Source organism: Nyctereutes procyonoides, unplaced genomic scaffold, assembly GCF_905146905.1.
Source record: "Nyctereutes procyonoides isolate TBG_1078 unplaced genomic scaffold, NYPRO_anot_genome, whole genome shotgun sequence".
Classification (NCBI taxonomy): domain Eukaryota; kingdom Metazoa; phylum Chordata; class Mammalia; order Carnivora; family Canidae; genus Nyctereutes; species Nyctereutes procyonoides.
The window spans coordinates 17,895,130-17,967,218 of record NW_026575043.1 but is presented as its reverse complement, the minus strand read 5'-3'; the positions used below and the strand labels follow the sequence as shown (position 1 = coordinate 17,967,218).

At 35.5% G+C, this 72,089-nt stretch overlaps 1 long non-coding RNA gene and 1 pseudogene across 2 annotated transcripts; both read right to left on the bottom strand.

Moving 5' to 3' along the window:
- Positions 1-20,183: 20,183 nt before the first annotated feature.
- On the bottom strand, positions 20,184-24,197 carry LOC129508095 (L-lactate dehydrogenase B chain-like; annotated as a pseudogene).
- A 273-nt stretch (positions 24,198-24,470) lies between these two features.
- On the bottom strand, positions 24,471-67,788 carry LOC129508096 (uncharacterized). Of its 2 annotated transcripts, XR_008664131.1 has the most exons (5): positions 67,682-67,788; positions 58,340-58,432; positions 52,442-52,687; positions 35,938-36,020; positions 24,471-25,153 (listed from the first exon to the last, which is right to left on the bottom strand). It is a non-coding gene; the product is annotated as an uncharacterized LOC129508096 (long non-coding RNA). The 2 variants fall into 2 exon arrangements; XR_008664130.1 differs by lacking the exons at positions 24,471-25,153; positions 35,938-36,020; positions 52,442-52,687 and adding an exon at positions 56,791-58,220.
- Positions 67,789-72,089: the final 4,301 nt, after the last annotated feature.

The following is a 72,089-nucleotide window of genomic DNA, read 5'->3' as shown; positions in this document are numbered from 1 at the left end:
AAATTTCTGTTATTGTAGATCTAATAATAACGTGGTTACCAAAGATAATGTCAGCAACTCTATCCACTTATTGAACACTTATTTTGGACCAGATACTGCGCGGATGGCTTTATTTTTTTATTTTTTTTAATAATAAATTTATTTTTTATTGGTGTTCAATTTGCCAACATACAGAATGACACCCAGTGCTCATCCCCTCAAGTGCCCGCCTCATGCACGGATGGCTTTATATACAGAATTGTTGAGTTTGGGATTTGAAGCCCCCATTTCCTGCATTTAAATCTTATTGCTGTGAGCTGTTAGCTATCTCTATTCCTTCTAGCATAAAATTAGGATGATAGTCACACTTACTTCATAGGACAGTTATGGAGATTTTACATGACAAACTTTTACATGACAAACATGTAAAATGCAGACAGCAATATGCGGCATAGCGTATATAATTGAAAAAGCCAGTTCTAAGCTGCAGATGGAGTGCATCATTTAGAACTGTATTTGATGCAAATAATCATGTCTTCTATAGTGGCTTAAATAAATAAGAATTCTGTTTTCCTCATGTAAGAATAACTCTAGAAGTAAGAAGTCTAGAGCTGGAATGGCAGCTCAGTACTACTTATAGCACCAGGACTTTACGGTATATATATTTATGCTACCTACCCTGCCCCACACACTGGAATATTATTTAGCCATAAAAAATAGGTGAATCCTGCCATTTGTGACAACAGGGATGGATCTTGAGGGCATCTTTTGAAGTGCACTAAGTCAGCCAGAGAAAGACAAATATTGCCTGATCTCATAATCTCATACACACACACAAAAGATCATGTTTGTGGTTACTAGAGGAAGGAGGTGGGGGATTGGGGTTATCGGGTGAAGGTGATCAAAAGGTACAAACTTCCAGTTGTAAGATAAATAAGCACTGGGGACGTAATGTACAACATGATGACTATAGTTAACACTGTTGTGTGGCCTATTAAAGGTTACTAAGCAGGGAGATCCTAAAAATTCTCATCTCAAGGAAAAAAATACTTTTTCTCTTTCTTTTTCTCTTTTCTATTTATATGAGATCATGAATGTTAACCACACTTATCGTGATAATTGTTTTGCTGTAAGTAAAGTGATTGTGTTGTATACCTTAAACATGTCCAGTGCTGTATGTCAATTATGTCTTAATAAATCTGAAAGGAAAAAAAAAAAAGCACCGGGACTTCTTATTTTGCTGTTCTTTCTCTGTGGCTATCAGCCTTGTGGTCACAAGATTTGTGGTACACCTCCAGGCATTGCATCTGTAGTCCAGGCAGAAGAAAGTTCAAAGCTTTATCTTTATGGGGTTGTATTTTTGGATTTGAAAAGACAGCACTCCCCATTGACTTTTCACTGACCAGAAATGCATTGCATGGCTAATCCTAATTGCAAAGGAGACAGGGAGATTAAGCATTTTTAGCTGAGTACAATGCTGTGCTTAACAAAATACAGTAAAGGAGAGGAAGGCATGGATCATGGGTAGGTAACTGGCTGTATCGCTCATGGAGAGGTGTAAAAGTTTTAATGTGTACTAGTACAATATTTTTATAAATGAGATGATTATATATATATTTCTTGATTATATATACATATATTTCTTTTTTTAAAGATTTATTTATTTATTTATTCATGATAGAGAGAGAGAGAGAGAGAGAGAGAGAGAGAGAGAGGCAGAGACACAGGCAGAGGGAGAAGCAGGCTCCAGGCAGGGAGCCGGCCGCGGGACTCGATCCCAGGACTTCAGGATAGCGCCCTGGGCCAAAGGCAGGTGCTAAACCGCCGAGCCACCCAGGGATCCCCTATATACATATATTTTTTGATTCAAAAACGAGGAAACTTTTGAATGATTAATAAGATTTTTTAAAAAATTTAAACGATTACATTAAAAAGGACACTAAGCCAGGGTGATTGCACAAGCAATATGTTTTTCACTTCTTTGAGGACCCATTGTATCCATTAGTTTTTAAAATGTTCCAAAAGATACAAAAAAAAAAAAAAGGAAACATCTCTGTTTGTGTTACAACGATGGCAAAATATTTTGTTAACAAAAATGACAAAAATTGCCCCAAGGAAAAAAATATAGGCCAAACTTAGTTGGGCATAGAGATAAAAATGCTAGAAAAAATATCCATAAATACATTTTAGTATGTACAGTTATCAATAACATGTTACCATTAAGGTTTTTTTCCTAGAAATCAAGAGTGGTAAAATATTTGACAATCTGTTTGTATAATTCATCCCATCAACAGGAAAAATGTGAAAAACATTGTTTACAAAACTCCTAATAAATTATTAGGATTCTTCCTTAATATTGTATAAGTATGTCCCAATAGCCACTTTATAGTTAGTGGCATTTCTGTTACAGTCAGGAACAAGAAAATGATGCTAATGTTCACAAAAAATCTTTTATCTTAAAAAGAAATTAATATGATTATCAAAAGGAAGAAAACAAAATTATCATATACCAATGATATGTGTTGCCATCTGAAAATTTCTATAGGCTATTAAACCAATACAGTATATTTGTTATGCAGAAATATACAATCATTAACTAATTAGAAATTATGAGTTTGAAAACATGATAAAAAATCTAAATTCAATGCCAAATATAAACTAGGTGTTAACCTACCAAATTTATGTAGAACCTGTATGGGAAACATTTTAAACTTCAGTAAAGGATTTAAAAGATGTGGGAATAACCCATGCTGCTCATAGGAAAGACCTACCATTGTAAAGATTATACTTTTTTTCCAAATTAGCGTCTAAATAGCCTATATCTTAATGACATTTTAATGAGATTTTTTCAAAACTTGGCAATATTTTTTTTAAAGTCACAGGAAGAACAAACAAACAAGAATATCAAAAGTAATTATGATAAGAATAGTTTCTAAGGCAATCATCGTCTTACTAGAAATTTAACATATTAGGCATTTAATGATTTAAACAACAAGATTGTGCAGGGATAGACAGACACATGAAATAGAAAAGAAATGCGTAGAGAAACCTAAATATGGCAAATGACTTACCTTGTGATAGAAATTGATTTTTGTGGTTACTGAAGAAAATATATTCCTTTAACCCCAGCCTGTCCTCCATGACTCTGCCTCATGGGTGGCTCTCCTCGCTCACAATGGCATGGCTCTTATGGTCTTCTCCAGTCCTCCATGGTTAGACAGCCCCCCAAGTTAGCTCGGTGTCCATTGTGAAATTGTATATTGATTTCTCAATGCAGTTACTCTTTTATCTTCACAACTCAAATATGTGGATCCCATTCTCTGACAATACCCATAGATTTGCTCATCAATAGAGTCCACTGTCTGTGCACCTCCTCTCCCTACTACTCACTTCCCATCTGAACAGTTAATATCTGAAGCATCCTTTTTTTTTTTCTCCAGTTTTCCATTTTGTCACTTTCCTCCTCTGATTCCCAGAAGCCAAGTTTGCCTTTTCCTTCAGTGAGAAAATGGAACACCTCCATTTCTTCAAATCTCTGCCACTGTAACTACAATATTAATTACATCCCCACCTGTTATTTCCAGCTACTCTTTTTCCCAGTGGAAAAGGGGAGCTTTTAATTTTTTTTTGTTTTAAATTTCCCTGCCTAGGCTAATATCACCACCACTACTCTATATAACTTGCTTCACTTTTTTAGTCACTTCCCTAGATTTGTCCCATTTCTTGTTCTTTCTTCACTGGCTCTTTTAGGATATTTTAGTTCTCAGGTCTGCTCCATCTTCAGAGAAAGCCTCCCTCAATCTCATGCCTACTGCTTCCCTCTCTTCCACTCCACAGGTAAACTTCTAGAAAAAGTTATGTACGCTTCCAATTTACTTCAAAACCTACACTAACGCTGATCTCATTTAATCCAGGGAAAACCTACTGTTTGAGTTCTTGCATCCAGTGTTTTAGAACCCATCCTTTATTTCTCAGTTAAGCAAATAACTGCAAATAACAGAATGTTTTAAAAGAGTGAACGTTTATTTATTTATTTTTCCTCACAAAGAAGCCTAGAGAAAAGGAGTTTATGGTTATTAGTGATGTTATTTGTGTCTTGGCTTATTTTTAAAATTAATTTGGTCTATTGTTTTCTTGTTTTCCTTTTTATTGTTTTTAAAGATTTTATTTATTTATTCAGGAGAAACACAGAGAGAGAGGCAGAGATAAAGACAGAGGGAGAAGCAGGCTCCATGCCGGGAGCCCGATTTGGGTCTCAATCCTAGGATTCTGGGATCAGGGCCAGAGCCGAAGGCAGATGCTCAACCACTGAGCCACCCAGGTGGTCTCTTGTTTTCTAATAAGGTTTTGTTCAATGATTTAATCAGTTGTTGCTTTATACATTAAGGCCAGGGTTAAATCTAGATCTTGTGGAGCTTAACAACTATACAAATTGGAGCGCCTGGGTGGCTCAGCCTGTAAAGTGTCTGACCCTTAATTTTGGTTCTGGTTATAATCTCAGGGTTGTGAGATTGAGCCCCAAGTCAGGCTCCATGCTGGGCATAGTGCCTGCTTAAAATCCTCTCTCTTCTTCTACCCCTCCCCACACCTCTCTAAAAAAGTCCCCCAAATATAAAAATCGGAGATACTTCTTGATGAAAAAGAACACAAAATCATGAATATAAAAATTTTAGTCCCTACTGGGGACTTGGAAGGGACCTTTTGAGCAAGGAACTTCAAAATTAAAGCTCTGCTAACATCAAGGTAAGTTTGTCACTGATGGAGGATTTGTTATTTAAAAGAATACATGGTCATGTTTTATTTTCTTGATTTATTATGTTTTAGATCACAGATTGGGGACATAGGAAAGGGAACTGTCATGCACCCAAATTATTTTTTTTAGCATTTATTTAAGCATTAACTTCTTGATCATCAGTCTTTGTCAGGAAGACTGAATATTCATTGATTAGAAGAAGATACAGACTTTGCTTTAATATTGAATATTCATTGAATGTTCATTGGTTAGAAGAAGATATAGACTTTGCTTTAATGCCATTTACGGTGAGTGGGGAGAGAAAGAGACAATGAGAGAGAGAGAGGGAGACTCAAACAAGTAAATAAATATACAGTTCTGAAGTATGATAAAATGCTATGAAAAAAAAACCTTACAAGATATACGATTGGAATTACCAATTTGGACGTGGCCTTTAGGAAGGGTGTATTTAAACTGAGTTTTGAAGAATAAGAAGAAGCCTACAAGATGCAGTGTGGGTAAGAGGAGTGTAGACAGAGGGAAGTATACTCTGAGGTAGGAAGGCCCGTGGTGCACTTGAGAAGGCCTGTGGGAGACCAGCAGTTCTGGAGATAAGTGAGGAGAACAGAAGACCGACAGGTGATAAACACGGAGGGGTGGGCAAAGGCCAGCTAGTGACCGGTTCAGTGACCTGAGGGAGCAAGGTGATGAATGAGGGAGAGTTAAGTGGGGAAAAGGAAAGCTAATAAAAGAGTTTAGTGAGCACATTAAAAATTGCCTGGTAACTAATTACCTCTGAGAAACCCTAGGAATTCTGTGGGACCTTCATATCCAACTTCTCGTGGATCCCTTCCTGATTAGTAAGGCATAGGCAGTATTTATCTGCTTAAGAGGATACATTCAAATACTTTCAGCTTGAAAGAGTTCATAATCAAATTAAAAAATACACGTATGATATATTTATATCCTTATTGATATGACATATTTATACATGCCCTCAGAGGAGTTTATTATTTAAATATCACCTACCAGGGACTCTCCTCCCCAACAGACATCTTTGTGTATTGCAATTATTGCATGTGCAACACTTTCCTTCTATGTGTAAATAGTGGGATATATAATGGAATATATAATCGGATACCTAATGGGCATATGAAATTTACTAATTTGATGTATAGATAAATCAAGATAGGGTTATTTTTGGGGCAAATATCTTGAGAAGCATTGACAATAAATGGTGAGCAACTTCCTGAACATGTGCTGTTTGCCAAGTCTTGAGGAGTAAGATTTATTTATTTCTGGAAGAAATAAGAAAAGAGGAAGAAGGAAGGAAAGAGAATGAAGAGAAGCCAACAAGATGGGAAAAATAGAAGTTGTGAGGTCATTGAAGTTCTAAGGTGGTGGGTAGCCAATAGACATTTGAAAGTTGATGTGAATGGTGGCATTTTTAAACTTCAGTGTGCACATAGATTACTTGGGGGATTTTGTTAAAGTGAAGATTGGGATGTAGTAGGTCTAGACTAGTTTGCATTTCTTTTTTTTTTTTAAGTTTTTATTTAAATTCCAGTTAGGTAGTATACAATATAATATCAGTTTCAGGTGATACACTATAGTGTTTCAACACTTCCATACTGGCTCCAATAACTGGTGCTCATTACAAGCGCACCCTTAATCCCCACCATCTATTTAAGCCACCCACCTCCCCTCTGGTAACCATCAGTTTGTTCTTTATAGTTAAGAGTTTATTTCTTGGTTTACTTTTCTCTTTCTCTCTCTCTCTCTTTTCCTCTATGCTCATTTGTTTTGTTTCTTAAATTCCACAAAAGAGTGAAATCACATGGTATTTGTCATATAGTATTTGGAAATAATATGGTATTTGTAGTAATATTTCATTATTTTTATGGTGGACTAATATTCCATCATATACATATATCACTTTCTCTTTATCTGTTGGGCTGTTTCCATGGTTTGGTGACTGTAGATAATGCTGCTATAAACACTGGGTTGCATGTATACCCATATTAGTATTTTTACATTCTTTGGGTAAATATCTAGTAGTACAATTGCTGGATCATAGGGTCTTCTTTTTGCAACTTTTTGGGGAATCTCCATACTGTTTTCCAGAGTGGCTACACAAATTGCATTCCCACCAGCAATGCAAGAGGGTTCCCCTTTCTCTGCATCCTCGCCAACACCTATTTCTTGTGTTGTTGATTTTATCCATTCTGACAGGTGTGAGGTCATATCTCATTATAGTTTTGATTTGTATTTACCTAATGGTCAGTGATGTTGAGCATCCTCTCATATGTCTGTCTTCTGGTCTCTATATGTTATCTTTGGAAAGAGGTTCATGTCATCTGCCCATTTTTTAATTGGCTTATTCATTTTCTGGATGTTGAGTTTTACATGTTGCTTATATATTTTGGATAATAGTCTTTTACAAGTATGTCACTTGCAAATATCTTCTCCCATTCTGTAGGCTGCCTTTTAGTTGTTGTTTATTTTGATTAAATCCTAATAGTTTATTTTTGCTTTTGTTTCCCTTGCCTCAGGAGACGAATCTATAAAGAAGTTGCTATGGCCAATGTCAGAGGTTACTGCCTGTGTTCTCCTTTAGGATTTTTATGGCTTCCTGTCTTACATTTAGGTCTTTAATCCATTTTGAATTTATTTTTGTGTATGGTATAAGAAAAAAATCCATTTTCTTTTTTTTTGCATGTCGCTGTGCAGTTTTCCCTGCATTTCTAATACATCCCTCGTGTTACTGGTCTATGACCCATATTTTGGGTCTAATAAGGACACTTTAAAGTTGTTTCTTTTTCTGTCCTGCAGCTTTTGAACTTGCAAGCTTCAATCAGTGTTTTAGCCAGTTACTTAAAGTAAATCTTTTTTTGCTGTTTTTGTTAAATCACTGGAGAAAAAGAAATCAAGCTGCGTTCCTTTAATATAACACAATTCTAGATTTTTAAAAAAGTCTTCAATTTTTATTATGTTCAGTGGTGAAATCTGGATGTCCTAGTTTGTTCAAAGTTAAAGCTCTTCCCCTTGTTTCTTTAGTGTCCTTGGGGGTCTGAAATATAAGCTGACTGCCTCTTTCTTATGGACCTTTTCTTTTTTGTGAGACACCCTCCTTCATCCCCTGCATCACTAGAAAGTTCTTATTGGCAATTTCTTTGAACACCAATTTTTTCCCCCAGAAAGTCCCATTTCTGCACAAAGTCACCTCCTAATCTAGTGACCACTAAGTTTGGCCACCTTTTTTATGGGTATTTTGGGGGGACCTGCTAAGTCTTCATTTTACTAGGAGTCTCAGCCTCCAGGTCCTTGTCACTATGGCCTCTACCCTCCAGGAAGATTTACTTAGGGAAATATTAGACATGCCTATCCTGTTTCTTGAGGGGACTTCATGCATTCTTTGTCCAGATGCATTCTGGGAGGCCAGGCCATCCCCAGTGGAACAATAGTTCCTTTGTTCACCATCTAGGTAGATAACCAGTCATTGGGTCTTACTCTTTAGCTATCTTGAGTTTAAAACGGACACCAGCCCACTATGCCCCCTAATCCTCAGATGGTTCCATTCATGGATGGGCCTCTTTTCTGGCTGAGGATGAGGCATACCGCACTTAATCTCTCCCCTTTGGGCAAAGACACAGCACAGTTTTCTCTAGAACCATTATCTCAGTTGAAATTTAACCCAGCTTCTTGAAGTGAATGTTTTAGACTTTTACGTCTAGCTTTCTCGCTTCCACTTGGCAAGTTCTGCAGAGAGGACCTACTCGTGCATCTTGGAATGTGGAAATGGTTGGCACAGGGCTTCTGCATATAGTCAGGCAGGGTAGGCTGTGCCTTGCAAAGCTCCAGGAGCACCATTCACCTCCTAGTCACTATGGATTAACACAGTGATGATGATTTTGTCATGATGACTTCTTTTAATTGTACACTGTACAGTTAAGGAAAAGAAAATTCTTTTATTTTTTAGTCACATAAAATCCTCTTTTGATCCAGTTGGTAATTTATTTTGTCTTAGGTCTTCAGAGAAACTGAGAAATACCTTGTTTTAAAACTTCAGTGTTTAAATTTACAAAATGTAATGAAGGTAACTTGGATAGATTTAATTCTTTATTATTATCCCTTTGAATATCAATGCAAGTTCATCTTTGTTGGTTTTTAATAATTCATTTGCTCATTCTGGGAATTTTTAAATTTAATTTTTATTTTTATTTTTTTTATTTTTTTTTTAAAGATTTTATTTATTTATTCATGAGAATACACAGAGAGGAGAGAGAGAGGCAGAGACACAGGCAGAGGGAGAAGCAGGCTCCATGCACCGGGAGCCCGACGTGGGATTCGATCCCGGGTCTCCAGGATCGTGCCCTGGGCCAAAGGCAGGCGCCAAACCGCTGCGCCACCCAGGGATCCCCTAAATTTAATTTTTAGAAAGTAAATTTGAGACAGAAGGATTTGAATTTCAGTTATTGTCTGCATTCATATATTTTTGAATTGGTAAGTTCAGTTTCTTGCTTTATATTTCTCATCAATATTTCAAAACATGTATGTTCACAAATCTTCATTTTAATATAATTTATTATTCTAGGCTTTATTCCTTTGAATGAAATATGGAGTGATACTTTTCTATAAATTTGGCTATTATGCACACAGATTTATAATTATTTAAATTAGTCAAAGCCCTATTGTGACTGTTTATTTTCTCTTAAAATTTTCAGTAATACAATTTTTTTGGTTCAAAATCCAAGGACCTACAGGGAAATTCAAATTATTTAAATTATCCCAATTAAGGGAAATATTTTTGAATTCATAAATCTGACAATTTAATCTTGGAGTTGCCCTTCATAACGCTTGCAAGGCTTAGCAAGATCATGAAGAGAAATTGCATTTCATTCTAGAAACTGTGGTAGAAATCTCTGGAGTTTATCTTTATAATTTCTCATTCTTCCCTGTAACCACCAACGCTCATTCCACTATCTATGAATAATTTTAGTTGACAATCAAAATATATTAACCCCAAGTGACCTCAAAGCACCGAAACCCATCGTTTCTTATTCTAAAGGCTGTTTGGCAAACACACTTAAATCACTTATCTGCCACAAGAATTCTTACAAATGAAAAGCTCGATGGACTCTTCTATAAAATAATTCCTAGATATTTTAACCTATGATTTCTGAATTAAACGCATTTTATCTTGCTAATAGACAGGATAGTAAATTTTCCTTGTGTGAGACCTAATTTTAGAGCTGATTATAAAGACAATCCTACTTAGTTTCAACAGTAAAAATTAAACCTTCCTCCACCTTTGGCCAGAAGAGGGAAGTAGCTGACTGCATCTGAAACATGCATGCAATGATTTTGACCAACTTTTTAACTTCCAATTAATTACCATTCAACAATATTATTGTTAAAATAATGTATACTCTTCAACAGTGTAATAGTTAAAATAATGTATACCTTTTAAATGCCACCTTGTAAAAGTATAGGTGTATCAGTAATGTATTTTCTCTTTTCATTAACTTACTCCTTGAGGTAATTGGTTTGTCTTAGACTCTGTGTTTGTGAAAATTAATATGTTTGCCAGCTCTGGTCAAGCTCTGCTGTAGGTCAAAATGTTACCAATGGATTTGAAAATGAGTGATAACACAACAAGAACACTCTTCTTATTCTTTAGGGTGTAAACTTCACCCTGTGATATAAGATTGTTATTTTAGTTGCTCTACACAGTTAAATGCAAACCCATGGCAACACAGGATATTTTGTTACCTCAAATATTGTCTATATTAATATGTTTTTATGTCTTCTGATTTTTACCTCAAATATTGCTTATATTAATATAAACTTTTACCTCTTCTCAGTGATTAAACTTAATCACTCCTTTAAATTGTCATTTTTACTGTCCTGTTCTTGCTTTGTATCTGGTAATGTATTTGATATATTTGATAATGGTTAAAATTAATCTAAAATGTTTTCCTGACTTAGTACTCTAAAGGTTAGTTGGGAAAATTTTATGAATAATTGAATAAGAGAAACAAAAACAAATTAAGCACCTATTATTGAGTAAACATAGACATTTAAGTATTTCTGTGTTAATTGTACCCATTTCCTTTTTTAAGTTTACACCAGCTGTATTTATACATTGACATGCTTCCACCATGACAACAGAATGCTAAGAATTTGGTCGTCTTGCCTCATGATTTATTGTATTTATTTAGGCCTTATAGGAACAGGCTTGCCAGATGACCATTGAAAATTTGTTGCTGTTTGCTCACTTACAGACCTAGTTTTAGTAGGATGATGTTGGCATTCAATTTCCTCACTGTATTTTTTAAAAATTTTTTTTATCCTTAAGTATATTTAGTTTTTCTTTTTTTTTCCTGAGTTAATTTCCAAATTAGAAACACTTTCATAAAGAGCCCAAAAGAAAAATATATACCCAAAGATGGCTTAAAATATCAGCTCAAAAATCTATACTTCGTGTAAGTGCATAGACCATTGGTGACACATTCAAGATGGTCACAAATTCTTTGAGATTCCTCTTATCAAGAAGTGAGGTTCTTATGTTCCTTCCACTTGAATCTAGGTAAACTCTGTATACTACTTTGACCAGTTGTATATAGTGGAAGTGAAGTGGTATTGGTTTTCTGATCAAGATTTTAGGATACTGGTAATTTTTGCTTGCCCTTGAACTCCAGCTGCCATGCTGTGTGGAAGCATAAGTAGCCCTGTGGAGGGTCCTATGTGAAAAGGATTTGAGGCCCCTGGCTGAACAGATTGACAGCCAACACCAGCATGCCAACCATGTGAGTGAGCCACCTTGGAAATATACTCTTCAGCTCTGTCCAGCCATCACAGCTGTCACTACGTGAGACATGGATAAGTCATCCTTCCTGAATACTGCTCACATTGCTCATTTGTGAGCAAAATAAATGCTTGTTTTTGTTTTAACCCAAAAAGTTTTGGGCAGTGTGTTTTATAGCAATTCATAATTCTTCATATGTAATTTTCCTTCAAAGAAATGTATTCATCATAAACGATAGAAACACTCAAAAGATGTTTTTATTATATAAGGATGTTCCAATTTCTTTTTCCTAAAAACTTGGACTAGTGTACTTCAACTAAAGCAAAGAGCAGTAAAAGTTAAATAATACCCATTTTTTCTTTTCTGCTTGAAAAAAAGCAGACAAAATGAGGGCACTCATAATTCTTTTAGAACACAGATTCTCATTTTCACACTGACTTATTTTTATAAAACAATTCTTTTTTGGGGACCAAAATACACATTTCTACTTAAAGCAATATTCCTAAAACTTTAACAGCCATCAGAATAATCTGGAAGGCTTGTAAAACATAGATTTGGAAGGACCTAACCCCAGAGTTTCTGATCCTTAGGTGGGAGGTAGGTCCTGAAAAGTTACATTTCTAAGTTGGTGGTGTCAACTATAGTCACCATGTAATGCATTGAGTCCTCAGACCTTTTTCATCTTATAACGGAACATTTGTACCCTTAACCAACTTCTCCCTATTTCTCCCACCCCCCCCCCCAGCTCCTGGTGACCACTTTTCTACTCTCTGTTTATATTTTCAGGATCTTTTTTACCTCGATCAATTTTAAATTGAATATGTAACCTAAAATGGAAATGGCACTTTAAAATAAAATTTCAATATCAAGAAATGTTAAATCATATCAACCGACTTGAGTATATGAAATATCAATTAGTTTTGGTCTCATCCAGAATTACTTGGTAGACAATCAAGGACAACATATCACAGGATTACCACTCTCCCCAAAATATAATGCTTTCTTAGGAAAAACCACCTGTTAGTCCTCCTGTGATGGAGAAGATGGTGGATAAGTTAACAGGAACTCAAAATAGAGGCATGGCTGCTATATGAACAAATAATACAAAAATGCATGAAACCAAAAAATGAGTGTCTAGAATAAACATTAATCTCTTTATTATGTATCAAATTGACATATTGGAAAATCCAAAAACTATCCATACACAAATATATGTAATTTATAAATATATATAAATCAGGTATCTTGAATGATTTGAGCATCTCGATTTTGAAGTACTTTTTAAGATGAATTCAGGAAGTCAGAAAATGGTTGAGAAGTGATAAAATAGATTCAGATTTCAAACAATGTAAAAATCTCATACTGACCAAGAAGCAAATTGAACAACAAAAAAGAAATCAGTGTGATGAAAGACAGCCTACTGCTTCCACAAAGCCAGAACCATGAAGCATACACACAACCTTCGATAGGTTTCTATGACTTCGGTTGGAGCTACTCAAACCTTTTACCAAAAATAGCTATGCATGGGCACAATAGCCACATATTCATAATCTTTTTTGGCTCAAGCACTATTCACATGTCCTTTATTACCTTTAGGTGGGTGGAATATGCTTATTAACCCTTCAAAAAATGGTAACACTGTTTACCAGCACAAGCAGGCCAAGCAGTATTACTTCGAAATCATGGCAACTCATTCTTAAACGGAATTAATTTAATGAGGGTGCCTAAAGAAAAAAATCCAGAAAAGGAGAGCAGGAACATTTCACTGTAACGTTTTTCACAAATTTAGACTCTAATCCAGTGCTTAAATAATGCTTGTGTCAAAATAGTGAACTGACTTTCTGTGAAGGGCGTCTTTGAACTGGTTTTTACTTGTGGAGCTGTTTTGTGTACTAAAGATTATCCACTTGTCAAGATGCCATCCCGAAGCCCAGATGAGTAGCTAAAGCTCATTCTACTTGCCCTCAGGACAGCTAAGCTTTGCATTTTTGATGACAATGGAATGCAGTAGTTTATGTCAGGTGTGTGAGTGTGTGTGTGTGTATGTGTGTGTGCGTGTTGTTCTAAAGCTTCTGTTTGAGGTTCACGTTACTTAATTATAAAGTAAGCATGAAGTAGGGGAACACCCTTTACAACTACCCTGCACTTTTCATTTTAAGGTGAGGCATCTTGCAGAAATCTGATTTTTTTCTTCATTTTAGTTCTAGGAATAGTTTTTATAGTTTTTATAAAAACTACTTCTAAAAAGCATAAAATAAATGTTTAAAAGGTTACACTAAGTTATTTTGCTTGCCTTCAATAGAGAAATTATGTGTTTCTTATTTTTGATTGCATTTTGGAATTCAGGACAATGAAGGGAATCCTGAAGGTCACCACAGTTATCTTTCTAAATAATAAACTGTTTCTTGAGAAACTGACTTTCTGTGTCTGTAAGCTCACTCAGAATTCTGGGGACAAATGCTGTGCTTCCACAGAAAAGATACTCTTGCTGATTGAGCTTAAAGGTCTTATTTATTTTTTTGGGGGGGGATTATTATCATCAGAAGTTCAGCTGTTATCACTGAATAAAACAATAAAAAAAGTTTCTTTCTTTTAAAGCTGGGTGTGGAGTCCAATGTGGGGCTTTAACTCACGACCCTGTGATCAAGACTTGAGCTGAGATGAAGAGTCCCACACAACCTACTGAGACACTCAGGTGCCCCAAAACAATAATGTTTTTTTTTTATGTAACCTTATTAAGTAAAGTATTTTATAATACTTAAATAGTGAAGCAAAACATTTGTATCACAAATCTTGGATATAGATAATCCAGGTGATCTTTTTCTGAGACTATAGCCCAAGTAGGGAGAAGACGCTGTGGTATAATAATAAAGAGTGGTCTTAAATCTGCCATTAATCCAAAGCCTTAAATGACCTTGTTGAAGTTTCTACATATGCAGTAGAGAATTGGACTAGATCTTTGAAATTTACAATCTAAAAGTTCTATGATCAAAAAGTGATCAGATCCATAATAGAGAAAGCAATCTAATACAACTCAACCCCTCTACTCCCTCCACCCCCATTCTCCCTAATTTATTTTGTGCTGTTCTCCTTTCTCCCTCCTCCTCTCTCCTTCCCTATATCTTTCTTTTCTTTCTAACTTCTTTTCTTCCTTCTTTTCTCTTTTCTTTCTCCTTTCCTCCCTCCCTTTCTTTCTTGTCTTCATTGTTTAGCTTATGAATCCTGCTTTTAACAAAAAGTGAATAAATTATATTGCCATAGAGCATGAGGAAGTTATACCAGCAGCTTAAAAGAGGAGATTGGAAATAGGAAAGACGCAATTCAAATAAGTGATAAATACCTTGGATTAAAAAATAGTGTTCTTGGTAGAGTCACTGCAGTACCGACAAGAATAAGACCAGGAGCTCTGAGCAGCAGGTTGTGGATGTAGAGTGTCAGAGACGCCTTGGTGAGCCTTGAGGATTGAAAATCATGTTTAGGAGGACGCCTGGGTGGCTCAGCGGTTGAGCATCTGCCTTCGGCCCAGGGCATGATCCTGGAGACCCGGGATCGAGTCCCACTTCGGGCTCCCTGCATGGAGCCTGCTTCTCCCTCTGTTTGTGTCTCTGCCTCTCTCTCTCTCTCTCTCTCTCTCTCTCTCTCTTTCTGTGTCTCTCATGAATAAATAAGAAAAAACTTAAAAAAAAATCATGTTTAGCTATTTAGAACCACCCAGACCACAGCCACTCCAATGGGTACTGCGCTTCAGAAACTCCTTTGCCGACAACTAAGATTCTCTAGAACGCTCATCTTGCCAGGTAGAACTCCTGAAGGATAATTAGTGTTCTACTCAAAGCAGTAAAATTAGTGGAGGCAAAAAGCAAACAAATCCTTGTCATATAAGCAAAACCTGTCAGTACAACAAGTAGGGCTGGTGGGAGGCAGGACAGTATGGTAAAAAATGTGCGGCACTGATATTGACTATTATGAGCCTTTTGACACATGACACATTTTTTTTTCTCTCTCTGACTCTCAATTTCCTCATGTATAACGTGGAGATCACACTAATTGCCATGCTGGGATGATTGTGAGGAATAAATAAAGCAACACTGAGAAGCACTTCACAGGGTGCCTGAAAATAATGAGTGCTCTCCCTTTGGGTTTTCCTTTTCTCCTCTTTTACCTATTCCCCTTTTCCTTGCTCCTGCTTCTTTTCCTCCCTCTCTCACCATGGAAGAAACAGAAGCTCTTAAAATCCAAATGTGCTGCTGAGTTGCTCTTCTATGTCTTCTGGTCTTAATGGTGTGCGGTTCTTCCTAAGGACTCCCTCCTGACCTCAGTTTCAAATATCCTGGACCCATGAGTTGATCCCCAGGGTGTGTGGGGCATTTTTAAGATTCTCTCCTTAACCAGTTGATTTTTCCCTCTTGGGGACTCTAATGTAGTTCCTGGAATTAGAGCTTCCCTAGAGCTATTTATTGGCAATGAGAAACTTTTCATCCTTTTTAAAGAGTAGCTCTACTAAGAAGGAACGATGAGGCCTCTTCTGGGCATATAGGTGCAAACCAAGGCATGATTTTTTTGCTGCTTTATGTTGCAGAACTACTGGGTTGAAATTATTTTTTTCTGAGCATGTTGTAGGATTTCATTCTATATAAAATTTACTATGAAATCTTTCAATGGCACCTCTTGGATTAATCCAGATTGACATTTTTAACAAACTCAGTAGAGATTCTCTTTGGGGCATGGCATTCACAGGGTGTCTCAGAAATACCTGAGAAGAGAGGCTCCCTTGGATCCTGCCATTGAGCCCAGTCAAGAGTTCTATACCATTTGACAATCAGTTTAGTTTATGAGCAGTGATACCCGTCGCTGGTTTTTAGTTTAAAGAATGCAAAATAGAGATCCTGCCAAAGAAAAGTGCTGCCTGAGATAAGGTGGTATTCCAAATCCATCAGCATGAAAATCAGGGACGAGACCCAGATGACTTTTATTGTTGACAAGAGGGTAATTTTGATGCTTGGCCTTGGGAAAATGTAGTAGTAGTTCATGCTGGAAAAAAAAATAGCTTAAAAGTAGAAGTTGTTTCTGGATAAATACGATAAATGCAATAAATGCATCTGCCATGACATATCCTTACAACTTTATTGAAACAGTTGCTGGGACTCTGAACAGTTTTCAAGGTCCCTATGACTAGTACACTACCTGTCGCTGGTAGACATGAGAGGACTGTGCTCTTGCTGTGGAACATTGAGAAGTCAGCACAATGGGCCACTATCCAGACTCCATGGCCTGGCTCTCCACACAATCAGGGTGGCCTGCAGGCTTCTGAAGGAGGAGGCAGCTCATGGTGTCTGCTACAGCCACTGTGCCAGTTCCTTTGAAAGCTTGAAACATTCCTTTTGTTCTAGAAGATACATGAAGAAAGGAGGATGGACCCTTCATGAAACATGGTGCCATGGACATGTATCTGGTAGGCTGTTTGCACATGGAAGATGTCATGTCCAGGATGGAGCAGGACACGTGTTGCCAAGAGATACTAGATGTCGTTGCCACAGCCAGTATTTCAGAAATTCTGGTGATCTAACATTTCTGAATGTAATTATCACTGAAGATCTGAAATTGATTTATCATTTTAAACTTGTCAAACACTGCATAACGAGTGGTTGAAAGTGTGGCTCATGTTTCTAAGTTTACCTCAAATCTGTCAGTAAAAAAAAAAAAATCTCAGTTTTGTTCTAATTATCTCTAATTAGAATCATTTCTACCCAGGTAACCCAGTACTCTGTGTAGTTGAGAAGCAGCGGTTCTCAGATTTTTGAGGTACCTCATTAAGGTAATATCCATAAGCCAGCCTTTAGTCCCATGAAATCTATCACCAAGCAGGTGGTCAGAGCAAAGAGACACCTTGAGATGACCTGTTGGATAAGATTCACCAAAAGGATGCTTACAGTTCTTGCCATTCCAAATGACAGGGTTAAAATGTCTACTTATTAGTATGGCTCTATGTCAAGACTCTGGTTTTCTTTTTTTTTTGTTTGTTTAATTTTTTATTTATTTATGATAGTCACACGAGAGAGAGAGAGAGAGAGAGAGAGAGAGAGAGAGAGAGGCAGAGACACAGGCAGAGGGAGAAGCAGGCTCCATGCACCGGGAGCCCGATGTGGGATTCGATCCCGGGTCTCCAGGATCACGCCCTGGGCCAAAGGCAGGCGCCAAACCACTGCGCCACCCAGGGATCCCAAGACTTTGGTTTTCATCTAGTTAACTTTAGCTGAAGTCTTTCGTCAGACTATCAAGGATAATTCTGAATATTTTTCTGTGAGTATTCCCAATACTTTAACACAAGATTGAGTTATGACCTAAAACAAGATTTTTTTTTTTGTTATTCTGACGGCAATCTATGTTTATTATAGAAAACTGAAAAAGTAGAAAAACAAGCAAAAATGACTTGTAGTCTTCCTGGTGAGACATGTCCACAAACTTTTAGTGTATTTTCTTATGTGTGCCTCTGTGTGTGTGCGTGTGTGTGTGTGTGTGTGTGTGTACACAATGTACACTCTTAGGACCAGACTGTATGGAGCGGCTTATCTTCTGACTTTTTTAAAAAACAAAACAAAACAACATTATCATTATGTGTGAAGCATTTCCCCAATCTCAAATATTCTTTAGGACATTATTTTTAATGTCTGTGTTATTTTTTAATGCTGTCATCATGTGGATAAACCATATTTTATTTATTTTTAGATGGCCTACACTGTCTCCAACCTTATAAATAATGTTGCCATGAATGTTTGGTTAGGAATTTTTTCGAGGCAATGTCACCAGCATGTTCAGGAAGTTTTCATCTGTGTGCACTTTTGCAAGCTTTAGACAGAGTCGGTCTTGCTACCCCTGTGATGGTTACGAGGGATTACTTTAAGGAGGCGATTAGGATATTGGTTAAGAGCATAGAGCTCGGTTCTGCCTCTCAGTAACACAATGTTTAGCAAGCTATTAACCTTTTTGTGCATCATTTTCCTCATCTGTAAAATTGGGATTAAAATAATAACAAATTCCAGAGTGTTGTAAGAATTAAAAGAGAAAACAGATTTAAAGCTCTTAATATAGCCCTGGCACAGAATAAGCACAGAGTGCTCACTATTATTAATATTGCAAATGATTATTTCCTAGGCAAAGTATATATCACCATGATTTTGATTGGCATTGATTTATCGTTAGTGAATTTGAACATTGTTTCCCATATTTCTTATTCTTTGTTTTTTTTGTATGATTAACTGTCTGGTCACATCATTTACTCACCATGGTAGCCATGGAGATGAGCTTCCCAAGGAGCCATGTCAAACAAAAATGTGTTGCTCTGGGAGCTGAGAGTCCTGTCAGTGCGCCCCCTCAGCAGTCAGCCTCTTCAGAGATTACTTTAGCTGCAGAGGCTGCTGACCCAGAGGTCATGCCCCTTCCTAGGGTGGCCCACATTCAGTGAACGATGGATGTGGAGTTATAAAGGAATGGACATTTTGGCCCCACTTGGAATAATTCTGAATGACCATTCTAGCTGTAGAGTCCAATCTTTTCCTCTCCACCCACCACTACCCCAATATGAAGTTAGCTATCAAGCTTCTATCAAAGCTCCATTTCTCTTCCTGCCTCATCCTGCTCCACAACCCTCATGGATATTAATTCCAAGGACACTTCCAGTGAAGCAACTTAAACACCATGTTTTGTCTTCTTGTCTCCATGTTGCTTTCTGGAGAATCCAGCCACTGACACCCATTTTTCTCTTGGGATTTGTATTTTTTCTGTTGATGTGTTATAGTTTTCTCCATATAAATATATGTCCCATTTACAAAGACTTTTCCTGCTACCTTTTGTTATTTGGTTTTGTTTCAATGAGCTTTTTTGACATGTAGAAATTTTTAAAGCTCAAATTATCAAGTCTATCACTTTTATTGCTTTCAGGCTTTAAAAACTCCGTATGTGATTTCATTTTTAACTCTTTAAATCATTGGGAATACATGTGGGCCAAAGGTGTAAGTTGAGAATGGAAAAAAATTGTGCCCCAATTAATCAAATATAGAAGCACTATTTTATTAAATACAATTTCCTTTACTTGTACAATTTTGAGTTACATTTTTAAAGTTACATTTATTACTTAAAAATTATTATATATCTTGTGATTACTTTTTAAAGATTTTACTTATTTATTTGAGAGAGAAAGAGAGAAGCAGGCACCCCACTGAACAGGGAGCCCAATTCTGGGCTTGATCCCAGGACCCTGGGATCCTGACCTGAGCTAAAGACAAACACTTAACCAACTGAGCCACCCAGGTGCCTCTCTTATGATTAATTTCATGGCTATATTGATCAACCTTAGGCCCGTACTAAATTACCTTGATTACCACACCTGTATAGTGTACTTATTAATTTTTTATGATACTCTTCTTAGGATATTCTTTTTAAGGTACACTTCTTTTTCAAAACATTTTTTTGTCCACTTTTATGCATCAATCTCTCAAATAAGACTTAGAATCATTTTGTCAAGCTTCTATCCTATTTCTCTACCCCCATCAAAATTCCTGTTGGAAGTTGGAATACATTTAATTGTATTAAGCCTAAGAATGAACCTGGTTTGTGGTGAAGAAGCTCTGTAAATTCACTAAAAATTATTGAATTGTACACTTAAAATGGGTGAATATTTTGCTTTTATTTATTTTTATTTTTTTAAAAAAGATTTTATTTATTTATCCATGAGAGACATACAGAGAGGCAGAGACACAGGCAGAGGGAGAAGCAGGCTCCACGCAGGGAGCTGGATGTGGGACTGGATCCCAGGACCCCAGGATCACACCCTGGGCCAAAGGCAGGCACTAAACTGCTGAGCCACCCACGGATCCCTTTTGCTTTTAAAATTACACTTCAGTAGAGCCATTTGGAGAAACGAGTTTTCTATGCAGAAACATGTTATATCTTTAAGCCTTCTTTATATGTATTTTTTAAAGATTTATTATTTACCTGACAGAGAGAGAAAGAAAGAGAGAGAGAGTAGGGGAGGGGCAAAGAGAAGGGAGAAGGAGAATCTCAAATAGACTTCCCACTGAGTGCTGAGCACAATAGAGGGCTTTATCCCAGGACCCAAAGATCATGCATGACATAAGCCAAAATCAAGAGTTGGACATTCAACACACTGAGACACCAACTTTCTTCATATTTTTTTTCACACTACAATAGTTAATTTTATTTGTTCAAGGCTCATATTGCAAGCATTAAACCAAGCATGGGTCTTGATTCTGTGAGCCCAGATTCACATATTTAGGAAGATAAGAGCAAACTGAAATCCATGTATATGGATGAAAAACTAAAGGCTCACAGTTAATCACATCATGGTTTTAGATTTCTCCAGCCTAGAAGCCAAAGGTCACAGATCTTTTAGGTCTTTCAGTTTCCACAGGGTATCTGCACTTTTCTTGAGCTGGGCAACCTCATCATCCTTCAGCTTCTGGTTGATCACACTGGTTAAGCCCTGAGTGTTCAGGATACATGGAAGACTCAGGAAGACTTCGTTCTCAATACCATACATGCCCTTCACCATTGTTGACACTGGATGAATCCTGGAGAGATTTTTCAACATGGATTCAATGAGATCAGTCACACTTAATCCACTACCCATTTGGTATATCCTTTTAGCTTGATGACTTCATAGGCACTTTCAACCACCATCTTATGCACTTCCTTCCAATTTTCACTGTTCTCTGTTCCCATTTCTGGATTCAGTTCCTGAAGAGAAACACCTGCCACATTCACTCCACCCACACAGCCATACTTGAGTCGCCATGTTCTCCCAAAATCCATCCATGACAGCTGCTGGGATGAATGCCAAGTTTTTCAGCCATAAGACAGCGAAATCTAGCAAAATCCAGATTACACCCACTTCCAAGCACACGGTGCTTGGATAGTCCACTTAGTTTCCAGATAGCATATGTAAGAAAATCCACTGGGTTGGAAACCACAATTAGGATACAACCAGGACTGCACTTGACTATCTGAGGAATAAAGAATTTGAAGATATTAACATTCCTTTGCACCAGATTGAGGCAGCTCTCTCCCTCCTGCTGGTGGACTCCTGCAGTCACCACCACAATCTTAGAATTGGCAGTCACAGAGTAATCATTATCTGCCACAATTTTAGGTGTCTGAAGAAATAAGCTCCCATGCTGTAAATCCATCATTTCTCCTTGAGTTTATCTTCTAAAACATCCACAAGGGCAAGTTCATCAGCCAGAGACTTTCCCAGAGTGCTGATGGCATATGCCATACCAACTTGTCCAACACCCACTACAGTGATCTTATTGTTTGGGATTGCTGCCTCTTCTTCTGCAACTGGTGCAATCAGTTTTTCCTTAAGAGTTGGCATTGTGCCCTGAGACAACCGGCTGTAAGAGTCGCACGAAGAAGACAATGTACACGTATTGTAGTGGCGTGTGTCTCCTCCTGCCCAGGATTTGCCCTTTTTTCATATTTTTAAAGATGTTAGTTGTCTTCACTTCCAGCAGGTTCTACCTGTTAACTTTATGTATGTATGTATGTATGTATGTATGTATGTATGTATTTATTTATTTATTTATTTATTTATTTGAGGTAGTCTCAAGTAAGATACTGTGATTGAATCTAAGGACTGTGAAATCTGAAGAGTAGGATGAACAATGTGGCATTCATAGGATAGCCTGCTAAAGGGATAAAATGGCAGTAGTATCACTAAAACAGTGTTTTTTCTTCACGGATCCCAAGCACCAATGTCTTTGGGGCTGAACAGCTCATGTGGATATGTTTAATATCTTGGGGAGAAGAGAGGAGAGCAAGGGAAACATATGGACACTCAAAACTGGGTCCCTCCCATAGAGGCATGCCAGTTTATATTTTTTGAAGAACATAGTGCTAGCCAATCAAACAGCCTCTGTCATCTAAATGCAGCCCATTGGCCTCCAATTTATAGTCTTGGTTTATAGTCACCTGAAATTCATATTGAGTTGCCTGCCTTGAGAATTCATCAGCAACATGACCATAAAAGGAACAAAAAATTATCAAAACACATGATACCTGCTGAATTAGAGGGAACTGGCTTTTCTCCATAGCCTCCTCTACCCCAGAGGTGACTTTTTAAGGGAAAAAACACAAGTGGGCATCTGGGAGATCTACTGTGTATGAGAGAACTCATGCGGATTCTGTGCTAGCCCATTGAGGTCTTTTCTGTGCCTGACACAAGTTCCAGGCACATATAATTCTTGTATTGCTGCCTGTTCATCACCAATTTTCCTACAATATCCACTAAGGACCTACTTCTATCTATATTGAAGTTAGAAAATGATCAAGATGTTTTTAAAATTTATTTTTAATTGAAATATTAAAATTGACACATAATGTCACAATCTCAGGCATACAACATAGTGATTGGACAAATCTATACATTATTCTATGCTCACCACAAGTTACCTACCATCTGTTACCATACAAAATTATTATAATACCACTGACTTTGTTCTCTATGCTGTCCCTTTTATCTCTGTGATTTATTCATTCCATTAGTGAAAGCCTGTATCTCCCACTCTCATTCACCATTTTGCCTGTCCCCCTACTCTAGCAACCATCAGTTTGTTCTCTGTATTTATGGGTCTACTTCTGGTTTTTTGTTTTTGTTTGTTTTGCTTTTTGGATTTCACATATAAATGATATCATATGGTATTTGTCTTTCTCTGTCTGACTTATTTCACTTGAAATAATACCCTCTAGGTCCATTCACGTTGGAAATGTCAAGATCTCATCCTTCTTTATAGCTGAATAATATTCCATTACATATATACATATAAAATATAGCATATATTATAGGATTTATAATAAATAAATATACATACCACAGAAGGTGATTAAGATTTAAAATGCATTACTTAACTGCATATAATTATCAAAATATATTTCTTCCTGCTAGTATGTAGGTAGCAAGACTTGTGCAATCCTTAATAATGGAATCTTAGTATCATAGGTTTTTTGGTTAAAAATTATAAATAAAAAAATTATAAATATAGGGACACCTAGGTGGCTCAGTGGTTGAGTGTCTGCCTTTGGCTCAGGACATGATCCCAGGGTCCTGGGACCAAGTCCTGCAATAGGTTCCCTGATAGGGAGCCTGCTTTTCCCTCTGCTTATGTCTCTGTCTCTCTCCGTGTCTCTCATGAATAGATAAATAAAATCCTTAAAAAATTATAAATATGATTTTATAATTTATTAACATATGCCTATTTTAGTACATTATAAAAGTCCAATTGTATTTTTACAACACACTTTCTGGATTTTTATATTTTAATTGACAGGTATGTCTTTTTCTTGCCCAAAGACTCTTGCCCAAAGGCTCAGTGAAGGAATGAATATGAATTCATTCATATGGATTTGTGTTAGGTTGGTTCTGATTAGAAGGGGCTTGTATCTTAAAATGATACATAACTTCACCAAATGAAAACACTACTGTTTAGTATATTAATTTAATTAATTTCAGCCTTGTCTTATTATTTAAGAGAAGACATTTTGTTTGCTTAATCTTTAAGATTGCCCAGTAAATTATATTCTCTTAATCTAATATGATCTTTAGTATTTTTCCAATTGTGAATATCTTTATTTTTAAGTTTTATTTGAAGATATTGTATCTGATACACAAATGGAAAAATAGTGACCAGTATCACTAAGATTTATAGGTAATACTTATCTTCTTATGCAAAATTTTATAAGCTTAATATTTATTGTTATCTTTATAATTAATCCAGTTGATCTAATTATTTGAATTTTATGTGTCTTAGAATAATATAGAAAAAGAAAATATTTGATTAAGTTTCTTTCAGGGTCATAGTAATCTTAGGCTTCTTTTTTATTTTATTATATAAGATATTTCATGAAATTGGTTTTAATTAATAACCAAAATGTTCTCTGAATTATTTAAATCTTTAAATTACTTAAATTATAGTAAAATTAAATTTAAGGCTTTAAACTTTATTTTGGAATTCATCTTCTGCCAAAAAGTTTCCTTCACTGATGCTATTATAATTATACCTCATTCTCTATTTTATCATAATTTTTCAGATGAATAATTGTCAGCTAATGATCTCCTGAGTTAAATTTCATAACCATGACAAGCTTCCAGAAGGTGAATTGTCAAGAAATTTGAGGTTTGACCAAAGTTACAGACACATTGCTTACAAAAGGATACATTGACAAAAAGACCTTGTGCTGTTGCATTTAACAGGAAGAGTACAAACCATTGTTCTAATAACACACAATGTTTCAACAGAGAAAAAGAAGGCATCATCATCATCATCATCATCAACCACTATCACCCCACATCTCTACGTAGACAACCATTTAAAGAACTCAAAACATGAGCTTTACAGTTGAATGACATCCTGAAAAGGTTTCCCCATCAAAGTCCTTTATTATTTACTAAGACACAAAGGTATTCCAGCCCCATTAGTTAGTAGTCTCTGCTGTCACTTCTTGATGTCATTTTTTTTTAAATAGGGAGATTTTCTTCCAATGTACTTTCAGTCTCTAACTTATCTGTTAGCTGTCAGTAGCACAGTTATTTCTTCCTCTTCCTCGATGTTAAGATTTACTCCCTAAATTAAAAATAAAGAATTCTTAGTCACAAAGGACTCGGCATATTTTAGAATGTAAGGAGACAGACTGCCCCATAATTAATTTTTAAAAGATATAACAAATATTCTGACAGGTTAGTTTGAATAAATGAAAGCTTATAAGACAGAAAAACTTATTGTGTTTGAAACTACTAAGTATGAATTCTGAATATTTTCCATTTGCTGTAACTATTTGTTAAATTTTGATAAAGTGAACTTTGCCCTCAAGTAGTTGGTAACTAGAGCATAAGCAAGAAGTCTGCTGTCATAGTTGATGGGAATTTTAATTAGGATGGAGAATAGATGTCTAAGGTTGGGGATAAACTTTCCCTACAGTAGCAGTCTAAAGAAACAATATTGGATTTCTAAGATTTCACTGTCATTACCATTTTCCAGGGGAAAAGAGTGAAAAACTCAGGGAAGCAAGCATTAAAACATCTGTCCTTCCTATAGCTGATGAAATTCAAAAAGTTCTGGACCAAGAACAATGCAAAATAGATGGTCATTTTTTTCTGAATTACAAGATTATAGGTCACAATAATCAATAACAGATTAATTTGTTAAATAAAAAATTGAGTGCTTTCATAAGCATCCTCAATAATTTTCATGAATTGACCGATAGTGAACTTAGTTTCTAATGCCTTGAAAGAGTCTTCTGGTTTTAGAAATAATAAGTTCTAGCATTTGTTCTAGGGCACCATGAAAAGTACTTTATATATATTATCTAATTTAACTCTTATATACTCTCTTTTGGAGATGGGGAAATTTAAATCTTATGTACTCATTTTGGAGAAGCTTAGATTAAATAACAGCTGTTAGTGGTAGAAGTTGGATTCAAATTTAACTCTATTTACTATTTATATCAGAGGGATATTAAAATCAGATACTTACTTCTGATAAATTTAGAGTAACAAGGACCTCTCACCTGAAAAATTTTGCTAACCCACCAAAAGAAAAAAAAAAACAGATAACATATGTGGAATCTCACATTAGACATAAGGCAGAGCAGGACAGTGATTCCTGAGAAGAAAGGAGGAAAAATGAAGGTAAGTCCTATAATTGCACTGATGTACTACTTGGGGAGAGTCTTCAGGCCACAACATAGGAAGGGAGCAGAGCCAGTTGTCAGACTTGGCACTGTCTCAGTTGAAAGAATCACTTGAAAAGATTAGTAACAGCAACCTACAGCATTTACACAGGGTGAGTAACAGTACCTGTTCCCACCCAGCCAGAGGGATAAAAACAAAAACAAAAACAAAACTGTAGTTGATAGGACATCTTCAAAATTAGTCCTAGATTAAATGCTGCCTGCATCTCATCTTACAAAGAACAAGGTATGCCTTGAGAGATCAAACTGGTTACAAGTAAAATAATTGCATTCCAAATGAAGTACAAGGTTATTTACAGGAATATAAAATATCCAATACCCAACAAAGTAAAATTTATAATATACAGTTTTCAATAAAAAATTATCAGGCAAGTCAAAAGGCAGTAAAATGTGACTCATAACGAGAAAAATCAATCAGAAACAAACAAAGGAATTATATAGATGATAGAATTAGCAGAGATGGACATTCAAAGTTATAATATACTCATATATTCAAGAAGTTAGAGAAAAGATGTATCATGTTAAGTAGAGCCATAATTATATGAAAAAAATAACTAAAATAAAACTTCTAGAGATGAGAACTACATTGTCTGACATTAAAAATACACTTAATGGGATGAACAGTAGAGTACTTACTGCAGATGAAATGATTACTGAATTTCCCCATTTCTGTTGAGCAGCTGTATTGCATTCAGTTTGAATGTCAACTGAGCATAGAGTTCTGTTGCTATAAATTAAACACTGGAAAATATTTTTTTTAAAAAAGAAAAAAATTTAAAAGGAAGCAGAGAAAAAAACCCACACATGTGCAGATGGTAAGAGATGAGGATAGTGTATTTCTTATAAGGAACAACGCAAGCCAGAAGACAGTATAGTAATACACTGAAACTCCTGAAAGAAGTAAATGATTATTTCAGAGTCCACTGTCCAATGAAATATTATTTCAAAAAAGAAGATGAAATATTTTCTTTTTCAGGTATGATAAAGCTAAAAGAATTCGTCAGTAAACCCAGACTCTAAGAAATGTTAGTCTTTCGGAGAAGGATTATAATACTAGATGAAAATACAGAGATACATACAAAATACTTGCTCTTATTTTATTTTAAAGATATTTGATTGTTTAAAGCCAAAGTGATAATGTATTAGAGAGTTTACAGCATGTAGAAATAAAATTTCGATAAATATAGCACAAGGGCTGGGAGGGTGTCAAAACAAACTACTGTAAGATTCTTACATTGTACTGAGGATTATAATATTACTTGAATGTAGACTAATAAGTTGAAGATGTGTACTATAGACCTGAATCAACCATTAAAAAAAATCAAAACTAAGGTTTATAGTTAGTAAACTAACAAAAAGGATAAAATAGAAACCATTAAGAAGCCAATTAATCCAAAAAAAAGGTAGAAAAAAGAGAACAAAGGACAGATGAATCAAATAAAAAACAACCATCAAGATGATTGATTTAAACTCCAGACTATAAATGATCACAGTAAACATAAGTGGTCTAAACACCATATTAAAAGATGAGAGTGACAATTTGGATTGAAACAAAAAGGCAAGACCCAACCATATATGGTCTACAAGAAACAAAAGGAAAAGGATGGAAAAGATATATCATGGTAGGACTAATCAGAAGACTGAGGTAGCTATATTAATCTCATACAAAGTAGATTTCTTTTTTTTTTTTTAGATTCGTTTATTTATTTTAGAGGGAGAGAAACAGTACATGACCTGGGGGAGGGGCAGAGGGACAGGCAGAGATAATCTCAAGCCAACTCTCCACTGAGCATGGACCCCAACAAGGGTTCAATCTCACTACCCTGAGATCATACCCTCAGCCAAAACCAAGAGTCAGATGCTCAACTGTGCCACCCAGGGACCCCTCATACAAAGTAGATTTCTGAATACATAATCCAAAACGTTTATGCCCTGAATAACAGAGTAAATCAAGTAAGTGAAGAAAAAACCTATAGAGCAACAAGAAGAAATAGAAAAATCCATGATTAGATTAAGAGATTTTAACATCCCTTCTCAATAATTATAGGGATGGACCAACAATTAAATGGAAAATTCATGGGGCATAGACTATTTGAACAATACTATCAACCAATTTGATAGTGTAAGCACTTATGTACCACCACACCCAACAAGAGCAGAATATCCAATACACTTAGTACATTGGTCAAAACAGACCATGTTTTAGAATGTAAAACAAGTTTCATTAAATTTAAAAAAATTCAACTCTTATAAAGTATGTTTTATGAAAATAGAATTAAATTGGCAATCAATAACCAAAAGGATTCTAGAAAGTTCCTGAAATTTGGAAACTAAATAATATAATTCTACATATTCCATGGGTCAAAGAAAAAATCAAAAGTAAAATTAGGATAAAAATAGAAATGCAACATATCAAATTTTGTGGGATAAGCCTAAAGAAGTACTTAGAGAAAAATTTATAGCCATAAATGCCCATTAGAAAATAAGAAAAGTGAAAATCATTGACCTCTATTTCTGTCTTCAGAGACTAGAAGTACAAACTAAAACCAATATATGCAGATGTAAGGAAATAAAAAACATGTGGGCAGAAATCAATAAAATAAAAAACTAAAAGAGCAAATTAATGAGACCAAAAGCTTCCTTTCTGAGTAGGTAAAAAACAAAAACAAAAACAAGAAAACAACCCAGACTGATTAGAAAAGAGAGAACACAAATTATCAATATTAGGAGTTATATAGCTGACAGACATAGATGCTACCTATGTTTTAAAAAATGAAAGAATATTACGAAAAATTTTATGCCAAAAATTTGATAATTTAGAGTCAATTGACAAATTTCTTGGAAAAAAGAACCCATCAAAATTAACTCTAGAATAGAGAAGGCTACAAGAATAGCCTTATGTCTATAAAGGAAATTGAATTTATAGTTTGAAATCTTTCCACAAAGAGAGCTTCAGGCTGAGTTAATTTCACTAAGGAATTTTATAAATTTTTAAAGAGAAATAATAGCACTCTATACAAACACTTCTGGAAAATTGAACAGGGTAGAACACTCAACAATTCATTCTATGAAAGGAGCATTAATCAGATACCAAAACCAGAAAAAGATATTAGAAGAAAAAAATATAGACCAATAACCTTCATAAACATAGATGCAAAATTAACAAAAATTTTCTCATAGAATCTATTAGTATTTTTTAAAAAGTGATACTACAACATGACCAAGTAGAGTTGATCCTGGGAATTCAAGGTTGGTTTAATAATTGAAAATTAATCAATGTAATTCATCATAGTCATATACCAAATCAAAACAAAACAGCGGATCATTTCGATAGATACTGGAAAAGCCGTTGCCAAAATTAAATATTTATTCCTGAGAAGAAGTCCCAGCAACTATAAATAAAAGGGAAATTCCTCAATCTGATAAAGGAATCTAATAAAAATCTATAGCTAACACAGAGATCAATTAAATAGAATAGAAAAACCAGAAATAAACCCACAATTATATGGTCAATTAATCTTCAATGAGTATATCCAAGATTATCCAATGGGAAAAAGATAGTCTCTTTGACAAATGGTGCTGGGAAAACAGTAACATGCAGAAGAGTGAGACTGGATCATTTCTTACACCATAACAAGAATAAATTCAAAAGGATTAAAGACTTAAATGTAGGACCTGAAACCATTAAAATCCTAGAAGAGAACATGGGTGGTAACTTCTTTGACATCAGTCATAGAAACTTCTTTCTAGATATATCTTCTGAGGCAAGGGAAACAAGAGCCAAAATATACTATTGGGACTACATCAAAATGAAAAGCTTCTGCACAGTGAAGGAAACAAACAACACAACTAAAAGGTAACCTATGGAATGGGAGAAGATATTTGCAAATGACATATCTGAAAGGGGTTAGTATCCAAAATATATAAAGAATTGATAGAACTCAACGCCTCCCCTGAAATAATTGAATTAAAAAATCAGCAGAAGATAGAAGCAGACATTTCTCCAAAGAAGACATACAGATGGTCAACAGACATATGAAAAGATGCTCATTATCATATTATTAGGGAATTGCAAATCAAAACTACAATGAGATATCACCTCATACTTGTCAGAATGGATAAAAGCAACAACATAATAAACAACAGGTGTTGGAGAGGATGTGGAGAAAGAGGAACCCTCTTGCACTATTATTGGGAATGCAAACTGGTGCAGCCACTCTGGAAAACATTATGAAGGTTCCTCAAAAAGTTAAAAATAGAACTACCTTATGACCCAGCAATTTCACTACTTGGTATTCCCCTAAAGAATATAAGAACATTAATTCAAAGGGATATATACATCCTTACGTTTATTAGCAGCATTATTTACAATAGGCAAGGTATAAAAGCAACTTGTGTCCATTGATTTTGGTGAATGGATAAAGAAGTGGCATATATATACAATGGATATTATTCAGCTTCAACAACGAATGAAATCTTGCCATTTGCAATGACATGGTTGGGGCTAGAGACTATAATGCTAAGCAAAATAAGTCAGTCAGAGAAGGAAAATTATCATATGATTTCACTCATATGTGGAATTTAAGAAACAAAACAAATGAACAAAGGGGGGAAAAGGGAGAGAGGCAAACCAAGAAATAGACCCTTAACCATAGGGCACAGATCGATGGTTAGCAGAAGGGAGTTGGGTGGGGGGGGATGGGTGAAACAGGTGATGGGAATTAAGAAGTGCACATGTTGTGATGAGCACAGGATGGTGTATAGAAGTATTTATGCCTATATTGTACATATGAAACTAATATACCACTGTAAAGTAACTGGAAATAAAATAAAAGGAAAATAAATAAATAAATAAATAAAGAAAGAAAGAAAGAAAGAAAGAAAGAAAGAAAGAAAAGAAAATTAACCCTAGAGCTAACATCATCCTTAATAATTAATGTCTGACAAACTTTCCCCCTAAGATCAAGATAAAAATACCTTTTTACTACTTCCATTCATCATGACAGTGGAGATTCCAGCATTGCTATAAGGCAAGGCAACATAGAAGACATGAAAATTGGAATGGAAGGAGTAAACGCTATTAGTATTAACAGATAACAGAACTGTCTATGTGGAAAATCCTTCAAAATCTACAGAAAATTTTCTAGAAACAAAAAGTGAGGTTAGCAGTTGTGGAAGATATAGGCCAATAATAAGAATTTAGTTTCTTTTTTTATACACTAGTAGTAAGCAATTGGAAGTTGAAATGAAAATAATACCATTTAGGGGCACTTGGGTGGCTCAGTTGGTTAAGCATTTGCCTTCAGCTCATGTCATGATCCCGGGATTCTAGGATCAAGCCCCATGTTTTCCTCTCCCTCTGCTGGCTGCTTGCCCTGCTAGTGCTCTTACTCTGTCAAATAAATAAATAAAATCTTTAAAAAAAATTTAAAAAGCATCAAAATGAAACATTTAGGATAAAATTTCACAACAAATATGTAAGACATACACAAAAACCTATCAAACATGTTGATACAAATTTAAAAAACTTAAAAGACATGGGAAAATTAAGAATAATTTCCTTGGTTGGGAAACAATATTCTTAAGATGAAACACTTTGTTTAAATTGATCTATAGATTCAATTAAATATCAATTAAAATCCCATCAGGTATTTTGATAGAATTAAACTGATTTTTAAATTCATATAGAAACAAAAATGACCTAAGATAGCTACATATAACTACAAAAAGATAGAACAAAGTTGGAGGACTTACAGTATCTGCTTTTAGATACTGTATTACTTTATTACATTAATCAAACAATGTGGCATTGGCACAAAGATAGAGAAATAAATCAATGGATTAGAATAAAGAAGCTAGAAAGAAGCTCAAACATACATGACCAAATGATTTTCAACAAGGACAGTTGAATGGAGAGATTATAGTAGTTCCAAAGAATGATACTTGAACAATTAGCTATATGCAAAAAATTGAAACTTGACTCATACATTGCAACATATAAAAATTAACTCAAAATGGGCCATAGACCCAAATATAAAACCTATAAAATGGCTAGAAGTAAATATAAAATCTTTGTGATCCTGGGTTAAGCAAAGATTTCTTAAGCACATCGCTAGTACAATCCTCCAACCCACCAAAAAAAAAAAAAAAAAAAAAAAAAAGAAAGAAAAAAAAAAGAAAAGAAAAGAAAAATAATGGTCCTTATTGAAATTTAGAAATTCTTTTATTTAAAAAATGGTGTGAAAAGAATGCAAAACAAGCCAAGAATTGAGAAAATATAGTTGCAAATCACATATTTCATAACGAATTTATATCCAGAATATGGAAATAACTGTCCATAATTTGGCTATTGTTGATAATCCTGATATAAACATCAAGGTGCATGTATCCCTTCAAATCTGTATTTTGGTATCCTTTGGGTTAATACCCAGTAGTATTGGTACTACTGGGTCATAGTATTGCTGGATCATAGAGTAGTTCTAGTTTTAACTTTTTGAGGAACCTCTGTACTATTTTCCACAGTGGCTGCACCCATTTGCATTCCCACCAACCGTGCGAGAGGGTTCCACTTTCTTTGCATCCTTGCCAATACCCTATGTTGTTGTTTCCTATGTTGTTCATTTTAGCACTAAATTCTATGCCGGAAACTGAAGTTACACTGTATGTTAACTACCTGGAGTTTAAATAAAAACAACAACAGAACAAGAAAATAAGAGAGAGAACTCTCAAAATAAATAATAATGAAACAAATAACTCAATTAAAAATGGACAAAAGATTTGAACAGTTCACCAGAAAAATATATAGATGGCAAATAAACATTTGAAAAAGATTTTTGATGATTTTAATCATTAGGAAAATGTGAAATGAAACCACAATGAGAAACCTCTACTCTTTTACTGGAAAGAATCTAATCAAAATGACTGACAGTAGGGTTGGTGAGGATGTGGAGAAACTCAACTGTGGTATACTGTGTGTGGGATTGAAATTGGGAAGGCACACCCGGGGGGTGGTTAAGCGGTGAAGTGGCTGCCTTCAGCTCAGGTCATGATTCTAGGGCCCTGGGATCAAGCCCTATGTCGGGCTCCCTGAGCCTGTTTCTCCCTCTCCCTCTGCCTGTCATTCCCCCTGCTTGTGGGCTCACTCACTCTCTCTCTCTCTCTGCCAAATAAATAAAATCTTTTTTTAAAAAGTGGGAAAACAAGTGACTGGATGGCTCAGCTGGTTAAGTGTCCAACTCCTGTTGGTCATGATCTTGGGGTGGTGGGATCAAGCCCCGTGTTGGGCTCCACTTAGCACAGAGTCTGCTTGAGATTCTCTCTATTGCTTTCCTTTTTCCCTTCCCCCCACTCACTCTCTTTCTCTCTCAAATAAAGAAAATCTTTTAACAAAAGAAAGAAAGTGGGAAAACAGTTTGGCTGTTTCTTAAAGGTTTAAACATTCATTTACCAGAAGTTCCAGATATTCCACCAAGAGAAAGAAAAGTGGAGAAATAAAGATCTGCACACAAAGACTTTATTTATTTATTTATTTATTTATTTATTTATTTATTTATTTATTTATTTACAAAGACTTTTACACGTGTAACTGTACCAACTTGATTTGGAATAGTTAAAAGCTGGACACGACACACATATCCATCATCAGGTAAATGGATAAACAATTTTGGGTGTATTTTTTGGGGGGGCGTGTATTCTTATAATGAAATGCTGCTCAGTTATAAAAATGGAACAGTTATGGATTTATGGAACAGCACGGTAAATATTAGAACCATGATGTTAAGTGGAAGGTGATAGGCCAATAAAAGTACACACTTTATGACTGTAGTTACATAATGTTGTAGAAAATCCAAAATAGTCTAGTGACAGAAAGTAGCCCAGGGCTTGCCTCTATACAGGCATTAGGGAGTAGGGACGGGCAGGCAGAGGGGAATAGCGTGGGCTACCAGGAAACTTTGGGGTAATGGCCTTGATATGGTATATGTACAAGTGTTCAGTTTATCAATTATACTCTTCAAATATGTGAAGCTTATTGTATGTTAATTATATCAAATAAATCTATAAATAAGCACATAAGAAACAATATATATCACTCATGCATTTGAAAATCTCGGATTAAACCTTGATCTGTCTTACTTGACTTCTCCTGTGTCATTAATCACAAATGTTTGAAAGACTGTTAAAAAACACTAGGGCTGAACAGTCAGCTAGCGAAATCTCCTACAATTACCTGTACACGGATAAGGATATATAAGAACATATTCAGTCGTCTGGGTAGCTGTTCTTTTTAGTTTGTTAAAGTTATTAGTGCCTAGCCTTAAGCCAAATTGTGTTTTGGATCATAAGTATTATTTATTAATAATTATAGAAGCAAAGATATCCATTAAATAACACTTCAAGAAGTATCCTGTTTTACAATTATGCTCGCTCAATGTGGACATGATACAACTTTGAGCTTTCATTCCATAAAAAATACTTTAAAGAATCTTTGCAGGGTAAGAATTGTATAATGATTTTTTTTTTCCTGTCAGAGAGAAGGAATCTTGCTTCTGGGACTCATGGTAGTTCAGTTTCTCCCCCTGACTTGCTGTATGACCATGGGCAAGTTTGTTTGATCTCTGTAAGACACACTGAGCTCTTGTATTGCCTCCATCCTGAACAAATTAGCCACAGAGGATGGAAAAACTGTACACTGGAATTAAGAAATGTGCCTCTGGTTCGACTATACTATCCATTACTCAAAGGACTATTACATAATGACACAGACACACACACACACACACACACACACACACACACACACACAAAAGAGACAAACATTTTTTTTACATATTTAAAAATAAGCATCGGGCTATTTTGTTCCTGGGATTTCCTGAGATAGGGAAAAATCATGTTCATAATTGCTTTTTGATGATTCTTAAATTTAAAATATAGACCCTCACCTGATAGCTGTCTCAACTATAATGCCTGAATTTGAGCACCTTTCCAGAAATCACACTCTTTGTTGGTCTTAGCAGAAAGATCCAGCAGTATAATTGTCTACACCCGCAAGGCTCAGTCTCAACTGCCATAAATAGATATGACAGGAGAACTGCTATCTTAGACCAGCGCTTCTCAAACTTAAATGTGCACATATAAGGAATCAAGATTCATAAATCCTGTTCACATTCAGACCCAGGTTTGAGATTTGGGGCTTTGGTTGGACTTCTGGTTGATGCCATTGCTACTGGTCCATGCATCACACTTTGAGTAACAAGGTCTTAAACCTTTGTTGGGTCTATTGCTGGGATGTGAAAATTTGCTATCCTCTCTCAGAATAGCTGTTAGAAAAAAGTCATGGATCTGAAATTATCTTAGCCAGTTGGGATTAGGATTGGCTACATGTGCTTATTAGTAGGTTAAACAAGATAATTTCTTTTTCATGTAGAAGTCCTGAGGTAAACCATCCAAGGCTTGTATTGTGGCTCTACTGGGTCCAAGACCCATGTTCCCTCTATCTTGTTGCTCAGCCATATTTAGTATATCACTCCAGTCGCCAGGATGGCTATGAGTGGCAGCTGTTGTGTTTTGCGTTGGCAAGAAATAGCAAGAGACTAGAAAAAGCTGTGCCTTATACCTCTACTAATATTTCTTGAAAGTCAGATAAAAATTTTCTACTTACAGAGAAGAAACTTCATTTACGTAGGACAAATCATCTCATGGCTACATCCAGGTGCAAGGGAGTCTGGGCAGAAATGTGTCCATCTAAAAAATGAGATTCAGCATTAAGACAGATACCTCTGGGGGCACCCGGGTGGCTCAGTGGTTGAGGGTCTGATCTGGGGGTCCTGGGATTGAGTCCTGCATTGGACTCCCCACAGGGAGCCTGCCTCTCCCTTTGCCTATGTCTCTGTCTCTCTCTCTCTGTGTCTCTCATGATTAAATAAATAAAATCTTAAAAAAAAAAGACGGGGAGACTGAGTTTTGGGAGACAACTGGCATTTCTGATACAGTAGTACTGTAGTGATTTTGATTAAAGGAGCTGCATTTCTTATTGCTCAGCCCACCAATTAGCCATGTAACCTGGACTTATACAGAGCTTAGGTGTTTTGCCTGTAAAATGAGAGGTGTGGACCAGGTGACTGAAACAGCAAGAGGGTCCTAGAGGGAAAGATTAAGTGGAATTGCCACCTCCTGGTTAAGGCATACTGAATGAACTCACTGGCCTGTTTGCCAGGTAGAAGTAATATCTACTTCTACCTACACTCAGGTAGAGCTTGCTCTTCTGTAATACATCCCTCTGGTACTCTTCCATCCAGCCTGCCCTCAATGTGCAACATGGTTTTCTGAGGGTATTATGTCTTATTATTGTCCTATTTCCCTTCTTTCACAGGGATAGCACTTTCAAAATACTTACTAAGCAGTAGTAAGACAGTAACAGCTCCTACAATTTGAAAAATGGTATTTATTTAGAAGTTACTGCTGATGTTTAAAGGAGGGCCCCTGTTTCCAATTCTGCCTTGGAGAAAGAAGGTCATATTTGTACAGCTTCGAGAAATATAATACAAGTGTACATATTTTTTTTTTTTTTGTAAAATGACACTATCTCTTCTGGCTAAGTGAAAGAACAATGTTGACAAGTATTGAAGATCACATTTAACTTTTGAAACTCAGAAGAGGGGTGTCATAAGAATATATGTGTTGTACAATTTAAAGAGTTCTTTTAAGAGTAGAAAAAAATCACAGCCATATGAAGATTTATTGTATGTTTTGCATTAAATCATATAATATTCCATAAGATTCATGTGGTTTATGAAAGCACCCATGCCTAATCCTGCTTAAGCTACTATCACTGAGTGTATATGTCTCTGATGGTTTATACATATGTGCAACTCTGCTTAGGAAGTATGTAATAATCTACATGAAAGCATTTTATGAATGAATTTTTATACACTGTTATAAAGAAAATTAGACTCTAGGGACTTGTGTATTTATTAAATTCAGTTTCCCTCACTTGATCATAAAATGTAAATCTATCCTTCTTATTAAAACAATCCCCATGTATAAAACTAGAAACTGACAAATCATATTTTTTAGACTTCAGACCTTCTTCTGTTTTCTTTTTTTGCATTTTTGAAAGAAAACAGTCTTAAAATTACAAGAACTCCCAAACCTTTACAAAATTGAGATATTGATATTACTATAACTTGAGATAATAGCATATATGCTTTTGTTTTTTTATGAAATAAGTCCTTTTTTTTTGAAATAAGTCCTTTTTAAAAAAAAATTCTACATCATTCAGGAGCACCTAGGTGGCTCAGTAGGTTGAGCATCTGATTCTTGGTTTCTGCTCAAGTCATGATCTCAGGGTCATGGGGTTGAGCCCTGTGCCAGGCTCCAAGCTCAGTGGGGAGTCCTCTTGACTTTCCCTCTCCACCCCCCTCTCCATACCCCGGCTCTCTCTCAAATAAGTAAATAAATCTTCAGAAAAACAAAAAACAAACAAATGTCTCTATAGCATTGAGAATTCAGCCAGGAGACAAACAACAACAACAACAAGCAACAAAAACAAAAAAACAAAAACAAAAACAACACAGTAATTCAAGCAAGTGAAGTTTATTATAAAAAAATGTTAATTGGTAACTAGAGATAAACTACTAAGAGGTAAAGAGAACTTGAAGGAATACAGGAAGAGTAGATAGAGTAGCTGCTGACTCAGTGACGAAGGCAGAGTACCCAAGGAAGGAACATATTTGGAGACGGTGTGCCACAACCCACTGGACAGTGGAGAAGTTTGCTGAGGTACTTCAGGCTGGGAAGTGGGAAATCTCGGCTGGGATTTGGGAACCCACTAGAGCACAAGGGGAAATCCTTAGGAAAGCTGTCTACTAGGGCTTTCCCAGACTCTCTGGGATACTGACTGGGGGACCAGTCAAAGTTGCTAGGAGGCTGCTGTAGGTGTGTTGCTGAAACTTGCCAGGTAACTGAGCACCAGTGGGTGTGCATGTGCTAGCCAACATGGAAGGGAGGAGAGCATACTGAATAGAGAAAGGGACTCTTTGGTCCCCTTTCTATCACCCTCTATTGACAAAAGTTAGCATGATGCCAGTAGACAAAGAAATGTTTGGAGGTCCCAGTTTTAGTATCACAAGGCAGAGCCATGAAGGGTGAATTTGGACCTGGAAAGTAATAAATTGATGACTGGAACAATTACTGTGGTTTTAAAAATTTTTTAGTAACTGAACACAAATATGAATTATTAAAAATGGAAAAAATATGTATTTTTTGCCACTACAATTCAAAGAGTAACCACAGGCAGTAATGTAGGCAAATTAATATGTGTCTAAATAAATTCATGGAAACATGCCATAATTCAGAAAGGATGGTCTGGAGGCTCAAATTAAGGCATTTTAATCAAACTGAGATCTTTTAATCTGAAAGATCTGAGAGCTCGATTACTCAGTCTAATTCCCTCTTTCATAAAATTAGGGGGAGCCTGAAACCCAGAAGATTTCAATGATCTGTCCAGGGCTAAAAAGTTAGTGAAAGTGACCATTCATTTGTTCAATGTATATTTATTTAGAAAATGCTTCCAGGTGCCAGATGTGGTTCTAGTTGCAGGTGAACAAAATATAGCCTGAGCTCACAGAGCTTATGCTAAAGTTGAGAGAGTCTCACAACAAACTGATAAACAAATGAATAATTGAGGCATTAGACAAGTGTGAGGACAAAACAGCCGGGTGGGAAGACAGAGTAGTGTCAGTGGGAAGGGAGTGGCTGGACTCTTGACATTGGTGCCATTTGAACAGGCATCTGAAAGGAGTTGTTTCACCTCCCAAACCTGAATACTCGAATAAACAAGGGTTTTTAGAAAATTAAATATATTTTCTAATTACATCATACCTTTTGTATTTAAATTCATGTTTTTATGGTTACAATACATTTGAATCCACGTAACTATGAAGAGTGAATAGTGCCATGGTCCCCTTTCTTCTGTTTTCTCTTTACGAAGGGACCTATGGTTATGTGTTGGCACAATGTTTGAGTTAATAACACTGTAGGAAAGTTTAGGCAGGTATAGCTTACAGGAAACCTGGCAACAAGGCAACAATGGACATAAGCTATATCTCCCAAACTCAGACTGACTGCATATTTTGACAAGTTTCAACTAGTTTAGTAGACTTCTGGCTGTTTAGATATTATACATGTCCTAAGGGCAATGTTGAAGATGTAGAAAATCATTCAACAGTGTCCTACATAAGATGATATTTCAGCACTGAGGTATTTCTCTATTATATGTGTTTCCACTGTCTGTGTGTAAGCAGGGAATAAACGTGAAATATAGCTAACAATGTTGCAATTTTGAGCTTTAGAAACTACGTGCACAGAACGTTGAACGTTTGGTGGCTAATGTGGAATCAGGCTATTTCCTGACAAATAGAGCTGGCTTTAAAATCAGCATAAGATATCACTGTCAGAGTATAAAAACTTTGTCTTAAGTGGGCAGTGTAGCCACAGATATGCAGCTGAGTTGGGGAAAGTAAAAGAAAAATTGATTCATGATTATTCTGAAAATGTCATCAAATTTTAATTTGATTGCAACTGGACGTTTTGCAGTACAACCCGATGAGAGTCTTTATTTCTCTATAATTGACCGTTCATCCTGTTCTAGCTCTTTTGGTTGGTGACCCTGTTAGTCAGTGTAAACTGAATCGTATTCATGTTCTGATTTGTCGAAAATTTTATCATTTCAAAGGAGATTTAATTTTCTGTAGTTGAAAGAAAATTCTTTTCTTTTCAAATAATTCATTGGTTAATTTTTTGATTATTGGTTATTAAAATCAATTTATTGAATTGGTATTTAATAGCTTATGAATGAAAGAATTTGTGGAGTTTAATTGAAATTGCAACACAAATGGAGATCTTTGAAATGTGTTCATTACCTTGTTCAGACCTCTATTTTAGAGATTTTATCATTAATTCAGCTCACTATGTGTAAGGTGGTTAAACCTTGAGATCAAATCATTACAAAATTCAAAGCTCTGTACAAAAAGCATTATATGATGGAAACGACTTAAAAATTCTAAAATTCTTGTATGTCTTTTAACTCATGTGAACATGAAGGTTGAGTTAATGCATCTCAGGGCTTACCTTACAATGATCAAAAAAACAAAAACTCAGACAAAAACGAAGTATTTCCTTTCCTGATAAAAACAAAAAAAAAAAAAAAAGAAAAAAAGAAAAAAACACTTACAGTATAATAAAAGAGTGGACAGTCTACCAGAAAACTGCCAATTATAATCTTCTTTTAGATCTCATCCTAATAAGTTTTTAGTTAGTTTTCTAAGCAAATGGGGTGATAATTAAATGTGCCTGGAGGCCTCCTAGAAACATCCAATTACTCCCCTTGTGGAAATCTTCCCTTCGGTTATATGATGACAGACAACCACTGGGGCTTGGAGTTATGTTGGCCACATTAAGGAAAAAAAAATATTTTGTACAGAGCAATGAATGAAAAGGACAAAAGTTTTAAGCAACTTCCTCATCTCTTTTTACTTCTCAGATACATACCTTATGTTGAATAGCCAGATCATTTTATTATTGCAAATGCCATGGTTGTAATCTTTTATTGCTTGCAGTAGAGGCCTACAGCATTAAGTTAGTATAAAATTACATATAGTTTAATATATCTGTACAACACCTTTAAACAAGCTTCTCTAGGCAAGAAGGTTATCCGTCTTATAAATCTATTATTCCATTGTACATCTTGATAGCCTAGCATTGCTCCTAGCCATGTTTAAGCATTAAATAGTGCATTATTATTTCACATAAATCAACCAGAGATGTGTGAATTCATAAATTTTGCATTTGCACAGACAGTATTTTAAACGTTTTACTGCTTCGTGGGAACTCGGAGCACAAGCCTGTACACAAATCAGGACCTGAGAAATTTCAATAAAATTTAATATCACAATTACATCCTCTCAAAGTCAATGCATGCATATTTCAGGAGTATTTTAACTGGGTCCAAAAATAAAAGTAAAATCTGAAAGGTGGCTTTTTGGCTGCAGTTTTGTCAGCTATCGTTATAATAAGCTAATGAGCATTTTGGCTTTTATTCTTTAGAGCAAAATGGTATAAAGAAGGCAAAGCCTTATAAAACTTTGAAATGAAAGAAGAAGTATATTAAAACCAGAAATCTTGGTAATTGTCCGTAATTTATAAAAATAATGCAGATAGAAGATAGTGCAGAATTGATAAGCTTGTATTATAATTAATATACAGCTTTATAGTTCGAGCCTGAAATAAATTTTAACAAGTCATAGCTTAGGCTATAAGTTACAGAAGGGTAAGAATGGGGACTTCTCCAGGTGTTTTTAGGTGATTCTGATGTGGAAGAGAGCTACATTCTTTTTCTTCTTTCTAGGCATATTTTGAGTGTGATGATAGTTACTGTTTCTTCAAAGTTTTCATTGTTTTTCCCAGAAAATATTCTTTTTAAGGTTTTATTTAGTGCCTATAAAATTTAATGCACAGGAGTTTTGGGTTCCAGAAAGATTTCTGCGCTAGCATGTGGGTGGTGAAAATGGCATTCCTACTGCAAGAAGTCCTAATGCGTATAATTAACTGAACAAATGCCACACTAATTTGAAAATGACATATTTATCATCTAGAAACAGGTAATGTAGAAAGATAAATTGCTGTCAACATAGAACTTGCTTCCAATCATCATCAGAATCTGGGTAGAAGCTGATAAGAAAAGAAAAAGAAAAGAAGAAAAAGAAAAGAAAAGAAGAGAAGAGAAAAGAAAAGAACAGAAAAGAGAGAAAAGGAAAAGAGAGAAAAGGAAAAGAAAAGAAAGGAAAAGAAAAGAAACGAAACATCCTCATGAATTTTTTGGACTTCTCTTACCTGAGACACTTTTCAGAGTTACCAGTAGGTGATCCCTGGGGGAATAAGTGACAAAGAATGGGTAAAAATAACATCCTACCGTGGACCTTTGCTTTTGTAGTGAGTGATTGTTTATGATGAGGATTTATTACATCAGGAAACCAGTTTCTGTTTTCCTTTATAAACTTTAGATATTGTCTTTGCCATTCTGAATCTGCCCTTTCTTTCTTGATGGACTGAAAGTTCAAACCCAAGGTTAACAGTACCAGAAGATCATTGTTTAGAGATTAATCTCTTTAGGGTGATAAGCAAAAGACAGACACAGTGAGTCTTTAGAACCCTACAGCTACTCAGAGTAATGACAAGCATTACCATACCCAGGCTGGCTTTGGAATGTTAAAGAAAGCAGATCTAGTTACCATCCATAAAGAACTAATGGAAACTTCTCTCTTACTCTGATGAATGTTGAAAATGGAGTGGCTTAAGTAAAAAATCGCTTCCCTTATTATGATGTTTGACTATTTAGCATTCATTGGTTTGGGGTCCATTTAGTTTTTGATGGTATTGCTCCTCCCAGCTCTCTTTTTCTGTGTGAAAGTTTCATCTTATTGTCTGGGTCTAGACTATCAAGGATATAAGGAAAAAAATGATTCATTATAGAAATTACATTTTCTGAGCTAAGCCAGAAGGCACTGTCTTTACTTTCGCTCTTGTATAAGCAAGACTTAGTGTTATGTATATATTTTATGTGTATATAATGTTGACTTAGCAATATATATATTTATACCACACAAGTGGCCCATGCTACCATTACGCAAATCCCCCTATTTTTCAAAGGCTATATGGAAACAATTGATGGCCGAGGAAGGAGCATGTATAAACAAACATGTTTAAAAATTCTCAGTGTGTGTCAGCACCATTTAAATAAATATGTGCTTTTTTTTTTCATAACACTAACATTACTGGTTAGACGGGAGATTAGAAGGAAGGGATGGACAATGAATATGTTGAATTAGGAAAACAGAATAAATTTGCTTCGTCTCCCTCTCTCTCTCTTTTCAAACTTTGGTTGCAAACACGGATGTTTCTATTTGAAATAAAAATGTATTCTTTGGTTTGCCAAACCCATGGATTCATTTTCTCCTGGAGACAACACAATTAAAATTTTAAAAATAAACTTTAGCACATCGTCGAAAGCACTGTTGTTGTGTTTTATTGTTCTCTCTTCTGTTTGTATGTTTATTAATTGACCTCAAATAAAATGTTCAGTTTTAAGGAGAAATGAGGAAAGTGTGCCAAAAGCAAATCAAGAATTGATTGGACTTAATTTTCATAAGTTTTGCCTCTCCCTATCTATTTTGTTAGGCATGTTCATTAAAGATGTATTATAAGCTGTTATAATGAAAAGTGCCATGTCTTTTACACTATTCATCTCCTCAAATGAGCTATATATTAATAATACTTAGATTTTTATTATAATTGGTGCAGCCAGGTAATAGGAATATGATATTGCCTTTTATTAAGAATGAAGTACCATATTTTCTAAATAAAACTGATCAGGGGCACCTGGGTGGCTCAGTGGTTGAGCATCTGTCTTTAGCTCAGGTGGTGATCCTGGGGTCCTGGGATCAAGTCCCAAATGGGGTTCCCCACAGGGAGCCTGCTTCTCCCTCTACCTATGTCTCTGCCTCTTTCTCTGTGCCTGTCATGAATAAATACATAAAACATTAAAAAAAATCACCAAATGAAGGTAGGCAACATGATTTTTTGTTGTTTTTTCTTGAGTTATTACTGGGCTATATATATCTGCTGAAAGGCAATAGGGCTTAGTGGGGAGAGCACAAGCTTTCCTATCACAGTACCTTGGTCAGAGGACTGATTCTATTGTTTAACATTTTCTGGTAGACATGAATAATTGTCCACCAAACTTTCATGCAATAGACTGATGACTGGCAAGGATGTACCCTGCCAGAGTGCATGTCACAGTGTCGCCCCCACCCCTTGCATAGAACTGTAAATGTACTATTGGGATTCAAACCTGGTTTCCTTTGACTCCAATGACAAGGATCATACCACTGTATCCTCACCTACAAAGTGATTAATGGAGTTTGCCCCTTGAATACAAAGGCCTGGAAACATCCAGGCTCTGTCTTAGCACTGGTTCTTCAGAAAACGGAGCTTGAGGCAAGGATTAGGATTAGAGTGCTGGTGCATGATTGGAAAGATTCAAACTTAGGGCAAAAAGAAAAAAAAGAAAGAAAGAAAAAATGTAAGTGGGAGTAAGGTAGGGGGAGAAACAAAGCAAAGTGATGTGGTGTGTCATTCATGCTCTCTCTTCCTCCAGAGCAAGCCACAGAGAGATGCTGTAGGTGCCTTGGCATGTGTGTCTGCCTAGCACAAAGGATTTCTCCAGACAGACTGCAAAGAACCCATATAGCTGAGTAGTGGGGGGGAGTAATGAAGAGCTAGAGTGTAGCTGCTGGTGCACCTCGTCCTGCTTTCATTCCCTATTTTTCCAGGTTCTTCATTAGAGAGGAATTAACTTCTCTGACCTTGTGGGTTGCATCCCTTGCCCATTGGATGGACACTCAGGATGCCAGATGACACAGCATATGTGATGTGGTGTTTTATCTGCATCTGGAAATGACTTATAGGCATGACTATACAACAAAAGCTAAAGTATAGGGCCCAACTTCCCCAGAGCCGATAGCTAGAAGTTCAAGGCATTGGAATTCCAAGGCTCACTTCCAAGAAGATGATGAGGGTGTAGAAGGCCGACAGCTTGGAGGGAATAAGAGAAAACACAGGAGATACATATGTGAAACAGAGCCTTCAAATGATTCAGCAACTGTTTATTAAATGCCAACTGTGAGGGGCACCTGGCTGGCTCAGTCAGTAGAGCATATGACTCCTAATCTCAGTGTCATGAGTTCAAGCCCTACATTGAGTGTAGAGATTAATTTAAAAAAAATATCAGCAATTTACCAGGAACTGATAATGAAAGCAATAGAAGAAAAACAAAGCTAAAAATTCTCTGCCTTCATGAAAAATATACTCTAGGAAAGGACAAAGAGAAAAGTGAGTTAAATAAATATAATATATATAGCATCTTGGAAGAAGACCAAGATGGAAATGTGGATATCAAATGCCAAGCAAGAATGGTCAAGAGAGTTCTTACTGAGATGATGACTTTTGAGCAAAGACCCAAAAGAAGTGTGGGGCAACCAGACAGTATCTGAGCATGAGCAAATGCAAAGATTCTGTTTTGGAAACATGTTGGTACATTCATGCAAGAGCAAGGCAGTGAATGGGGCTGGAGAGGAGTGATAATGAGACTAAGATAAGATAAAGTCTAGATCTTCTTAAGCCATGTAGGTCATTGCAAGGAATTCATCCTACTGATCAAAGATTTTAGTTTGGTTGACTCATTTGTCCACCACAATAGCACTAACAGATAGGTAGTCTTATCCCCATTAAATGGATGAGGAAACTGAGCCTCACAATGGTCAGATGAATTGTCTGAGGTCATAGCTAGTAAAAGCTCACATGAGGATTGCTGGGATCTTCATTATTAGGAGAAATAAACACTCCTGAGCAAAGAAAATCCACTTCGGTTCCACTTAGCTTTCAGAATCAAAACACCCAAGTATTTTCAAGCACTGAGAATAATGACAGGTCATAGTTTTTGTGAGAAGCTGTTCTCACTAATTTCTTAAATAACCCTCTGAGGTAGGTACTATTATGTTTTTCATTTTGCAAATGAGGAAACTGAAATATCTGCGTTACTTACCCAAAGTGATACAATTGGAAAGTGATAAATCAAGAATGAATACATGCATGTTTCAAAACCTGTATTGTTAGGAGGACACATCCTCTCTACAAATACTTTACTTATTATTATTATATGTCATATTTTATTTCTCAGTGTCCTTATTTTTCTTCCTCTTCAATTTTGAAATTGAACCATACTATTTTTTGTCCCTTTTGGATAATTCATGTATGGTATATGATGCTATTTTCTATATTTTCAAGAAAATGAGATAATAAATAAATAACAACTTCTTATACATCCCTGACCATTTTTTTATTGTATCTGTAAGGTTGTGCTAAAATATTTTCATCCCAGTGGTTTCGTTTAACAATTTTTACCAACATTGTTACTTTTACTCCTTGCTTACTGAATTACATCTTTTGTAAATTTTTCAGTGTGTCAGTGAATAGGAAATAATCCTAGTTTGTCCTCATGTGAATTCATGTTTATTTTGCCTTTGTTCTCAAGTGATAATTTAGGCAGGGATAAAATTTTATGTTGACAGCTCTTCCTCCCTTGTTTTCGGTCACTTATTTTTACTGACGAGAATATTGCTCATCATTCAATTTTTCTTTTTTGTTCTTATGTCCTCTCTTTGAATTTTCTTTTTTTTTAATTCTACAGTTTCATTACAATGTTTTGATGCAGATTAAAAAAATGCTCAGATTCCTGTTTCCTTCTTCAATAGAAAGGTTTAATACTTGCTTTGTTTCTGAAAAAATTCACATTCATTTCTTCTTTGGATATATCCTTTCCTCTGTTCTCTCTGTTCCTTCTTGATCTATGGAACTCTTACTAGATATATATTATTGGATATCTCTTTACTATCTTCTAAATCTCATCTTTCTTTTTATATTGTCCATATTTTATCTTTCTGCTCTTTCGTCAATTCTCTCATCATTTGTACTTAATCTGCTATTTAACCCATATTACTGAATTTTAAAAAAATCAATTTTATTGGGGTAAAATTTACATATCACAAAACGCATACATTTTAAGTATCAATCTTGATGAGTTTTGAGAAATGTATACACCTGTCTAGCCATCTCCCCAACTAGTTAAGATATAGAATACTTTTATCATTCCAATTACATTCCTTTGTAGTGAATTCCCATTATGACCCACCCAGGCAACAACTTATTTATATCACAAAATTAACTTTGCCTGTTGCAGAACTTCATAAAAAATAATCACATATAGTATATATACTTTTGTATCTAGCTATTTTCAACTCAAAATAATGGTTTTGAGCCACATTTGGCTGGCTCACTTAGAAGAGCTTGTGACTCTTGACCTCAGGGTCATGAGTTTGAACTACACTAGATGTAGAGATTACTTAAAAATTAAAAAAAAGTCCTAAAAAATTGAAATATACTGCTTTTGAGTTTCATCTATATTTATCAAAAAATTCTATTTTTGTGCTTTATGATATTATATTTTATAAATATACTACGATTTGAATGGTGGATGCCTGATTTTATTTCTCTTCATACGTTCATTACCTCTTACCCTGCAAAAACAAAACAAAAACAAAACACAAACACACACAAAAAAACAAAACCCCAAACCCAAACCCAAAAACAAACCAGATTTGCAGATTCAACTATACATAACTCACACTTTCAGCATTATGGAGCAGAAAAACAACACACTTTCAAATTTTTTCTAAGTAGAATAATAAGCCAAATTCTAGAATGTTCTTGCTATATGACACTGAGCATATAGACAGAGAGGGTTGGAAGGTTTAAAAGACTCCATAAAGAAGGATAGATGGGTGGAGACATTTAGATCAAACACATAAATCACTCTCAGAAGAAAAAAGTCACAGAAGAAGAGACAACATGCTGAACACAGAGCTGAAATTTGGTAGTTTACTCCACTGTCCACAGGGAAGAGCTTTCAAAGTGAGTGGAACCAAAACTAGTATCCTTGATAAATCATTGTTCTTGGGATAAATCAAATATATAGAGAAGGAATGATATCCTTTAGAGATGTGACAATGAGGCAAAGAAGGAAATAAGAGGAAAGAAATTAAGAATTTTGAAAAGAATTGTGAAAAATTGGTAATAGTCCACTTATTATCCATCAAAGTAACTTTCTTTTATTAAAATAACAGAAGAGGGCACTCTTAAACTAGCAACCATATACATGAATTGAATAGAAATAGAAAAAAAGCAGATTAGAATTACACAAAAGTACTGTAAAATGATAACAGAAAATCTAAGTCAAATAATTTCAGCTGTTGAATATTCTCCCCAACCAAAAACCATAAAGCAGAAAAGTGTAACATGACTCCTCAAACTGAAATAATATTCTCTAAGCATTTGGAGATATGAAAAAGAAAGCCTTGAATCAGAAGTTCAGAATCCAATAACATAAATGTATAAAAAATCAGGATAAAATTAAATAATTGATTGAATTCAGGAATTAAATAGAAAAGAAGAAAATCATATCTTAAATGAAGACTACATTACAAGATATTCAAGGGAGGATAAATTCAAATACATATTTAAAATTAAAAGTATTGCTTTCATTCTAACAATGACAGAAAACCAGAAAACCAAATCTATAAAACTTCTCAGGTTCATCCTGTGAAGGCAGCTAAGACTAGAAATGGTGACAGGAAGACACCAATAGCTGAACTTGCTGAAAGACAGGAGTAAAATACTTATTCATGAATGAAGTGAGTGGATGATAGGAAAATTCTTTGCCCAGGATTTTATACTATATTTATCCCTATACCAATACCATTAGAAGCCTGCTAATCCTAAGGGAGGGGAAATTCCTGCCTAAGACACAAGTCAGAGTTTTGCTATGTCAGAGAGTGAATGGAAACCCCACCTCGGAGACCCTGGCATTGGAGAACCTTTCCATTTCCCAGGAAGAGCATGGGGAACAAATAATATACCATTAAAATAAGGTAAAATAAGGGCAAGAGGGTGAAGAGTGGCCACACAGCAGAGGGCATGGAGGGATTGATGCAAGCTAGATGGAACAGAAATACAGAACCTCTGGCAACCCAAGCTCTAAGGACAAGACAATGTAACCCACCACTAGAAGAATTGAAGCATGTTATACAAGAAAGGCAACCAGAGTAACATCAAAACTCAAATCCTACTCACCCCATGGCTAGTTTTTCTCAAATCCTGACCCTAATGACCTAACAATCATTAATAACTAAAGCCTAATGACAAAAGAATAAATATCATAAGTGATACTTCATCATGTACTGCTCTACACATAACATTCTACATACTGTGTCTCTGGTTCTACACATACTGTTCAATAAAAAGGCACATAGTACACAGAAAGCAGAGAAAAATAATCATTTGTCAACAGACAGTAATCAACAGAACCAGATTCAGAGATGATCAAGATGGCAGCACTATCTGAGATTTAAAAATAATTATGATTCACATGTTAAAGGATTTAGTGGGAAAAGTGGACCACCTGTATGAACAGATGAAAAATTTTACTCAAGAGTCAGACACTACAATAAAAATGTAACAAAAAAGAAATGCTAGAATTGCATCCACATACACATGGGACACACACACCATCACAGATAAATAATGCCCTTGAACAGTTCAGAAAATAACCTGACAGCTGAGGAATATATCATTGAGAAAAATATCAGCAATGTATTTTTCCTTAAAATCATCTAAACTGACACATAAGAAAGAAAAGTGAGAAAAAAAGGAACAGAGCACCCAGGAGCTATGCAACAATATCAAATGGCCTAACATATCTTTAATTGGATCCTAGAAAGAAAAGAGTGAAAGATAGAAAATGGTAGAGGAACTACTTGAAAATATAATGGATAAGAATGTTCCAAAAAGAATGAAAGATATCAAACCACAGATTCAAGAAACTTTAAGAAGCCTAAACAGGGTACATGCACATGCATGCTAGTCAAATCATCCTAACCTGCTTTTAGCCAAAATGAAATTATTGCATGAAGCCAGAGGAAGAAGAGATCAATTACATAAAAGATACACACTGTTTTACAGACTATTTGTCAGAAACTATATGCAATAACATAGAAACTGACAAATCAACCCTAAAATATTTATAAAAATGCAAAGGATACGGAATGCTCAAAACATTTTTTTTAATGTTTTGCATAAGTAGCAGCATCGCTGTACTCTTATGACCTGATTTCAAGACAACTATAAAGTTACAATAATCAAAATAGCATGAAAATGGATAGAGACATAGATTAATAGAATGAATAGGAAGAAATAAACTCATATATATGATCAGTTGATTTTTTGTTAGATAATTTAGTGGTAAAAGAATATTATATTTAAAATATGGTACTGGAGGGATGCCTGGGTGGTATAGTCAGTTAAGTGACTCTTGGCTTTGGCTCAGGTCATGATCTCAGGGTCATGGAATCAAACTCCATATTGGCCTCTGAGCTCAGTGGGGAGTCTGCTTGAGATTCTCTTTTCCTCTCCTTCTGCCCCTTGTCCCACTCACTCTCTCTCTCTAAAATAAATAAGTCTTTAAAATAATATATGGTATTGGAACAATTTGACAGCTATAAAAAAAGAAATAAGTCAATAAAACAAAACAGAAACCCTCAACCTATTAATACTAAATACAGAAATAACTTGAAATGGAAAACAAGCCTAATGTAAAATTTGGAGCTGCAAAACCCCGCAAGACACTAGGCTAGAAGGCATAGGATAGATTTTTGTGACCTTGAGTTAAGTTTTCTTAGATAGAATATAGAAATCCCACATCATAAAAGGAAAACAATACAAAATACATAATTGAGAAAACAGCCTTCTCCAGAATATATGAAGAATTTTTACAACCCAGTAATTAGAAAATAAGTAATCTAATTTTAAAAGGTTGGCATAAGATTTAAGCAGATGGCTTACTACCATGGAGATATGAGTTGCAAGTAACTACATGAAAAGATTCCAAATAACATACTTCATTAGAGTGATGCCAATTACAGCTACAATAATACATTATAACACACCTATTAGAACCGCTAAAATCTAAACAAAACAAACTAGCTGACTATCACAGGTGCTGCAATGAATAGAGACCAACTATAACTCTCACACATTGCTGGTGTTGATGAAAATGGTATAGGCACTTTGAAAAACCACTTAGTAGTTTCACATAAACTTAAGATACACTTACCAACAACCCAACAGTCCTAGACCTAGATACATACAAAAGAGAGAAAAACACACACACACACATACACACATGCCTATATCTGAATGCTTATAGTAGCCTATTCACAATTGCCTCAAATTGAAACAAAACAAATGTCATTAGCTGGGTGTAAATAGAGTCTTCTGTTTTCATCTTACTTCTTTTCATCAAGGCAGCAACTAAATAGCAAAAGCAATAGCATGAACTGTTTTATGACATATTTTTTCCTTCTCAATTTTAACAATATAATAGCACAAAAAAAGGAAAGAAAGAAAGAAATTTTGCAACCAGGTATGATCTTTAATTTTCCGTTTCTTGTTTGTATGGATATAATTATGTATGTATACACATAGTTGACCCTTAAACACACAGTTTTATGGTTTTGAACTGCATGAGTCTGCTGATATGTAGATCTTTTCAATAAATACAGTACTATAAATATATTTTTCTCTTTTTCATCATTTTCTTAATAACATTTTCTTTTTTCCAGCTTACATGTTGTAAGAATACATATAAGATATATGTTAGATAAGATTGCTCATGTAATTGGCAAGGGTACTGATCAACAGTAACTATTAATAAATAGTAAAGTTTTTGAGGAGTCAAAATTATGTGTGGATTTTCAATTGTGTGGGAGTCAGTGACCCAACCCTTGTACTGTTCAAGGGTCCACTGTATTTGTAGAATTTGTTAGGAACCTGAAACTTTTTAATAATAAAACATAAGAAGCTGAACTGTATCAATTGCTACATAACAACTGAAATTTTGTTATTCATTGAAAAATTGTTCACAGAAAGTTAAGCTTTTAATACCATTTCTGAGTATCGCATTTCTGTGTATTTTTTAAATCATTAAAAACATTTTATAAATCTTGTCAAAAAATACTAATACTGCAGCCCTATGGGATGACAAATGACATACAGAGGAGACTTATTCCTATTACAGTTCCTTTCAACTACTCCTAGGAAGCACATACTGGCTCATGAATGGTCATGGACAAGGGCAGAGGTATAGATGTGGAGGCAGCGGAGGGCTGTCAGGATCTTCCTAGCTAAGGGAAATTGACCTTTTGGCTAGACTTCTTGGCAGGACCTTTGTGAGATTTTTTTTTTTATGTCAAATATCATTCCCCTATTCCCACTATTTTCTAACATTTTCTTTAAAATTTCACAAATTAGACATTACAACAAATCAGAAAAACAATTATGCTTTCAAGTAATTCCTACTTTTAAATTAGAATATATTTTACTATTTTAAGCTTTTTAAAGATTACGTCCATATGTTAGTATGACTTCATTTCAAATACCTCGCTGGGATCAGTGGTGCCAGGTTGGGTGCTCGAGGGCAGGGGTTGGTAAATTGGAGATCAGGGCAGGCCTGGATAGGTTGTTATGTTGAGGAGATCTGACCAGCAGGGAGAAGAATACTGTATGTCTGTTCTACAGATTGAGCTTTGGGATCTTGAGAAAGTCAGCTGATCTTCCTGTCCTTCTTCCTTTACTAATATTTCCACTTCCCACAAATGCTCCCAGAACTTTGAATTCAAACCAGCCTATTAAATAACAAGGGATAGAAAAGTAAAACAAACATCAGTTGAACTCCTAGATTCCATAAAAAGGAATGACAATTAGACCATATACTCAAAATCTTACTATGTTTTTTATTATCTTACATAATTTTTTCATGAACTCATGACCCCAAGATCAAAACCTGATCTAAAATCAAGAGTCAGACACTTAACTGGCTGAGCCACGCAAATTATCTTACATAATCTTCACCAAAACTCCAACACTCGGAGAAGTATGAAGTCTGCTTATATCATGAGCTAAATTGACTTGGCGTGATAACCTAACCACAGCAAATACTGTACTATTTCTTTTCTGGAAATATGCATTTTGGATTCTAAATAACAAACAAACCTTGGGGGAAAGAACAATTTGAGACTACCTGTGGGTGCATTTTGTCAGTTATATACAAAATTTAAACAGTACCTTGTGCAATCATCTTAGAAGAATAACCATGTTCCAGAGAGCAATAGTAAATACTACCTTTGGAACCATACACCCAACACTTGCTTTTCCATAGTCTCTCTACTCTTTAAAAATCCTCAAGTTAAAACAAGCAAATAATCAAAAAAATCCCTTCTTATTTATAATCTCCAAATACCACCCATAGATAGTGTACAATTTTTTTGAAATGCTAATCAGCAACTATACCTATGGATAATATCTGTCGGGGTTCATATCTATTAAATTTACCAACCAGTTATTAGTAAGACATCTTTGCTGTACCGTCATTTAGAACTGTGATACATGGAATCATATGGAGGCTGACTTATAAAAAAAAGCATATTACTTCTTTTCTTGACAGACTGTTCAAAGAACCTCAAAGAACTGAAAGCTTCTATAAAGAATAACCCTTGCTTCAAGATAAAAGTCTTTTACTGGGATGCATTAATTATGAGACTCATATAATTGTAAAAATGCATATCCTTGTTTGTGAATAAGAGGTGAATAGATAGCTAATTTTATTTTTTAAAAACATTTTATTTATTTATTTAGAGGTAGAGAGAGAGAGTGAGAGTGCACACATGAGCAGGGGGAGGAAGAAGCAGACACCCTGCTGAGCAGAGAGCCTGATATGGGGGCTCAATCCCATGACCTGGAGATCATGACTTGAGCTGAAGGCAGATGCTTAATGGACTAAGCCACCCAGGTGTCCCAGTAACTAATTTTCTAATATTTTTTCATAGAAAAAAATTAGATTAGAAACTGGGATATAATTTCCCATTAGAAACTGGCATATAATTTCCCATACTTTCATATTGAAAATAATAGAAATTGCCTACATTTTGCAAACATAAGTGGTTTGGGAGTCACATTTCTACCCATATATGATAGGAGAAGGGAACAAAAGGTATTTAGTACTTTAACAGATCTTGAAAATCTCCCAAGCCTCCATTTCCTGGTGTATAAAATATGACATAATTTAGTGTTTCCTAAAGCTCATTGTTTTGGATACCAGTTCTGCAAGATGTCAGTCAGTATTCCATGATAAAAATGTGGTAAAATAAAATGGGAAAAATTGAGATAAATGAAGTTAGTAGGATTTTTTTCCTCTGAGATTTCTTAAGACTTCTTATATATTTTCTGCAGAATAAGGTAGTTTATGTATTATCTCCAAAGTGATTTGGCCATGGAATTCTTTAAAGAATTATTTATTGACATAGTTATGGCTAGTCAATAAACTATCTAAAATACTTAAAATACTAGTAGAAGTTTAATTTATGGCTATAAAAGCCTTTTTTCCCCCAATGAAAACAACAAAAAAAAAAAGAAAGATGAATAATGGTGAGGAGAAGCTATTAAGGGAAATTTTGTTAAGTACTCTTCTTCCTGTTTTTAATTTTTAGGTAATGAGAGGGGTCTATATGTCTTACAGATTGAATCTACCAAATACCCTATTTTAAGCTATTTTTCCATTTATAAACTTTAAAAGCACAGAAGATGATAAATAAAATGTGAGAACAGACAATTATAAGGAATAAGAATCCACAATGGTAAGCAAGTTCTTGAGAATGGGAACGTATTGTCCCTCTTGTCCCTCCTTGACAACGTAAGGTAGAGTTGTGCTGGCAAACACTGGCATAGGCATCTCCCTTGGATGCATAGGAATGTCTCTATTGTCTGCCCAAATCCCCTTAATCTCGATCCAACCTCTTTCATCCTAAGACTCCCAACACTTAGTGTGAACTGATGATAGATCTTCAGCCCAACATCAAGCAGGCAGCAATAACAACCACAAATCCCACATGTCAAGTGCATGCTACCAAAGGAATTTAATTACAGAAGAAAAACTCATCAATTGTCAATGCAAAATAATGCTATAGAAATGGAATTTAGAGGTTATTAAAAGAGATACAACCTTGTGCTTTATGATAGATTTGAGGGCAAAGAATACGGTTGCATTTAGTGGAGGCATATTTCATGCCTGCTCACCTGCTGCTTGATCTACTGGCATCAGCTTTGTCAGCACAAGGATCCTGCCATGAACTTGAATATCCTCACTTATGGCCACCATCTTTCAGTGGTGATGCATATAAGGGCTAAAGAACGTGCTTAGGGAAGAGACAGACCTGACGAGGATGCTAGGCACCTCTACTGGAGAAAGAGAAAGGCGAGAATAAAATAACTCTCTAAAATAAACACACACGCTACAACTGTAGTGTAGTGTTTGAAACTTTTATTTAGACTCTTCTTTCATTTCCCTCCGGGTATAGCTTGGCTTACCCTTGCACTCCTAAATTAGGTAATTAATCCACATGAATTACCATCAAAATGAAGCATTCTGGATAATATCCAACTTGGCTCTTAGGTTTTATCACCTATGACTGACTAAAATTGACACTTACATTCTATGAAAATATTGCAATGCTTTTTTGAAAATTATATATTTCTTTTTTTTTGGATATAGAAAGTACAAAGGAAGTGCAGGAGGTGTACACAGCTATCCTTAAATTTAGCAATATTTTTTTTCATGCAATGGGTGAATGATTTTGGTTTATCCCAGCATGCAGCATTAAATTTCTAGGTGATTCCAATGCAATGAAGGATCTCGTTCTGGGCAATTGTTTAATTCCTTTTGATAAAAAGTATTAATTCACTTGCCTATACTAAAGGAAACAATTTGATCCAGGGTTGTTTATTAAAGTATGGTGGTTATATCAGGAAAATGAAAGTAATCTATATCTATTTCTTTTTTTTCTTTCTTTCCTTCTTTCCTTCCCTTTTTTCTCCTTCCTTCCTTCCTTCCTTCCTTCCTTCCTTCCTTCCTTCCTTCCTTCCTTCCTTCCTTCCTCTCTAGAGAGCATGAGCAGGGGAAAGGGCAGAGGGAGAGAAGGAGACTCCATCCTAAAAGCAGAGCCCAACACAGGGCTCAATCTCATGACTCTGAGATCATGACCTGAGCCAAAATCAAGAGTCAGTTGCTTAACCCACTGAGCCACCTAGGCGCCTCCAAAACTATTTCTTAAGAGAAAGAGAAAGGAGAAATAGAAGTAAAAAACATGAGAGGCCAAGTTCCAAAAATTTCTTTTACCTGAAATATTTTAGTAACAATAATGTATTTTGAGTATTTCCATTTAGTAGCAACACTACTTGAAATCTGACTAAAAGTCATGGAAGTCATCTCATGGATCTCCTGTTAAAATCATAGTACTCCTTGTGGACAACGGCAGACAACGAATGCCATGTTTCTTTGACTCTTTTCATCTTATTTTTCGAAGGTAACTCACAGGACAAATTAATGGCATTGCCTTTGTGAAAGCACTATTGGATGAGTACATTGTGCCCTAAATATGTCTACTCTCATTTTTCTTCGATAACGGCAACATTTCTTATTCAGTACATGTGATCTATAGTTCACATCTGTAATCTGAAATCAAATTTCAATAATTTTAAACAAAAAAATTTTACAGGGAAACTTTTGAAAACAGCTTGGCACACCAGCTTAAGTTGCTTTTGTTAGCACCAGAGTAGGTGGTTATTAAACTTTCATTCTGCTATTTATTACTACTTTATAAAGTCACTAACCAGATTATCCTTTTTTAAAAGATTTTATTTATTTGAGAGAGAGACAGAGAGAGAGAGAGAGAGAGAGAGAGCCAGAGAGGGAGAACACAAGCAGGGAGGGACAGAGGGAGAGGGGGAAGTAGACTCCCCACTGAGCAGGAAGCCAGACATGGGGGGTCCATCCCCGGGACTCAGGATCATGATCCCAGCTGAAGGCTGCTGCTTAACCGACTAAGCCACCTAGGCATCCCCCAGATTAACCATTTAGTAGGATAAAAAAGTCAATTCCACATATTCCAGGTTATATTATTTTTGGAATAAATTATTCAGCTGATCAATCTGATTCTTTAATTATGTAGGCTTGGCCAAGAAGTTACCTCCGTAAGTGAAATTCAAGCAACACAAAAAGGAAAGTTAAGTGCACATAGGAGGCTCTTTTTTGTTTATTTCTGCAGAAAAAATAACCTTGGTGGCTTCTGTTACTTGAAATTCAGCCCTACTTTCAAAGAAAACTTAGTTTTGTATCAGAAAAACATCTCCCTATAGGCTAATTGCATATATTGGAAGGGAACTTGATCTTTTTTCATTCTTTAAATTACAACTCATTTATTTAAAGGCATACTTGTCAAAAGAAAGCTTTAAGTAGTGAGTTTAAAAAGCAGTGTTAAATAATTGAATTGACTGTGATAAAATTGCCTTAGTTTAAATAGACTAGTCTGTTTAATGAATTGTGCTTTTATAGGGTGAGATAAATCTAATGTGAACTCAAGTGGCTACACCAGAAACACTGAATTTGGATAACTTTGAAGAAAGTCAAGATGAGGCATTTATAATAATGCAGTTACATGTGATTTTATTAAAATGCCTTCATTACAAAACAGTGCTTTCTGCCAGGTTAAGAAAAACAGACTTAAAATATTATCAAGAATCTTACACACGTATTGAACAATTCAGATCGCTTGAAGAGGAAGTCTTTTATTTGTTATTTTTTTCTCACATGAAAATAAGAACGTGAGCCTTAATTAGGAACACAGCGCTTAACTTTCAATTTTTAGGTGGAGATTGCACTTACAAATCTTCAACATTGCGAGAAATCATTTTGGCAATGAGATCGTGGCAGGAAATTAATTTTGTATTTTAAAGTAAAACTGGCAGGTTTACTTTCCTGTTTAATGTTGAAAAGGGTTTTTATAACATCCTATTAAGCTACCATGCAGTCAGCCTGTGTAGCAACGCTTGGTTATCACTTCAAAAGAGAAACTTAGCTGGAACATTTTGTAGTCCTTGATTATACTTCTTGTGTTGTTAAGTGTTGAAATACATTTTATGTGCTTAAAAACAGAGAAGCAATGTAAAGGGGGGGGGTGGGGAGAAACTAAACTAGAACAAGTACAAACACAAGGATCTGTTCTCATCAAAAAAGAATCATGAAGCCTGGATCATGGACTAGGCGGGCAATTCACATTCCGAGTGGTGGAATGGTGGAGACCAAATTCATTATTACATAGGTCAAAGCTGAAAGGAAAGAGTAGGGAAAGATATTATCAGTTCACACGTACCACTGAACCATTCCACAATTTAAGAGCTATCTCATCTTTTTATCTGACCCACGAAATTCCTACTGTAGTACTTACTGAGAAGTAGTTGGTTAACTGAAGGCAAAATTCCTCTCACCATCCACGCAGAGACTTCCTGCTTGGTATTTAGGTTCTTACTCTGAAGAGTTTCTAATGATTGCAGTGAAAAATATAAAAAATTCAAGTCTCAAATATATGACAAGTTTTCAGTATGTAAAATCCTGATTTTAAAGTCATGGTCTAGTTTATATAGTGAGCAAATTGGGGTGTTGATACAACCTGAATAATTCGAGTACATTTCCAAACCTGATGTTCTTTAATTTTAGAATATTTCACGTAGAATTTTTTTATGATTAGACTTTTGGGTTTTTTTTTTATTACAGAAGTTATATATGCTTGTTATAAAAACTTAAAATGACAACGTAAATAATGCTCATAATTCCCTCTACTTATCATACATATATACATTTCATAACAATTTGAGTGCCTGATATGGACAATACAGATTTTGTTCCTTTATTGAGTTTGTGGAATATTAGAGATAACAAATATTAAACAGATAGTCATGAAAAGGACGATATGATTCCAACAGACTCCAATGCTATGAAAACAGAATCCAAGCTTCTCCTAGGATGCATAAAATGGGGAGCTATTCCAGGGGTGGTATGCTGTGAGGTCTGAGTAGAGCCAGAGTAAGAGTGTGGGAGTGGTGAATGGAAGAACATTCTAGATGGAAGGAACTGCAAGTGGCCAGGCTCTGAGGCTGAATGGCCATTGGCATATTCCCAGAAGGTCAAATGCCCCAAGAGTGGTGAGCAAAAGAGAAAGTGGTACAGAAAAAGCTGGACCAGCAAGTCAGAATCAGATCACAGGGCATCTTTTACATCATATGAAGGAACTCGACTGTCTTCTAAAAACAGGAGATAAAAAATATTAATAGTTTGAGTTAACTTGTTCTCTCCTACTCTTTCTCTTTTGTTTTTAGAGAATTGGATGTTATATATTGTTTGTAACTTGTTTTTCTTATTATTTTGTAATCTGTCATTTATATTTATTATATGTTCTCCCACAATGATTTTGTTTGTGCTATTTAGTTTCATTGTATGGATTTTTCATAGTTTACTTAATCAAGCTCTTATTTTATACCTTTGAATTTTTTTGTTGGTCCAGCTATTATTAACACTGAGGTGATGAAAATTATTGTGGAGACATATTTGTACACATTTGTAACTGTTTCTTTGGGAAAAATTCACAAACAGCTCAACAGGATTTCTCTGTCAAAGGATAAGGACATTTGCAAGCTTTTAATATGAATTGCCAAATTGCCTTCCAGAAAGATTGGAACAATTATTTCCATGGTAGTGTAAAAGACCATCTGTGGCAAATACACTTTTTGAGCCTAAGTTAATAATTGGGGGAAAATTTCAGGTTCTATGAGATAGTCTTGAATAGCTATTTGCAAAACTGGAATTTACTTGGAGATTCTTATTTGATAATTAAATTTGAGCCATGTGCTTGGAAATCTATAAAATTCCCCACCTCTTATCTGATTGTTTTCTGTTATGAATGAATCCTGTGCAATGATCACTAAAATATGTTGTCAGCTTCAAAGTTTGTAGATGACAGGTAAAGTTTTTTTTTTTACATTTGTATAGATAGTGAAAAATTTTAACTTATGAATAAGACATGTATAGAAACTCCAAATATTAGAAATATGAATTTGGCACAAATTATTGAAGTTAACAATTAACCGTCTTTGGGGTTGTGTCCAAAAATACAAAGGATAACACAAATAAATTTGAAGATAGATTTTAGGTGTCAAGAAAAATTAGAAAAATATCCTTTACTCAATATGATTAAGTCTAACCTCAGATACTCCAAGCTATTTTTAAGCAATTGCTTGCAATTTTCAACACTAGGACTGATACGCTATCACTGGGTTTCTCACTAATTCCAGTTCTGACTCTTGGCAATATACCCCAGCTTTGATCTGCCTCCGGCTCTTTGGCTTCCACGTTCAGATTTTGTTCTCTCTAGCTTTTACTCATTGCTCTCCTTAATGGATTTTGGCTTCTCTTGAAGTTCTGAGTTTTCTTACTCTGTATAAACTCAGATGGGCCAGATCTTCCTTACGCTCATGCCCCAGCTTACTCCACCATGGCTGTATGCAGGGCTCACCCCTGGGAGCTGTCAATAGGATAGCCCTGGCCTTGTCACTTTGAGTTGGGGCAGATATGTGAACAAATAAGGCATATATTTTCTTAAACTGCTCAAATAATTGCATAAATTTCCCCAAAAAAACCATCAGATATTTATGATCATTTCCTTTACAGTCAATGCTCATAGTGATATGTAACTTCAAACTAACAAATTAATATTTTACTTAAATTAATAAGTGAGGATACTGTATTTTATAGCACAATCACCTTGAGAGAAATATTTAAGTGTTAATTAAGCAGCTAATTCAACAAGGGTTCCAGAAGTTCAAGAAAAGAGGGCAGAGCTCAATGAGTGTTTGAGTAGGCAGGGAAAATTTCTTGAATAAATTTGGGCTCAAAGAGTAGATATTATTTTCATAAATGGAAAGGAGAAGACAGTGTTCAGAGGAAGGGAACCATTTTGGCAAAATGGAGGAGCATGGCATGATGCCTAGAAACATTTCAACGGTGCGTTCAAGCTTTGCCATACTTCGGGCTGTGACAATTGACAGAGTGTGTTTTTCTTTAGGGATAAAATTAATGCAACTGACTGACCCACCTTTGTTGGGGGATGTACTTTTTTTATTGTATTTCCTACAGTATTTATTTGGCCTCATTCCTGTTTTATTCTTACTCAGGAACATGTGAGGCTCACAGAGATCTTGGAAAATTATTCCAAGCAAAGCAAATTGAATGTAAGCAAATCGAATGGAGCAAATAGTTATTCAATCCTCCCATTTCTTAAGCCTCTTGGGTTTTTTTTTTTTTTTTTGACTCTTTCCTCTCCCTTGCATACCACAATCAAATGCTTATCACGAAAAAATTAGCATTCACAATTATTCTTCCCTTTTCCTTTCAGCTCCTTATTCAGGTCCCTCTGACTTTAACCATGGAATTGGATACTATTGTCTCAGCTGGTCTCTCCAATGCCATTTCTCTCTACTCCAGTTCATAGACAGCACAGTAGTGAGCATATCTTTAAAACTACTGTTTTTATTTCAGGACGTTCCCTGATCAAAATCCCTGTATCAGTCTTCCATCACCAAAGCCAGAGTCCTCCACAGTCCAGCCCTGTTGCATCCCCTGCTTGTGCCCCACAAGGTTTCTCTCACATGAAGGTTGTCTGTCAAAAGCTTACCAGTGTGGTCATCCCTCCCTTGGTCCCTTTCCCCAGTGTGCAGTGCTTCCACTTCTCCCTCTGAACCCATCATGGCCAGTTTCAATATTTACTTCCATCTTCGCTAAGCAAATGGCCCTATAGAGATCCTACTGCCTGGTTGACTCCTTTTCTGACCAGTCTTGTTTCCAGAGCTTTGTTCAACTATGTCCAAAATTGAAATAAAACTTAGGGGGCATGTACCATCTATTTTGTATTGTATTGTTATTCCATCCCCACCTCCACATAGTAGGGCTTATTTATGACATTTGTAAGCCCTGGATTACACTCCATTTGTTTTTTAGGTATCCTTTAAAGATCATGTGTCTTACTGGTCACAAGAAAAAAGAAAAAGAAAGGAAGGAGTGAGATCTGCTTTTCATATACTGGATGCTTGATTTGTCAGAGTTTCTTCAGGAAGCTCATGCTGTTCAACTATGCATTCTTCGGTAGCATTTCAGAGGTTAATAACAGAAACTGCCAGTTGTCCAGTGGTTCCTATGTGCCAGGCATTACACTAAGTGTTTTACATGAATTATTTAACATTCACGCTATTCCTATGAGATAGATATTATTATACACATTTTGCTGAGGAGAAACTGGAAGCTTTCATATCAGTATCAGAACAAGTAGGTAGGTAAGATCAAGATTTTAATTCGGCTGGATTCAATGTTTTTTTTCTTTCTTCCCCAAACTTCTGCTATCAGGAAGATTCATCTATGGACCAAGGTGGAATTCAAGAACTTCTGTAAAGCTGAAAGAAAAGTATCATGTGAGAGACTTGGGAAGACCATTTTCCTTTTTGGAGGGAAGCATGACTCCTTGATTACACAAGGAGATAGGAGCTAGATGGAAAGCTGGTCCTTAAATCTGGGTAAACATTTGTCCCAATCAGATAGTGTACTGCAAGGCGATTGGCTTTTATAGCTAGACATGACATTTGCTGGTGCATTGATCTGCATTTCCAAGAATAAATAGTTCTTATATTCCTGCTCCTAGACATAAGATTATTGATTTCCATGGACGATGTGGGAAGACACTGGAAGTAGAATGTAGAAGATTAGAAATGGAACTATCTGAAAGGATGGAGCATTTTAGAAGATTGATGGGACAAAATTTTTTTTTATTATCCTGCTTCTTCTTATTCTATCACATGAACTTTTTCCCCCTCTAAAGGAATCTATCTTCCCAAGTAGGGAAAAATGATTTTTAAAAAGATAAGCCTGAAAAAATTAATTTAAACTTAGCCATATTAGGGTGGCATTAAGGCACTCCCGGGTATATTTTATTGGTCCATTAATATAGGCCCCGAGTGGTTGAATACACCTAAGGCATGTACTGTATTAATGAACCAATAAAACATGCCCTGGAGTGCCTTAATGATATATTACAACCATTTCTATTACATACATAAATGCACTATTTGCTGACTGTCTTGCATAGTTTTAAAGAAAATCTTCAATTAACCAAAAATATTGCATCGAGAACTCTTACCCACAATAAAAAAAAAAAAAAAGAGCAACAAAGAATCCTGTAATTAACTTACTGGGCTAGTTACCCATGAGGTGATTTGGGATTGGTTTAGTCTTTGGAGCTTTTTCATTATAATACATAGGAAGAACTAGTACTTTGGATTTAAAATTGGTTACTTTGAGGAAAGGAAACTGTTGAAAGCTGATAGAATTCATGCTGATCTCCTTTCTTACTTAAAATATCCAACTCTGGCTTGTGGTTATGAAATTAAATAGGTTTAAATGGCTGGATCCAAATATCAGCCTTCTGTGTCCATATTGAAAGAATGTCCTTTAGACATTTGGAGAATTATTTTGCAGGGCAATAGGAATGTAGCACACCCATAAGCTAATGTGACAGGATTGTGAACAACACATGGGATGGTGTAAAAATGTCTTCTCTTGACCAATGTGGTGTCCCACTTATTTAACTCAATGTTAACTCTCCTGTTTTTTCACTGGAGGTGTCGAAATGAGCACGTTTCTATGAGTGGGAGGAGGTGAAGGAGGGAATGGAGAGAAGGAGATATAATGACAATCTGTATCATTTGTTTAGAGGTTATTGTACACCAGACAATTTTTAATTATTTTTATATCTATTATCCTATAGTCTGTGCAATAACCCTACAAGGGAGCTATTATTCAACTGCTGTACTATTCAACTGTTGTATTGATGTATTGATGTATTATTCAACTGTTGTATTGATATTCAAACTCTTCCATGTGGTAGAGCTTGGATTTGATCCAGGTCATTTGAATCCAAAGCCCATACTCCCATAGGTAAAACTTGATATGGTCACTATAAGAAAAACTGAAAAATATTAAGCTAATGCTTTCTTTGGACTGCAAGCCCCTGTAGAGTAAAATCATTTTTTCCTTTTTTTTTTAGTAAAAATCATTTCTAAACTCTATACAACAACATAATGCATTCTACATGACATTCTTTCTCTCTGCCCCTCTTTTGAGGGCCACACAGCTAGAGGAGAGAGAGACAGCTGACCAACCTGAAGGAGGCTCTTAGCAGAGACTTTGAGGATGGAAAATGACTTGCATGGAGCAAGGATCTAAGATCTGGTGGGAATGGGCACATTGCAATATAGTTAGATACCAACGGTGAGAAATAAGATAAAGTGTCAATCTCTTAACATCTGATCTTGGTGACAAAGTGATGGTTCAGAGTCAGACATCCTCCCACCTCCACTGATGCTCTAGTACTTATTAGATCCCCTGAAACTGAGATAGCACCCCTGGGATAATGAGTGAGTAGAGAAAAACCTTCAGGCTTGTCTTCGAAAATGCAGCACTTACTGATTAATCTTGAATTTGACCATGGGACTGAGTGGGGGCTCAGAGGATAAAAATTATTTGCTAAAGAAAATATAAAGTAAAAAAAAATTGTATACATGTTTGAGGTCTAAGATTACTATCCTTCATTTTTTTTCATCCATAGACATTTTAATTGCTACAGATTTGCAACCTAAGAGAACCTAACCATGAAATGTTTTAAAAAGTCACTGAAATGACTGCAGTAATTATTTGCTTTAGAGTCATAGGTTAGGCATCAAGTCATAATAAACCTGGCCTTTGTGAGGAATTGCATTTGAGCTTAATCTCTTCTTTAAAAGGATCTGTAAAATACTAGGAATTTCATTATTTTGTCAGCTTATTCTGAGCCAGTTTTCCCAGCTGGGTTTTACAATCCTGGAGAACAGTTGCTGACAGGTCTTCTCTGACTCCATTTGATTTTTGCTCATAGTTTATATTTGCCTTGCACGTTTTGTACTCAAGTGATATAATTCTACTGACTTCATTTACAGAAGGTCTTAAGCTATGTGTTGAAAGATATACTGCAGTGTTGTTCACTCAACCATTAGAATGCAAGAAAGTTGGTAAAATAAGCCCTCCTACATTAAAAAAAAACTCTGAAAAATCTACCAAACAAGTTATACAACAATATCTTCAAAAATCCCACATATATTGAGAAATAATTGACCCTTCTTTATTTAAAGAGGTTACTGAAGGTTACTTTTTAAAAACTATTAGGTTGGTGTTATTTATAATGAAGTAGTAATTTAATACCAGACAGTAAAGCCACCATACAATTTCACTAGGTAGATCACTGCACAATGCAAGGTCACTGAGTTTATTAAGTGACTCATCTGTTGGTTTATGTTCAGTTTGAGAACCCGGACATCAGCTCTTCCACAAAGCTGACTGGATGAGTCAGCTCAGTGTGGTCAGTATCATGTAATAAAGCAGCACCAGCATGTGGGACATAACAGTGATGGCTGGACATTTGCAACGAGCAATAATTTTCTGGATGTGTAATCTCACTATTCTTACTTTTAAAGAAGTGTAATGCTGGTTTTCCTGATGGGGGCATCTTTGCTGATGCTAATCATAGAAACCTAAATGTGTATGTTCCTTTAAGCATTTCTGAAGCACTTTCTTAGGCAATATATCTTGTTGGATACTTTCTATAACCTAAGACATAGATATGGACCATATCATCTTCATTTCCAGATGGGGAAATTATTACTTAGAGAGTATAAATGATTTACTTAAGGTAAGTGATAAGTGGCAAAATGCATTAGAACCAGGTCATCTTATGAGTACTCAGTTGTCTTTATTATTCTCTTCCCCACACCCAGACTTAGATATCAACAGGTCAAGGCAGTGGGTCCAGAATCTGAGATGGTAGGTTGGGCATGAATGCTGAAAGGGAAACAGAGGAAAGGAAAAACTGTTGAAATAAGAGCCACATTTATGTTTGAGGCACATACATTAGCTTTTAACTTTGTACAAGACTGTGGGGTAAAGTGGAAATGTTTTCTGAGTGAATGAATTTTATAGAGGAGAGATTCAACTGAATCTAAAATCAAAATGGGGCTATGATTTGAAGATCAGATGGGATTTTTGTCACCCCATTTGCTCAGAAAACTTTAGCTATCCTGGAATTCTCATTCAATAAAAATTGATTCTACCCTATTAATATAAAATGCCTTATAGTGGAATATAGGTGCTGATCCACACTAACAGAAGTAGGAGGTAGTCATGGGACAAAGGACAACACATTGGACATAGTGATAGGTTTGAGTTTAACACCAAATTCTTCTGCCTCACTTGAACAAATCATTTGACTTCCTTGTGGCTTAATCTTCTCATTTGAAAAATGGTAATAACACAACCTACCTCATAGAAGTGTTGTGAAGATTAACCTATAAATTGCTGGAATTATTCAGCATTGGATAGATTTTAGGAAATCAGTGAACCCTCCACTATTGCAATGCAGTAGTACATGTATATAGGCCCATGTACACAGTCCTAGACAGAGTGCTCATTATTGTTATCAGATTCTCAAAGGACTATTAGATGAACTACCACTGTATGTGAAAAGGATTTTAAGTTGTGGAACACTATAAATATTAAGATTCAAGGATAAAGAAGCAATGATCAGAAGGGAAAAAACTGGTAATTTTCAGTAGGAGAAAAATGTCTATTTGTCTCTAAGAAACTTGGATTGGAATTCTATAAGATGGTTTGGTAAGTCCAATTTACGTAAAACTTAAATTACCTATAATGGCAAAATTACTTTCACTTATAATAATTTTAAATTTAGGCTTGTTAAATGGTACTTTTGAACACATTCCATAGATGATAATCTCTAATTTACTAGTTTCTCTGTATTCTCAAGATTGTAATGCATATATCTGAGATCTCTTCATAATTTTCCTTAGGTGATGCTGTTGAACACTGAAGTGTGAGGTTAAACAAGTTTTTCCTGGTTCTGAGTAGATAATTAATCTGGTCACCTCTTACCTTGACTTAATGAATTAATTTATAACATACTTGAAGCATGTCAGTCCTTACCTCTTGCTAAGACCAGTATTTGGAATTACTAATCAATTCTCAAATAAATATTATTTTTATGGAGATGGTCCTTTCAACACATTCAGCAAAACCAAAATTAACCCCAGGATAGATTAAGGGAGGTAATGTGATGAAGAAGAAATAATAGCAAAGATCTTAACATTAGAAAACTTCCCTGATGTACTAAAGAATTCATACTGCATTTAAAAAATAGATTGAGGTTGGTCAGTGGAGCAACAGATACATAATTTGGATGGTACTATTGCTCTCTCAGACATAAAGACATCATTGTCTGGGGAAAGAGTTCTATTGTGTAAATAATGTTGAGATGACAGTGGAATTTAGATCTCCCAGACTCTTCCTTGATTTTGGCAAGGTTGAACGCAGTGGAAACCACAGTGGTTCAGGAAGAATGCCATGTTAACGATGTGATGTTTTATTACAGAAAAATGAAACCAGATGGTATAGGCTAGAATAATGTATCAGTCAGTGTCCCAGTAGGAAAAAGATGATTAATTCCAAAGAATAATTCAAGGAATATTTAATAAAGGAGTTATTTATGAAGATGTAGGTGGGATATAGGAGAACTATCAAGAAGAGGTACCCCAACACTATTCGGCAGAGCCTATTTCCACCCATAGGCCTGAATAGGGGATTTATTTACCTGGAAGGAGAGTCTTGTGGAGTCATCACCTTGTGAGGAGCCATGATCTCTATGGGGGAAAACCAGCAAATCAAAGTGACCCCACAGAGAGAGAGAGGATTATAAATACTCTGTTCCCTCTCTCCTCGCTCTCTCTTTCTAATCTCCTGCCAGGTCACTTGTGGTTGAACTCAAACAGAAGCCAGAGGGCAAGACAGCTCATTGGTATACTCTTTACAGGCTGGCTTCCTATAGCAGAGGAGGGTGGAGAGTTTAGCTCAAGAGGCTAATGGAAGATATCTTTTCCAGTTATGCTGTAGGAACGAAAAACTTCCCAACTTTGGTGGTTTATAATCCTAAAGTCTTCTCACTCAGGCTTAATGTTCAACATTTGTTCTATTTACTATGGAATCTGCCAGGGGAAGCACATGTAATTAGAAGTAGCTTAGCTTAAAATATCTCAAATGGCTTTCCCATCAGCATTCCTGGTGGTATTCAGAAAATATTATCTTTTAACCTTCTATCTAGGACTTATTCCCAGAAGTCTTTGCCTTTCAGGGTTCAGATAAAATGGGGAGTAGTTTCTCACTACTCTCACCAGATCATTAGCAAACTAGCATCAGGCTGTATATCTAAAATGGACTCAATGTCCAGCTTCCAAAACAACTCATAACAAGAGAACTTTTCCTTAGTATAGATGAGATTACCATCACCCTGCTCCTCACCGGTTTTGTACTAATTTGGCTTGACTTCCAGCTGCTGGCAACTGCTTCTCTTTTCCTGAGGGCTTTTTCTGGCCCATGGAGCTTGCTCTGCCTGGGCATGTAACAGCCTCTGAGTGCTGGGGTAATACCACCACCAAGGAGCAGACCCAGAGGAGTTCCCTCATCCATGGATGGAATGGGAATGAGGTACACATTCTAGAGGACCTCATAGTTTCCCAAGGCTGTAAAAGACTGTAGTCACTCAAGGGCAACTTGCTTGATAAAGCACCTTTTATTGCCTTTCTTCCCTTCCTTTCCTTCCTTTCTTTTTCTTACAGTCTCCTTCCACATAAACTCTGAGGACTTAAATCTTTGTCTCAGGGTCCACTTCTGGGGGAAGATAGATTAAGGCGGTGGACTATTTCCTTAGCTACAAGCTCCTTTTTACCTATACTGTACTGTGGGGCCTGAAAGGGTATCAGGAAGTCTTTGGGCAGATATTGCTGGTAGGTAAAGTTGATAGAGGCAAAGACAAGCAAAATAGCCAAAAGTCTTATAATGAAGACCTTGATCAGAAAGCTTTTCACTAAGGATGATGTGAAAATATTGCAGTCTTCTGACTTAGAAATTCCTGACATTATACATCATTTAGAGCATTAAAAAGTAAAATTATCAACTGTCTGTTGGAAAATAAGCTAAATATAAAATATATTTCAGAGTAATCCACTTTATATATGTGTTTTTTGAAAAAAAGATTTCATGCTTTGCTTTAATCTTTTAATCTGCAAAGATTGCCAGTTATTTAGTAGATGGCTGAATTAGTTGCAAGTTCTCTATCTCCCCCATGTTAGCCAACATGCGTGGTAGAAGAGAGACAGGATGACTGTAATAAATACCCCATTCAGAAAATGGAAAATTGCATTATACACAGTAATCACTGGTCCACAGTAATGATGAAATCCTTTTGGACAGCTGTTATGAAGTCCTGGCAGTGAGGGATGTTCCTTGATTACAACTCAATTTTGCTCTCAGAGAGGAACTTCCTTGTTCTCTGTGGCCTCTGGTTCTGCTCTCTGGGAAGTTCTTGCTGGTCTGTTATATGGCATGGCCACATTTGTAGTGGGTGTTGAGGGCTCTAGAGTATTTTGCTGCATACTTCCTCTCTGTATGAGTTTGGTGGCTTAAGAGTTGTTTTAATGCTCAACCAAAGGCTTTTAAAAAATTAAAAAAAGGGTAGCACCTGGGTGGCTCAGTGGTTGAGCATCTGCCTTTGGCTCAGGTTGCGATCCCGGGCTCCTGGGATGGAGTTCTGCATTCGGCTCCCTGCATGGAGCCTGCTTCTCCCTCTGCCTGTGTCTCTGCCTCTCTCTCTCTGTGTCTCTCATGAATAAATACATTTTTAAAAGTCTTAAAAATAAATAAAAGTATATTTTCTATTTTTGCTATTTCATCAGAAATGAGCATTCAGAGAAGGAGAGGAGCCTATATCTAGGCTTAAACTAAAAACCTCACCAAGAGAAGATACTACTCCAATCATGAATATTCTCTTTATGTCTTGCAACATTTATGCCTTGAAGGTGGGGGCGATCAAAGGAAGAAAGTAATGAAGATACAAATTCACAAATAAACATCTTTTACATAGATTTACAGTAAAATATATGTGATACATATTTGGTTGACAAGAGATTCAAAACTGTATATCAACATTTTGTCAAATAGGTGAATGTATAAATAAACAGTACCTCCTAAATTTCAAAGAATTTCAGGGAAGGCTTTTTTGTTTTTAAAAGGCCACATCAATAAATTAATAAACAGATAAAGAGAAACCTAATCAAGCAAAGACTTTTGAGTCTTCCCTCCTAGTTGTTTTGGCAATATGATTTCCTTTAAAATTACTAAGACTTTCATCTCTTTGCTTGCACTTAGCTCAGTGTGCCAGTAGCAACACCTACACTTCTTTGTTAGACATCATTCTTATATCTGATTTATTTCTTTTCTTTTTTCATTATTTTTTCCCCCTCAAGTCAATGACATCTACCTTAGGGCCTTCAGCCTGGGGTTGAGGGTCTGGCTCAATCTAAACTTTGTCATGTAGTTGTATTTTCAGCTCTTTACTGACTCAATTAACAAAAATCTTATTCCCTAAGTATTTCCAGCTTTTCAAAGTTTAACATTCTTGGATGCATCCTTATTCCTTTTCATTTTTATGTGTACAGTCAAATATAAAATATGTATGTATGTATATATATATACACACACACACACATACACATATATATGTATATATCCTATTCATTCGTTTTATATATATTTGTAAAAGATTTAATGCTTTACTTTAATCTTTTATTTGTTTTTTTTAATTTATTTTTTAAGTGGCTGTATGGCCAGTGTGGGACTTGAACTCAGGACCCTGAGCGTGCCCTGCCAGCTGAGCCAGTTAGGCACCCCTACTTTAATCTTTAATATACAAAGACAGCCATTTATTTATTGAATAAAAATTAGTTGCAAGTCTTTTCTGTGGTCATTTCTTTTTCTAATAGCTTACCAAATAAAGCTACTAATAGCTAATGCATGCTAATATAATTCTGTTTTCCAGTCTCTTTTGCTGGAGCCACAGGCTAGGAAGGTGTGTGGTTTGCCTCTCCAAATACCATCACATCATTGTAACTGAGAATTTTCCCACTGCTTAACTTGACAATTCATATTTCCAGCCTTGATATTAGTTTCCTAGTTTTCTTCTGCCAGTAACACAGATTTTATGTTTTTTATTACTGCCCACTCTGATGGAAATTTCTAAAATAACAGTCATTACAGTAGCAGGTAAACCTTGAAATATAACTGACTTAATCTGGCAGATTTTTGGTTTTTGCTCATGTAAAACCCAATAGTTAGATGGGGTGAGGGTTATGTTTTATAAATTGATCTAGCAGTCCACACTAGCAACACTCTGTTGTTTTAAATATATAATTTTCCAGGCACTGACATCTAGATAGCAGATAGGGAAGAGAGAATAGAGATTTGTTTATGGGAGGTTTTTTTTTTCTATTTTTTTCTCTCTCATTATCTACATTTATATTAAGAATCAAAAGCAAGCAAAGGTCTCATCAGCTCCAAGAACATATTCTTCCTTCTTAAGAGTGCAGTTTATAGGAAGTTTTTATAGCCCAGCTGAGAAGTACAGATTATTTTGGTTACATTGCATTGGCTTGAAATAAGGCACTTGGCCATACCTAACTGTAATGTAGTTGTGAGCCCAGGAAGACAACATGTAGATTTTGATAAACCTATAACATTATAGTGTACTTTACTACCCTAATTATTATTTTTAAAGTTGTCTTTTGCATTAATGTGTTCTACTGTTTATACATAAGGACCATTAAGAACTATGATTTTCCAATTTACCACATTATGATATTTAGTCTTAAATAAAATGAATAAGTTTAATTTTATGCATGATATAGTAGAATAAAACATGGATCTACAAACTAAGAGATTAAACTTGTATTTGAAGCCTGGTGCAGTCTGGCTGTTTTATCTTGGGCAAATTACTTATCTTCCTTAAATTCCATTTTCTTGTTTATACATTGAATGAACTGCCCAAGGTGATTGGTTCTCATCATTTTCTATGACAAAACTTTGATTATCTTTTATCCCTCCTCCGTCATTATTTATAATGTAAGGAATGATTTTTGGACTGCAACTTTTATTAATCAAAGATATAGATA